Raw genomic sequence first — 64,293 nt, 5'->3', positions numbered from 1 at the left:
ATTATTTTAACCATAGGTTTTGAAGAACAGAAGTTTAATTTTAATGTAGTAAAATTTATTCATCTTCTGTAAATTTCATGTGTTTTATATCTTTCTTAGGAAAATTTTTCCAACTCAAAGATCATAAACTAATCTTACATGATGTCTTAGAAAATATAAAGTTTTGCTTTTCGCTAATGTGTTTTATTCACCAACAAGTGATTTTTGCATATAGCATGAGCTACAAATCCTACTTAAGTTTCCCCACATACACATCTAATTGTCCTAAGAATGATTTCATCTCCCACAGAGTCCCCACTGACCTTGAATGCCACCTGTATATTGTACCAAGTTTCCCTATATGTGTAAATCTGTTCATGAGCCATCTGATCTGATCCCATGACTCTTAGTCTATGACTCCAGCTACACACATTTAATTTCCTTACTTTTATAATTTGACTGGATATCTGCTAGGGCAGTCTCACTTGGGCAGGAATTTGTTATTCCTTTTAAAAATACTGGAGTAGGGGCCTCCCTGGTGGCTCAAGGGGTTAAGCACAGTGCTATGAAGAAATCTGCAACCTCTGCAGCACCAGTTCGATCCCCAGCTGGCCAGGGAGCAACCACATGGTGCATCAAACCTCTCCTGCCTGGCCTACTGCTCCCCTCAGCAGTGTATTTCAGTCAGTCTGTCTGTTCTGTTCCCCACTCTGTCTCTAGTGAATCCTCTCAACCCCCACCCATGCACCTCTGGCCTATACCCCAGCTCTTGTATGCATAAATAATCTTTAAATATATATAAATAAATAAAAATACTATAGTAAACTGTTCACTTCTCTTCCATATAAAATTATTCCATTTAAAGATCAGTGTTCCCTGATGCAAAAATCCTCAACAAAATCCTTGCCAACATAATCCAACAATGCATCCATAAGATAATTCACCACGACCAAGTAGGATTTATTCCAGGGACACAAGGATGGTTTGACATCCAAAAATCAATCAATGTAATTCAATACATCAACAAAAAGAAATATAAAAATCATATGATAATATCCATAGATGCTGAGAAAGTATTCAACAAAGTACAACACCCATTTATATAAAGGCCCTTGAAATTCTCCGGATACAAGGAACATAACTCAACATCATAAAGGTCATCTATGACAAGCCCACAGCCAATATCATTCTCAATAGCAAAAAGCTGAAAGCATTTCCATTAAGATCTGGAACAAGACAAGGATGTCCACTCTCACCACTGCTTTTCAACATAATACTGGAAGTCCTAGCCAGAGCAATAAGACAAGAGAAAGACATACAAGGAATTCAAATAGGCAAGGAAGAAGTCAAACTATCACTATTTGTGGATGATATGATAATATACATAGAGAACCCCAAAAACTCCACAGAAAATCTAATTAAACTAATCAATCAGTTTAGTAAAGTGGCAGGATACAAAATCAATGAACAAAAATCAGTAGCATTCCTATACACAAACAATAAATCTGAAGAAGAAGAAATCAAGAAAACCATTCCTTTTATTATTGAAACAAAAAAAATCAAATACTTGGGAATAAACCTAACAAAAGAAGTAAATGACCTATACAAAAAAACTATAAAACACTGTTAAAGAAATAGAAGTAGACACAAAGCAATGGAAAGACATCCCCTACTCATGGAACGGAAGAATTAATATTGTCAAAATGACCATCCTACCAAAAGCAATTTACAGATTCAATGCTATTTGAATTAAAATTTCAATGTCCTTCTTCAAAGAAATAGAAAAAATATTGATGAAATTCATATGGAGCCACCAAAAACCCCGAATAGCCAAAACCCTCCTGAAAAAAAAGAAGGGAATGGAGGCATCACTCTCCCAGATTTCAAACTATACTACAAAGCCATAATAATGAAAACTGCATGGTATTGGAACCAGATCAGACACATGGACCAACGGAACTGACTAGAAAACCCAGAAATAAACCCACAGATCTATGGTCAACTAATCTTTGACAAAGGAGCAAAGAATATGCACTGGAGCAAAGAAAGTTTGTTCAATAAATGGTGCTGGGAAAAATGGGTCGTTACATGCAAAAGAATGAAACTTGACTATTATCTCACACCATGCACAAAAACCAACTCAAAATGGATTAAAGAGCTAGACATAAGACCTGAAACCATAAAATATATAGAAGGAAATATAGGCGAAACACTACATGACATGCACCTCAAAGACATCTTTACATATTCATCAGCCAAAGCAGTGATAGTGAAGGCAAAGATCAACAGCTGGGACTACATCAAATTAAAGAGCTTCTGCACAGCAAAGGAGACAATAACCAAAACAAAGAGAAACACCACCGACTGGGAGAAAATTTTTGCACCCAACACTAATGATAATGGACTGATCACAAAAATCTACAAAGAGCTGATAGACTCAACAAAAACAAAGAAAATAATCTAGTCAAAAAATGGGCAGAAGAGCTAATAAGAAACTTCTCTGAAGAGGAAAAACAAATGGCCACCAGGCATATGAAAAAATGTTCAACATCACTTGCAGTCGGGGAAATGCAAATCAAAACTACAATGAGACACCATTTCACACCAGTGAGAATGGCACATATTAAAAAAACTAGCAACAACAAATGTTGGCGAGGATGTGGAGAGAAAGGAACTCTCCTGCGCTGCTGGTGGGAGTGCAAACTGGTCCAACCACTATGGAAAGCTGTGTGGAGATTCCTCAACCTACTAAAGATAAAGCTTCCATATGATCCAGCAATTCCACTCCTAGGTATTTACCCAAAGGACGCAGAAACATTAATTCCAAAGAGCACCTGCATCCCCTATGTTTATAGCAGCACAGTTTACAATAGCTAAGCTTTGGAAACAACCCAAATGCCCCAAAATAGATGACTGGATCAAGAAGATGTGGTACATATACACCATGGAATATTACTCAGCATTCAAAAAAGATAAACACATGCAATTTGCAGCAACATGGATGGAGCTGGAAGGGATCATCCTCAGTGAAATAAGCCAAAAAGAAAAAGAAAAATACCGGATGGTCTCACTCATAACAGGAATCTAGAAAACCTAAATATGGACCAGGAAAAAAGAATAACTATGAGAAAGAAAAAAATCAAAATCAACAAACAACTACAAACCAGAGACACTCTTTGAGGGGGGAATAATGGATTGGAGTCAAAACAGGGTTGCAATTGTATGGGGAATATAAAAATAAAAATAAAATAAAGATCAGTGTTCCCTGTTCAATGAAAATCCCTATTGCTTCTTATCATGGAAAATGTATTGAATATCGGAATCAATTTAAGAATTGATTGTCCATCATATGTGATCTCTATCCATATTTTTTTAATTTTTTTATCTTTCTATGAATTTAAAATTTTTTCTTTAGTATGGTTTAGCAATTGTTTATTTACTCCTATGTGCTTTACTTTTGATCCATTATAATCTAACTCTTAAAATTATATCTTCTGAGTGTTTTAACTTATGCATAGAAATAATAAAGTTGATTTTCTTTGTAATTTTTTTTAAGATTTATTTATTTATGCAAGCACTGGGGTACAGGCCAAAGGCACGGGAGGGTAAGAGAATTCACCAGAGACAGAGCAGGGAGCAAAACAGGCAGAAGGACCGAAATACACTACTGAGGGGAGCAGCAGGAGAGACAGGAGAGGTCTGCCACACCATGTGGGACTTTCGCTGGCCGGCTGGGATCAAACCCGCAATGCGGAGGCTGAGGACAGCTTCACAGTGCGGCGCTCAACCGCCTGCGCCACCAGGGAGGCCTAGAAGACTTCCTTTAAAACATGAAATCAGAAAAGAATAGCTGCTATTATCACTTCTATTTGACAATGTTCTGGAAACATTAAAACAATGTTTTAATGGGTGGGTGAGACAGGGGAGGTCTGCTGCACCATGTGGGTAGCTCCCTGGGCAGGGATTGATCTTGTGCTGCAGTGGCTGCGAATAGCTTCATAGGTTGCGTCTTAACTCCCTGCCCCACCAAGGAGATCCAGTTATAACCTTTTAAAGAACAGAATAACGTATCAAAAAATTGTCATATAAAACAAAAAAGTTCAGGGACTCCCCTGGTGGTGCAGGCAGTTGAGCGCCATGCTGTGAAGCTATCCGCTGCCTCTGCAGTGCCGGTTTGATCCCGGCCGGCCGGCGAGGGTCCCACATGGCACAGCAGATCTCTCCTGTCGTGCCATCTGCTCTCCTCAGCAGTGTACTCTGGTCAATCTGCATGTTCTGTTCCTTGCTCTGTCTCTGGTGAATCCTCTCACTCCCTGCATCTCTGGCCTGTACCCCAGCTCTTGTCTGCATAAATAAATCTTTAAAAAAATGTATTTTAATGATTTTTAACTTTTGAGAACTTAGTTCACTTTCATTTTATGAGTACTGAGATAGATGAGTTGATCCATAATTTTGCTCTTATTCACCCCTTTCCCCCCTTATTTTTCTAACTTCTATATTTTGGATTTTTTTTTCTTCACATCATCTTTTCTGTTTTTGAAATTATACACTCTATCTTTATTCTCTTTGTGGTTATCATGGAAATTTAGTAAGCATATCAAACTAAATTCAGGGTTTATTCTATAGTTCTTCCCTCCTTCAAACAGTACAAAATTATTAAATTCCTTAATTCTGCATATTCCTTTCCTCACTAACATCATACTATAGGTCATTATTTACATTTTATATAGCAGTATTTTTATTTTTTTATTTATTTTATTTTTTAAAGATTTATTTATTTATACAAGAACTGGGGTACAGGTCAGAGGCACGGGAGGATGAGAGAATTCACCAGAGAGAGCGGGGAGCAGAACAGGTGGACGGACCGAAGACACTGCTGAGGGGAGTAGCAGGCGAGGCAGGAGAGGCTGCCATGCCATGTGGGTTTCTCCCTGGCTGGCCGGGAATCAAACCCATGCTGCAAAGGCTGCGGACAGCTTCACAGCGCTGCGCTCAACCCACTGTGCCACCGGGGAGGTCTTTTTGTTGGCCAGAGGTGTGGGGGGTGAGAGGATTCACCAGACACAGAGTGGGGAACAGAACAGGCAAATTTACTGAAATACACTGCTGAGGAGAGCAGCAGGTGAGACAGGAGAGGACTGCTGCACCATGTGGGTTAGTTCCCTGGCAGGGGTCACCCTGGCATGAGGTGGTCGGTGAAAGTGGTAGCACTAATACTTAAATCCCAGGCCACCAAGGAGGCCACTTCCTGTAGTGTGTTTTTATCATCTCCTTATGGTAACTATTCTAAATTTAAAGATTAGTTTGCTCTAATATACAAATATAGGTTGACAGATTTTATCACATTTTGAAACTACTATGCTATTGTTTCTAATTTATATTTCTGATTTCAAGTCTCAATTATTCTCATTGTAATTTTTGACTCGATAAGCTGCCTTTTATCTCTGTTTTTAAGATCTTCTCTTTGATTTAAATTGTTCTACACATTCACCATGATAATAACTAGTGCCATTTTATTTTCCCACTTGGGATTCATTGTACTTTTTGAATCCGGGAATTTGTGTCTTCTATCAGTTACAGGAAAAAATTGTAGTTAACAAATTCTCACTTTGGTTGTGCTTATTCTGCTCTTAACACACTCATTGAATTTTTAATGTTAGCTACTCTTGTCTTCATTTTAATTTCCATTTATAATAATTGTCATTCCATTCGGTCTGATATTTAGAAATATTTTACATTGTTTCTCATTTTTTCAATTCTAATTTTTAAATAAAAAAGTCTTAGATAATCATTTCACATTCTCTAACCCAAAAATCCATTATTGGGAGATTCAGTTGCCTAACTATACCATTTGTTATTTGTGCTTGCTGTTGCAACGATGTCTTGTAATTTTGGATTGTAGAATCATTCAGCAGGACATTTTCTGTAGGGTCTAGGATTGAAGTTTAATCTCTCTAGAGATGATTTATTTCTCTTGTTTTAATTCTGTCATGCAAACAGGGGTTTTGCTAACTTAGAACAAATTCTTTTCTTTTCCTGACTTGGATTTTTACTGGACTAAATTGATAAAATATACTGAATTGTGACCCCTCCCAAATTTAGTTGAAGTCATAATGCCCAATAAGACTGTTTTGTAGATAGAACTTTAGAGGATATTAGGGCTAAGTGAGGTGATAAATGCAATGATGGGTGTCCTTGTAAGAGAAAGCGACAGACTCAGGAAGGAGAAGGTGGTCATCAGCAAGTCACAGAGAGATATAAGGAGGAACCAAACCCAACGATATCTTCATCTTGGAACATTATCCTCTAGAATACTGAGAACATAAGTTTTTGTTGGTTAAACCGTCCAGTCCATTTTATTATGCCAGCCCTAGACAACTAATAAAAGAAGAAATAAAACTTTTAACATCTAATTGAGGTATGGCCACACCTCTCATTACAAATGTTCAGGGTAGTCTAGGCAGACACAGATAAGTTCCCTGCCTTCTCCCACTACTAATTTCTACTGGCAGATAGATTTGTTGTATATGTCCCCACTCACTAAGGGCAGGGCTGTGAATAAGTTGAATTAAGTGCCTTAGTGGCTTCATCGTAATCCTGACCCTGACAAAAGATATAGTTCTTTGAGAGTCTCAATTTTAGAACAGAATCTTGGCTCACATCACTCAAGTGGAACAAGTCAAAGTCTATGTCCTGACTCCATTCAGCTACTCAAACTCAAGCATCATGGTTATCAAGATTGACAAGTTTCTGGGCCTCCCCTGGAGGCGCAGGCGGTTGAGCGCCTCACTGTGAAGCTGTCCGCAGCCTCCGCAGCGCCAGTTCCATCTCGGCAGGCCAGGGAGGTTCCATATGGTGTGGCAGACCTCTCCTGTCTCACCTGCTGCTCCCCTCAGCAGTGTATTTCTTCAGTCTGCCTGTTCTGTTCCCCGCTCTGACTCTGGTGAATCCTCTCACCCTCCCACAAATCTGGCCTGTACCCAGGTTCTTGTATGTATGGATAAATGAATAAATCTTTAAAAAAAAAATTGACAAGTTTCTCAAGGTTAACAGTAATGCCAGCTAGAAACTACCACTTTCAGTTTTCAGTTTGGGGTACCTAGACTTGCCTGCTTTTCCAGGACGAACTATGCATTAAAAATATAGTCTTAGGGCCTCCCTGGTGGTGCAGCGGTTGAGTGCTGAGTTGCGAGGCTGCCTGCGGCCTCTGCGGCGCCGGTTCGATCCCCGGTTGCTCTCCGGCCACGGCAGGAGGGTCCCGCATGGCGCGCAGACCTCTCCTGCCGCCCGCTGCTGCCACGTCCTTCGGTCCTTCTGCCTGCTCCCCGCTCTGGCTCTGGTGAATTCTCTCATCCTCCTGCGCTTCTGACTGTACCCAGTGCTTGTATAAAATAAATAAAAATAAGTCTTTTAATATATATATATATAGTCTTATTTTTCCATTTATATTTTTCAGTTAGGGATTTTTTAAGAATAGAACCGAAGTTCTCCTTAACTTGTTAGAATATAAGAAAGACTTTCCCACAAATCTCCCTGCAGTATTTCCCCTGCACTCCAATGGGCAGGAGTTTGCATAAATCTATCAATGCAGGATAAATGGGATTTCCTTGATTGTCTTAGATTACTCAGAATTTATCTCAGGGAACAAAGTAGGTGAGTTGGACAATGAAACCAATTTGGGGAATAGGGAGGGAATAACTATTGTGGAAACAAAACAACATGCCTGCAATATGGATAGTTTAGGGGAGAGAGAGTAGATTAGTCTGACCAGTATAAAGTGCTTGCCCTAGAAAGTTATAGGCCACAAGACTAGAAAGGTGTTTCAGGGGTCAAAATGTGGGAGTACCATACAAGCCTCGTTAATGAGTTCATATTTTATCCTACATGTGAAGTTGTGACATTGAGGGTTCTCAAACCAGAAAATGACATTAAATACAGTGTGTTGGTACCATCATATTGACAACAGTGTTAAGAATTAGTTGGGGGGGGGCGGGCCTCCCCGATGGCGCAGCGGTTGAGCGCTGGGTTGCGAAGCTCCCTGCGGCCTCTGCGGCGCCCGCTGCTCCCCTCAGCAGTGTACTTCGGTCCTTCTGCCTGTTCTGCTCCCTGCTCTGGCTCTGGTGAATTCTCTCACCCTCCCGCGCTTCTGACCGTACCCAGTGCATGTATAAACAAACAAACAAACAAACAAATAAATAAAATACGTGCCTCTTTAAAAAAATTGTAAAAAAAAAAAAAGAATTAGTTGGGGGAGGAAGAGACTGACTAAAGGCGGTAATTATAATTTAGAAGTCTTTTGCAGCAATTTAGGCATGAAGTGACAATGACCTAAATCAGCCTGGATTACAATAGAAATTCAAAAGAAGTAAAACACATTATCAGACAGCAAGGAACTAAATTTGAAGATTGAATTGGATATATGACAAAAAATGCAGATTTAGTTATATTATATAGTGTGATAAAGATCAGAGGACTTAATCAGATTATCAGGTTTCAGTCCCAAATCTGCCATTCCTGGGTAGGAACTTTGGACAAATCACTAATTATCTTTGATCCTCAGTTCCCACAGTTGTAAAAATAGAGACAATTACATATTTACTATCTTAAAATATTCAGATAATTAAATGATATAGGGTTTCTGAATATATTTTGAATATTGTATAAGACTATGTAAATGGTTTTTTGAAGCAGCTCTATCATATACAAGGATTTGGGTTGGGTGTTGCAACAGAAACTACAAGATATGACTTCGTTCTTTCAGGTCAATATTGGCACAAGGGAGACATCCTTATTTAAGAGGGGTCTTCGGGCCTCCCTGGTGGTGCAAGGGATTAAGCACAGCGCTGTGAAGCTGTCCGCAGCCTCTGCAGCATGAGTTTGATCCTGGGCCAGGGAGCTGCCCACATGGCGCAGCAGACCTCTCCTGTCTCGCCTGCTGCTCCCCTCAGCAGTGTATTTCAGTCAATCCATCTGTTCTGTTTCCCACTCTATCTCTGGTGAATCCTCTCACCGCCCCCCACCTCTGGGCTATACCCCAGTTCTTGTATGCACAAAATAAAAAAAAATCTTTAAAAAAAAAAAAAGAGGGGTCTTCACCTAGGAGTCAATCAGAGAAGCAAGGACGGGGTTGGAAACAATTCCCAAACACATCTAAGTGAGGCAATGGCTAGTGAAGGAAGCCATTTCCAGGACAAGGTGGTTAAATACCTTTGGTGAAGTTAGAAGTTGTATACTATCAAAAATAGTGATACCAAATGATGAAAGGAGATGGATTCCTGAATCATTACTTGAAAGTGAGCTGACCAGAAACATCCTCAACCGGTTTTAAGTAAGAAATAAACCTTCATTGTATAAAGTCACTGAGAACTTGGTATTGTTGGTTATAGCAGTTAGCTTGCTTTGGCTGAAATAATGGGTTTAAGAGAATTTTTGTTAATCACTGATGTTCATCCAATACTTACTGTCTTAAACCAATAACCATTTTATTTGATTGTGACTGTGGGCAGCAATTTGGGCAAACTCTTTGCAGGCATTCTTCTGGTCTCCCCAGGAACAGCTCATGCAGCCATATTCAGCTGACAAACTGACAGAGGCTGGAATGTCTAAGATGGCTGTTCTACTGATCTGGCAGTGGGTGCAGGCTGTCAGTAAGGGTGCCTTAATTTTCCTCCATAAGACTTCTGCAGAAGCCTCATGTGGGCTGGTTTACATCATGGTCCCAATATGGCTAAAAAGGGGAAGACCCAATACACAAATGTTTTTTAAGCAGCTGCTTGTGTCATTTTTGTTAAAGTCACTCTGGCCAATGCAAGTAGCATCACCAAGTCCCATTTCAAGTGGGAATTGGTGGAAGGAGATACAAAGGAGATAAAAAAATCACAATGTTGGGGCTCCCCTGGTGGTGCAGCAGTTGAGCGCAGCGCTGATTCGTTCCCCGGCCACCGGTGAGGGTCCCACAAAAAAAAAAAAAAAAAAGAAACACAATGTGAGGAATATGAGTATGTGGATGGTAGGTAGATCCTGAATGAAGTAAAAATATTTTGTCAGGCTTAAAACAACAATGTACTCTCCAACACTTTGGAGAGTCCAAAATTTAGATGTTCTTCTTCTGGGGGCTCTAAGAGAAAATGTGAAAACCTTTACCAAAGTTTTCGTTTTTCAGCTTTAAGAGATAAGATTGAGAAATAAAAATTTTATATATTTAAGATGTAAAACATAATTTTTGGTGAAGTATGCAATATGATTATTTGATGTATATACATTATAAAATGATTGATTACCATAATCAAGTTAATTTACAATCTTACTTCACATAATCCTGCCTTGTGTGCATGTGTCGTTGTGTGTGTGTAGAGAAAATACTTAAGATCTACTCTTGACAAATGTCAAATATACGATACAGTATTATTAACTATAGTCACCACCCTGTAGCTCTCCAGAATTTATTCATCTTAAAACTGAAAGCTTGTAAACTTTTACCAACATTTCTGCATTTTCCTCCAGCCTCCAGTTCCTGGAAACCATTTCTATTTTAAGAATTCAACTTTTTAAAATCCCACATAAAAGTTAGATCATGTAGTACCTGTCTTCCTGTGCATGGCTTATTTCATTAACATATTGTCCTTCACATTCATCCTTGTTGACACAAATGGCAGTATATCCTTTTTTTTTGGGGGGGGGGGGACCCTCGCCGGCAGCCTGGGAACGAACTGCCACTACAGAGGCTGCAGGCAGCCTGGCAGCCCAGCACTCAACTGCTGCACCACCAGGGAAGGCCCAGTATATCCTTCTTTTTATGAGTGAACAATATTCTATTCATAGATTTCTTAGATAATGCTTGACTAATGCTGCAATGAGACTGGGAGTACAGACACTGCTTCCAGATACTGATAAATCCAAATGATAAATCCAAATGATTTATACCCAGAAGTGGGATTGAGGGATATTACAGCAATTCTATTTTTAATTTTTTGAGGAATTCCCATACTTTTTCCAAAATGTCTATACCAATGTACATTCCTACCAGCAAAATACAAGGTTTCTCTTTTCTCCGCACACTTGTCATCTCTTGCCTTTTTTGACAGTCATTCTAGCATGTCTGAGGCAACATCTCATTATGGATTGATTTGCACTTTTCTAATAATTTGTGGTGCTGAATATCTTTTTATACACCAATTGGCCATTATTATGTCTTCTTTAGAAAAATGCCTATTCATGTCCTTGGCCATTTCTTAATTGGTTTGATTTTTTGTTATTGAGTTGTATGAATTCTCTCTATATTTTGGATATTAACTCCTACTCAGATATATGGCAAATATTTTCTCCCATTTTATAGGTTGCCTTTTCAATTTGTTGATTATCCCCTTTGCTGTGCAGATTTTTATTTTGATGCAGGTATTTCTTTTAATTAATTGAAAGAGCTGTCTCGTTATGCAGACATCTGAAAAATGTTGTCATTTATTAGTAAAAATCAATTATCATTCAACCAAGCTAAGTCTCATGTCATAAAGGATTGATGCTAAAACAGACAATTGAACACCTAAGTAGCTGCAGGCTAATGCACAATAGGACAGAAAACCCAAAATGGCTTAATAACACCAGCTAACATGTATAAGCCTGACACCTATATACAATATCTCTTATAACTGAGTTCTGAATTATGATTCATATCCTACAGAGAAGAAAACCCAAGCTTTGAAAGTTTAAACAATTTCAATGTCACATAACTAGTAAGTAAATAGATACAACATCAGGTCTGTATGTCTTCAAAGACAATGTTCTTTTCACACACCATGATACACTCAAGGATTTATTCATTCATTGAATTGTGAATCAGGCATTGTTCCTAACAGAGGAATAAAGTGGTTGGCAGAATATATATAGTTCTACTATCATAGAACTACTGGATGAATGACCCAATTATATTCCAGATGTTTCACTATTGCAAAGCTCACAACACAAGCAGAGCAGTATTGTTTTGCAGTGCTTAATTAGCCATGAGGCTTTTATTTTCCTCTTCTTGTTGGTCCCACAATGTGAACAATTAACAACAATGCTATCCAAAATAAGCCATTGAGAAATATCATCAGAGAGAGCAAATAGTATTGGTGATGTCCTTCCAGAATTGTACAAATGTGACAATTCACCCAGCAATCTTACAGTTTAACTGCACACAGAAGATTCACATTCCACAGGATTTAAAAGATGCATCCATTTTACACCTGTAGAAAACCTAAAGGGGCTGTGTGTGCTATGTTGATCACTGAGGCATTTCACTCGTGCCCACCGCTGGGAAGATATGAACATGTATCCTACTCAGTAGAGTAGTCATACATGTCAATGTCATGGATATTTGACCTGAAACTCAGTGTGCCTTTCATTCCAGTCATGGAACAGTGGTCATGCTTTTCTCCCTCAGGCGGCAGCAAGAGTACAGAGAATGCTCTGATTTGTATGTTGTATTTATGGCCTTAACCAAGATCTTTTTACAACTGTTTTGGTATGTGGGAAATCCTACAAAGCACTGGCTCCCCATATCATTTTAAAAGCATAACACTATCTGCCTATTGTAATAATTTTGAAATGGAATGAAAACCCCATTTTTTTAAATTTTATTTATTTTTTTTGAAAACCCCAATTTTTTTTTAGCAATGTTCTTTCTGGGGATTACAGTGTTTACATGGAATATACATAAAGTAGATTTCATTTTTAATACTTGCATAACAAAAGGACTAGAGGTAATTAGTCTGGATATTTCATGTGACAGTCATTGTATATGTGGAGTTTATAATTGGAATGATTGTGCATGGTTAAGAAGGCTTACTTCACTGTCACATAAACTTACTTGGTTTGAAATGCAACCCATCCATACACTTACCATTAATTCAATGACAGTGTGGGGGAACTTACCAAATAAGCTGCCAAATAAAATTGCAGTTACCTTGTTATCTTATACTGTGTTTCAAACAATAGCCTGAGAACAGTTAATGTGTTGCTAAAATCCATTATTGATCCCAACCCATAATATACTAGGGGCAAATGCATTTGCTATCATTTCTTTTTTTTTTTTAAGATTTATTTATTTATGCATACAAGAACTAGGGTACAGGCCAGAGGCGCAGGGGGTAGAGAGGCTTCACCAGAGACAGAATGGGGAACAGAACAGACAGACTGACTGAAATACACTGCTGAGGGGAGCAGCAGGCCAGACAGGAAACATCTGCTGCACCATGTGGTTAGCTCCCTGGCCAACTGGGGATCAAACTCCTGCTGCAGAGGCTGTGGATTGCTTGACAGTGCTGTGCTTAACCCTTTGCACCACCGGGGAGGCCCCTTGCTATCATTTCTTTACAAAGCCATTCAGATGTGGGGTTTTGCTACCATTAACCATTCATCTACTCATTTCCTATGTACATGTGCTACTAGAGACACAAAGATATTGCAGACAGTCTTTACCTTAAAGATCTCACAATCTGGCTTTAACATGAACTCATAAACGTAAAACCAGGTATTAAGCAAGTGCAGATGTAGGGACAGGCCCTGGAATTCTGGGAGAACTAAGGTGGTGTGCCCAGTCCAGTCTGCAGAAGGGATCAGGGAACAATGAGCAAAGTGAAATCAGAGGCCCTGTACTAGAAGAGGTAACATTTAGAATAAAGTTTTATGGACAATGTAATACCACTATGTAAAGATGAGGGATATTTTTGTCAGAATAAAAAGCACACACAGAGTATGGATTATAAGTCTCCAATACTTAGCAGAGAACACTGATACAGAGTAGGTCCTCATTATTTATTATTTACATCAGTGAACCATTCTGTTCTAGTTGTCATCATGAGGAAAGAAATGGTAATGAACTGAACTAGAACCATGGTAGAAGAAAAGCGGAGGGGGGCAACTTGAGTCATTGCTAAGTAAAACAGGTAGGACTCAGCATATACCTGGATGGGAAGCTGTGGGAAGAGTTTAGGATCCCTCTAAGGTCTCTGAATTTGCTGTGCCTTTAAAATAGAAAATACACAGGGGGGCCTCCTCTGGTGGCACAGGCAGTTGAGCACCATGCTGTGAAGATGTGGGCAGCCTCTGCAGTGCCAGCTGGCCGGCAAGGGTCCCACAGGGTGCAGCAGACCTCTCCTGTCTCGCCCCCTGCTCCCTTCAGTAGTGTATTTCGTCAGTCTGCCTGTTCTGTTCTCACTCTTCCAGCGAATCTGGCCTGTACCTGGCTTCTTGTATAAATAAATAAATAAATCTTAAAAAAAAAGAAAAAGAAAATACACAGGGAAGGAAGCTTTCAAAGGATGTGGTGAGTTTGGAGTATGTGTCCAGCAGGATGGACACTCAGCTGTGTTGTGTGCACCAGCATTGACCCTCATGCAGAGTCAGGGTCAGCAGCATGGAGGCCAAAGACTAAAAACATAAGCAGAGATAAAATCACTTGGGAAAGCACTATCCAATGAGAAGAACTGAAAGCTGCTGAAAAGGGTTAAATGATTGGCCACTTGAAAGCTGCATGGAGTTTAATCAGACAAGTATTATATAAGGGTGCTGGATTTAAGGTGGCAGTGGGGGTAGAAGTCGGATACTATTCATCAAACACTGTGTGAGAGGATGGAAGAGGAGATAAATGACTAGATCACCCCGCATTGTATAGCCCATCTATAGCTTGCCCAAAAGAGCAAACACAAAATGAAAGCCAAATACAGTTCCGCTCTGGGTATGCAGCACTGGTGAAGTAGCATCCCTTGTGAAGTCAGCAGGGATTTGCTGAGCTTGCAAATAGAAGTGGTTAGAATTCCCAGTGGAATTTTCTAAGACTAGTTCTCTGAAACAAAGTGTGCTATTGGATGTCCGATTAAATGAAACAAAGATTCCCTATAGGCAACCTTACGGGCATGTAACATTTGCTCTCAATCATAAGAATTGATAGTGAAAATGCACTCTACACCTGCATGTCATGTCCTAACCATTCAGCTATTTGAAAATCATCAAATACATAAATCAGTGTCCAAAAAGAACCATGCTAAACATTCAGTACATGGACAAGAAATCTGTGGTTAGCTCTGTGACTCGACACTAATTTGTCCGTTAACAGCATGACACATTCATAATCCATTAAAAGATAACACTTCAAGTAGATTAGAGGCAGAATTTCAGGGTCTTAGATCAGATAATTTGATCATGTATGCCTCTGTCTTGTCAGTAAAATAGACCAATGCTACTTAATAAATATAGTTGAGTAAGACTTCAGGTTAGCATCCTTATCAGTTTTTAAAAAGCATTTATTTGCGGGGGCCTCCTTGGTGGCACAAGGGTTAAGATGCAACCTAGCTCCACAGCCACTGCAATCTGCAGCCACTGCAGCACGAGTTCAATTCCCGGCCAACCAGGGAGCAACCCACATGGCGAAGCAGACCTCTCCTGACTTGCCCACTGCTTCCCTTAGCAGTGTACTTCGGTCAGTCTGCCTGTTCTGTTCCCCACTCTGTCTCTGGTGAATCCTTTCACCCCCCCACACCTCTGGCCTGTACCCCAGCTCTTGTATGCATAAATAAATCTTAAAAAAATATTTATTTGCAACAATTAATCAATATTGTCAAATCTTCATTATGTACAAAATGTTAATTTTAAAATCTCATACAGAATTTTCATTTAGTAGTGAAGAAAATCTATTGCGCATGAAGTAACAGTGACTCCTTTATCCATTAAAAAATTATTTACTATGTGTCACTGTCCTATGTATAGAAGTACAGAATGGTCCGTGGAGCCACAAAAATGAAAATGATATATTCCTTATTGTGTTGTCCACGACCTCCTGAGATAACAATGCCCCCCAAAAAATATTACTGTGTATAAGAAGCTAAAATAGAGCAAATAATTTTGGAAGGTTAAAGGAAGGATGTCTAAAGAGCAACCAGAGGAACAACAAAAAATGTTTTAAATGATAAGCAATCAAATATTCAATACCAAAAGGACTGGATGGGCAGGTGGAATTTATTTTGCCTGTGCAAGTCACACATAGCAGACCTTGTTAACTGTGCCCCAGCATTAATACAGGTCATCCTCAGCCATGGTTTGGGAGGGGTTGGGGAAGTGTACGGATGGTGTCCCAGGCATGGGTCCTGATGGCTTAAGTATAACCTACACTTATGAATATTGGCTCAAGAATGGACACACGATGAAGAGATGGCTGTGAGGACCTCAGGAGGTGGGACACAAAAAACTTTTTGTCCAGGAGCTTGTCCAAGGATGGGAAGATGGCTATTTTCAGCCACCTTTCACCAAAGAAAGAAAGTCTGCCTGAACAGGGAATTGGCACAGAAGGGGCAGAGTTTTTAAAAGATTTTTAAAGATTTATTTTAAAGATTTATTTATTCATGCATACAAAAACTAGGGTACAGGCCAGATGTGCGGGAGGGTGAAAGGACTCACCAGAGACAGAGCAGGGAACAGAACAGGGCAGACTGACTAAAATACACTGCTAAGGGGAGCAGCAGGTGAGACAGGAAAGGTCTGCCCCACCATGTGGGTAGCATCCTGGCTGGCCAGGGATCGAACCCATGCTGCAGAGGCTGCAGGCAGCTTCACAGTACTGCATTCAACCACCTGCACCATCAGGGGAGCCCCAGTAAATAAATCTTTAAAAAAAAAAGATTCGGGGTTGTTTGTGAAGTCCATCTTGCCACCAAGAAGAGGTATAACGTACCTATTTAAAAATACATTTCTCTGAACTCCCATCACCATAACTTGCATGTTTAATATCAACATAAACATCTCAAATAATGGGAAGGATTATAAAATGAATCCTGTATCTGTTACATGAAGAGATAGACACAAACCAACTCTTTCCAGAGCAAATATAGTTATATAAAAGTTTTGTAAATAAAGGCCTTAATTACCATTCTAAGGTAGAACATTGTGCCCACACTTTCATACACTTCTGTCTATTGTGAGCAGAGAGAAAATGAGAAGAAATGAGCACAGGCTAGAATAAGGTAATGGTCAAACCCTAAAGACTCTTTTAAAACAAGAGACATAATGAGTTCCCTGATGTTAAAAGACAGATTTTTAATGTCTGAAAATCAAAGGAAAACTGGAGGAGTCAGATAGTCCAATGTCTAAATAACACTGTTCTTAAATTATCAAGTATTTGGAAATATACATACGTTAGTACAGATACTTTCCTAAAGTATCTAGTATAGAATGCTAATTTTAAAAATCTTATAGAATTTTTCCAGAGTAGTGAAGATACTTTGCTATGTCTCAATTATACAGATTTTCAGCTTTGATTACATGATAGATAAACACATATCTATAAGAATGCACGCCTGGGGCCTCCCTGGTAGATCCTCTCACTCCTCGTACCTCTGGCCTGTATCCCAGGGATTAAGGATTAAGTGCTAGGGATTAAGTCTCAATGCTATCATTGCTATTGCCTGAGTTCAATCCCAGCCAGGGAGCTGACCCACATATGGCACAGCAGACCTCTCCTGTCTCACTCACCCACTGTCTCCTCAGCAGTGTATTTCAGTAAATCTGCCTGTTCTGCTCCCCACTCTGTCTCTAGGGAATCTTCTCATTCCCTCCCCATCCCCTCCCCCCACCCCACCTCTGGTCTACACCCCAGTTCTTCTAAGCAAAAAAAAAAAAATGCTTACACAAATAACATGACATGATTAGTACAAAACAGTTTTCTCGGCCTATAGGCCTTAATTAATCAGGATAATTTTTAGACCTGGAAATGGAAGAGATAAAGTATCTGATTAATTCAGTGATCTGTCTTCACAAGTAATCTAAAAATCATGTTTACATTTTTTTAGTTACTATTTTTATTTTTTAAAAATACTTATTTATGCATAGAAGAACTGGGGTATAGCCAGAGATGTGGAAAGTGAAAGGATTCACCAGAGACAGAGTGCGGAGCAGAATGGGCAGATTTACTGAAATATGCTGCTAAGGAGAGCAGCAGGTGAGACAGGACAGGTCTGCAGCACTATATGTGGATTAGCTCCTTGGCTGGAGATCAAACTCAGGTCGTGGTGGTGATAGAGCTGAGACAACCCCTTTACCACCAGGGAGGCCCTAATTACTATTTTTATTTTGAAATTATTTCAGACTTATAGGAAATTACAAAGATAGTACAGGTACCACATACCCTCATCCAGTTTTCCCCAATGATTACATCTTATATACTCAGAGTATAATTTCAAAACCAGGAATTTGACATTGGAAGGAGGTATGTATGGTTCTATGATATCTTGGCACATGTGTACACTCATGTAACCATCAAGATCAGGACACAGAACTATTCTATAACCCCAATGAGCTCCCATGCCAACCCCTTTATAGTCACAAACCCCTCTCATCCACATCAAAACAGAAGTTCCCAGTAACAATACTTTTTCTAAATAAGTTAACTCTTTATTTTCTATTTGAATTTAGGCCAATCAATTTCATTTGGTAAAATTCTGTCCCAAATTTTTGAATTAATGTCATGACCTATTAATAGGTCCTAATCCTCACTTTTAAAAACCATGCAAAAAAACACTGAACTTTCACACGTATTTTTTTATTCAAGAATTTCGTTGGCAAAAATAAACAGAAAACCAGACTTACGGTGAATTCACATTACTTTTTCTAATCACAGTTGCACATTTTTTGGTCATCTCAAATTGGGTCCCATCTTTCCATTGCGTTCCCTAGATTCCCTCCTTGGCCTTCCAGGTTTTAATCTCTTTGCTCAGATCACCAGTTTCCCCATCTTGATAACTAATTCAACACAAAGGAAATAGATATGCAACATTAAGCCACTTACAAGATCTGTAAGAGACCAATAGGGACCTTTCAAATAGGACCTAAGAAACCCCAAATTTAACTACAGTGTTGATCTTTGATGCATATAGTATAAAAGGGGTGGTGGTCTAGGTGGCTTAGTCATCCTTCCCCTGTACAACTAAAGGACCCACTTGTCTTCAGGGATCAGGTCTTGCCATCAGTTCTTCAATACTAAAGAACACTAACAAAATTGCTACTTTCAACCTTCTTTTCTCTAATACTTAGGCTGGAAGTAATGCTACCTTAATTCTAACACCTGGCTTTACCTCCTGGTTTATGCCAACCCTTAAATTCAATTTTGGGGGAGTATCAGGACAACTTACATCCTTCAGGCAAGAAATAATCTTATTAACAGTTTAGATTTCGCAAATACTTAGCAACCTGAGAACATTACCTTTTCTTATTCAGTGTGCGATTTCACTTTTGGTTCTCCTTTTGGGTGGGACCAAAGAACCAATTCATGAACGGTTTTATTTATTGCTAGCACCATTTCCTGAAAACACTGTGTTTTCTGGATAGGCCCAAGCTGGTTACTAACTAATAGAGACTTTTGATCACTTTCTGGCACTGGAGCAACTGGGGCGATTTTGTCGCCTGACCCCAAGTCTAAAATAACAGGAGAAAAAAAAATGCCCACTTTCCATCTCCGACAAAAAGTATACTCGGAATTTCGGTGCAGACACCTGGAAACGGCACATTCTTTCCGTCCCCGTATCTTGTCTGCGCTTCACCAGCTGCCTTAAAAGTCCATGCTGTTCCCGCAGCGGGGTAGGGGACGGACGCGTCCTGCTCGGGCCCTGCGCCCTTCACCAGCCGCCTTGGCAAGGCCCAGCGGGTCGGAGGCCCAGGCCCGGCGGGGCGGCCGCGCCCCGGGGACCCGCGGCGCACCCAGGCCCGCGATCGCCGCCCTCCGGCCCTGCGACGGGCGCTCCGCCCCCCACCGGCCGGGGCGGCCATGGCGGCCAGGCTGGTCCCCGCGTGGGCCCGCGCCGCGCTCGGAAGGCCACGTCCCGCCGCCCCGCCACCCAAACCCCTATGGGTCCGAGCAGGGTTCCGACAGCACCTCAGCTTAACACGCGGCTCCGCTTCCGAGGGAGCCCGCCCCGGGCCCCGCTCTCCGCGCAGGCCCGAGCGCGCGGGTAGGCGTCCGGCCCGCGAAGAGTTAACCGCCGCGGAGCGGAGGATCGCGGAGCTGCACGCGGCCGCCTGCGCGGTGAGGCCCCTCCTGCCCGCGCCCAACCTCGCCCTCACCCCCCCCGCCCCTCCCGCCCCACCGCCGCGCACCCCAGCCCGGCCCCCCGGCGGCTCGGGTCCGAGCGCCTGCGCAACCCGGGCCCTGCCAGCGCCCGGAGGCCGCGGGCCCGGCCAGAGGTCCTGGGCGCCCGCGGCGCAGCCTCTGGCCTCTACGCGCCACACGCGTCTCGCGTCGACCTTTCGCTGGAAAACTGGTCCCTGTTTCCTGTTCCGGGCAAAGGGTTTAACGTGTGTCTGTCCTGAGTTTGAGTGTGACCCTCAGCGTCCCGGTTAAATTCTGTTAGCAGCTTTTTTTTTTTTTTTTGGGGGGGGGGGTTTGTGTGTGTGTGTGTGTGTTACGTGTAAATGGAAGAACTGGGCAGTCACAGGAAAAGTAAGTTGTGTGTTCATCTGCATTATCAGATTGCTATTCAGTGATTTGACTAAAACAAAGCATTAACATTGTAAAATATATTTTAATTGTTGCTACCATCTTTTCCACCCTTCCTTCCATCCTAAATGAGCACAATTTCAAAAGAAACGAACATTAGGTGTTTACCTCCAACCTAGACGGTCTTGAGTTATGTGTTAGGGATTTGACAATTGCTTGTTAGTGCCAGTGTCAAGCCATGCATCTCTCCTTATGGTTTCCAACACCTCAGACTACATGAATTGAACAGTAGCATATTCATGTTTTTGTTGTCTTGAGAGAGCAAAGCTCTCTCGGATTGCCAGATAAATTGCCTTCAGAAACTATGAGAAGTAAAAGCTGTTAGTGATTTGAAAGTAAACTACTTAATAAACTGTGTATGACCAGTGCTTGACAGGACTATGTTCTCTGAGGTGGCTGGAGTCAGGGAGTAGGGCAGAAAACCATGAAGTGAACCATATAAATCTAGAAGATGAAGCAACAAGTTTCATTCTTTTTAGAGCAGACACCAGTAAAGACAGGCTCAGTCAGCCTGAGGAAGCAAAGACTCGCATACTCTTGAGTGAGAGTTAATGCCATAGGTGCAATGGCTGCCCAGACTCCATAAGTAAACCCAATAACAATATATTGTTTTTCTGTTTTGACAAACCAGAGCCACTCACAAGTGTTCCTTCCACACCTCAAGGCAGGAAGCTCCCTTACCTCTCTCTCTGTGCTGCTGTGTGTCACTGAACATCTCCCTCTGGAGTCAACCTGTCAGTGTCACTCCTGAGCATCTTTGTTGCCACCATTCCCTGAGGCTCCCTGACTGAGTTGTGCGTGCAGCCCACAAGCTCAGTTTCTCAGTAGCAGTGAAAAGCAGGAGGGCAGACAAAAAGCACAGAAACAATCTGTTAGGCTTCCAGGTTGCCGGATAAATTGCCTTCAGAAGCTATGAGAAGGGAAAAGAAAGTTGTTAACAGACTTGACAGTGTTTTTTTTTTTTTTTTGGTTGCTCTTCCAAGTCTCTAAACAGTCTTTGTAAATCAAGAAGTGAGACCTTGACAATGGGTCATTCCAGTGTTTAGTGGTCCTGGTTTCATGTAATCCTCTTCTGTGGTCCCAAAGGGCTTGTGACCCCCTTCTTAGACTGGCCTTGGGACTTATTTGCTATATTTCTGCTGCCCTGGCCTTGCTTTGCTGGAATACCTTAGAGTAGACCCAGACTTGAACTCTGTTGGCTCTTTTGTTCAACCATCAAGGGAAATAAATTGTTTATGGCACATACAAACAGGTATTTTAGAAGACTTTCAAGTCTCTTGTGTATTTTAATGAAAAGACTCTCTGTAAGAGTGATGGAGAGTGACAGTGAGGTACAAAAGATCTGCTAAAAAACAGAGAAAGTTCCTCCACAAAATTCCAGGGATAAGTAGTATCATGGACAAGGCACAAATGCACAGTAGACATTGCATTTTATACTTTGCCTTCACACAAAATGCTTGGGACGCTTTTTATTAAAGCCTGTTTCAATGTAGATAGACAATGTTTCTTTGACATTTGAAGGGGTATAGTAAAAGTTGCTTTTGCTCAAACTGGTGAAAGCATTGAGTGTTAAATGTTAAAAACAATACTCCCCCCACCTTTAAAAACCAAACTAACACTCCAAAAAAGGAAAATAGTGTAAAATGTGCAATGGAGTAACACATCATGAAGGTAAAGAAAAGTGTTCAATAATAGTGAAGGTAATACTTTTCTGGAAGAACTGTTGGTTTTGATTAGCACCTTTTCTGTAAGTTTCAATCATTACCCACATATTTTAAGTACTAAAATTGCAACTGCAACTTCTGAGTGAAAGTTCATTTTCAGCCTCTTAAGCTCTTAAAATCATCTAAATCACCTGTTATTAAACTTGTTACTTAGAAACTGAATGAAAAATACCTGAGAAGTAGCTACATAGTTATTGGTTATAGAGGGGTTCTTGTTTTTCCATCAACTTCTCATTTTTCTCAAACTATATATTTTCTCCTTGTGTCACATAAAGTTGGAGTGTGTCTAATATTGGAATGCATTCAGTCTTTAATTGCAAATGCCACTAAAATTGCTGGGTAGAAGTTTAATATTGTTTAAAGAAATTTTCACAGTATTTTATGAGTAGAAATTATGGTGAGGAGATATGATGAATATTGAGATTAATGAATTGTTTTATTTCATTACTCTTCAGGCTGGCCAGCTAACCTATGTGGATCCAGCTACTGGTTATGTGGTGCTCACTCAGCTCGCCCACTTACAGAGAGGAAAATGCTGCGGCTCTGCCTGCAGACACGTGAGTAGCAAATTCTCACATTACAGCAGTTTTCCGTGCTTCTGTAACTTTGTAAATACTGATTATTTGAAAAACAAGTCAAATAAAAAAGTCAATAGACCTGGAGTGCACATTTCACAAGCTACTTTAGTCAAGGACAATGAAGTCCTTAGGACCAACATAGGACCTTTAAAGTTAATGACATTTTGTAACATTTCACTGTGAGCATCAGTTCCTTGAAATGCTGTGATTTGAAATTCATGGGAGTTCTTTATTACCAGGAAACTTTTCATGAGGTTTCAAATAAGTCATGTTCACTAGGCAAGTACAAAGAGAGCAGGAAAAGAAATCTAGAATGTTGCAAACTAGATCCCAGAAAGCATATTTCTTCATTATTAGCTGAATAAATTGAAACTTGCCCAGTATTGAGATGGATTCCCTTTAAATGATAGTCATTTCCTTCCTTCCTTCCTTCCTTCCTTCCTTCCTTCCTTCCTTCCTTCCTTCCTTCCTTCCTTCCTTCCTTCCTTCCTTCCTTCCTTCCTTCCTTCCTTCCTTCCTTCCTTCCTTCCTCATCTTCCCTTTTTTCTTTGTCTCTGTCTCTCTCCCACCCTTACTTCCTTTCTTGTCTTTAACTATGAAATTAGCTATCTCAAACTTAGTGCTGTATACTTCCTAAAATGTATATTTCAGTTGATATGTCTTTCTGTTCTTCAATGATTAAAATGAACTATTTCTTCCCTATTTAGAGCAAAAATTAAATGGGAGTGAGTTCTTCTCAATAGCTTTATACAAGCATGCTTGTAAGGTAAATTGTTAGAGAATTAAGATTATAAACAGATTCTAATTAAGATTATATAATAACAGTGATCTGTTTACAGATTTTACTTTGTATGTTTTGGGGCAAAAGGTATTATTTCCTTTAGCTGACCACTTTATAATTAAGGAATAGACACTAAGTACATATATGAACTGTAACCAGTATTGAAAAATTAAGCTTGCACACTTTTATGTTCCTACCTGTGCCATTATGTTTCTAATCAAATGCATAAAAGCTTTACATAAATTGAGGACGTAAGGATTTTCTAAGAGTGGTTTTGACAGTAAAATTCTTAAAGCTGGAAGGATGCATTTAGGAAGTGATTCTTAGACCCTAATTAGGACCATTTGCCAGAGGTTGCCATTATTCTCCTCTCAGCCTGCAGGACCTGACAGATCAAATGATCTCCATAACATTACTAGCAGACTCTTTTTTTTAAATAATGAGAGTGTTGTAGTTTTTCAAGATGATTGTTAAATAATTCAATAATTATTTTTTTTATTTCTTCTAGTGTCCATATGGTCAAGTCAATGTTAAAGATTCATCTAAACGGAAGCATTTCAATTCGTATTTTTATGTTTGACAACAGTTTCATCTCTGTTCTCCATCTATTTGAGACTCTAAAAAATAAATAATTAAAACCTTAATCAAGAATTGTCCATTGTGCTGTTAGTATTTGAACACTAACTTAATCTTAAGCAGATATATTTTTAAAATGTCAATAAATGAAAAAGCTAGCAACTGTTTGTATGTTTCTGAAGTGGCACATCAATAGTTATCTTTCTTTACTTTTGCTTTATTATCAGACACATATGTTAAAGAAAGAAAATAATGACTGTTCCATTAAATAAATAGTAGCAATTGGGTCACATTAGTAGCTCTTGATTTTTCCTGTAGTCTAAATTCTCCTACTGTTTTCTCCTCAGTGTTAGCAACCCAAGGGAGGTTACTGGCAAATACAAGAGTTTGAATACATTCTTCATTTTATTTATTTTGAGTTATAAGGAGATTAATATAATGCTATATTATGCAGCCCATATGAGTGCACAAGAAGTGCCATTCTGTGTCAAGAAATGCTCTCATCTTCCATCTGTTCTCTCAATAAAATCTTTAAATCATTCTGTCTTGGATTCAGGCCATTTAAGAGACCTCCACTAGACTATTCTTTCTTCTCTTCCATTTTCCTGCTCCATTTTTTATGTCAAATCTGTCTAGGAATATTTTATTAATCTTTAGCCAGCCATCTACTGCTGTGGACATCAGTCTCCAAACTGGTGGGGAGCTCCCAAGGACTATTCTCTCCAAACTTTCTCTGCTTCCCTCAGAGAACAGTGCCTCCCCCACCCCCAATCCCCACATACCTGCCCCTCTCCCCCTGCCTTGAGATCTTTTTCTTGTCTGTGGAAGCTGTTTAGTAAAATGAAGCTGCTGTCCATTTGGAAGCCTGGCTTTCCTGCGAGCTGATCTTCAGCCTCCCCTCCCCCCACCTCCCGTGGAATCTGAATGGTTCTCCAACATCTCAGGCAGCTTCCTAGTCTCTGCCTGAAGCCTGTTGTAAGGGTTTTAAGGATCTTAAGCAATCAAGCAGCTGGTGACTTCTTCCATATAGTCCCTTTGAAATAAAAGCCCTTCTCAAATGTAAAACAAATGAAAAAATAATCAAGTAAGGTGCTATTTTCTTCCCTGATTGTGATTTCTTATGTTTCTTTTTAAGTCAACTATCAAATTGTTTTCCCAAATTAATGGCATTTTCAGTGCCCAAGTGCTGTCTGTGCTCTACCTGTGGTTCCCTAGTAGCACTGCCCTGGCCTCTCCTGGTGGTGTCCTCTGCAGAAATTAGTTTGAGGTTAATAGGAGAAAGGGATCTTCTGTGTGGTGGTAAAGAAAACAATCTTTCTAGAAAGGTTTTTGGACTCCTAGGAATCCATTTCCTTTCCATTCTTAGGTCAAGAAGCAACCAGCCAGCTCCAGATTTTCCACTAGATTTGATTATCACCAAGACCATTTCCCAGGTGGCACTTTCTTCAGCAATCCCAAGAGGGAGAAGAGAAAGAAGTGGAGTCTAAAATGGTTGTTTTTCTGGAACACAAGGGAAAGAGGAAAGGAAAATCATTTTGAAAGGGGGCCCTGATATAAGGCCGAGTTCTGAGAAAATCCTTTGGCATATGGAAATCTCTTTCCCTAGAGCTTCTTAGAGGTGGCTCTTTCCTCCTTCAGCCCCTTTCCTGTAGGAGGGAACTGGCCCAAAAGGAAAGACTCCGGATGTCTGCCATGGATGAACCTTCTGTGGACCTCAGTGATGGACCATTTTTCCTGGCAGAACTTCAAGACTTGCTGGTGACAGTAGCAAAAGAGGCACCGGTTGGAGGGAAGCAGAAGGGAGGGGCGCTCTTACTCTTTTCTGCATCTGGAGCCCGCCAGGCAAGGTCTGAAGTTCTCTGCTGTGGTTCTGGAGGGATGCTGTAACCACATGGCAGGGGTGGTGGCCGGGGCGTCTGCTCCCACATTAAACACAATATGGCCACATAAATGGGCCTCGCTGCCAGAGCTTCAAGCTATATTGTATTCGCACGTTGTAAAGTAAAAATCAGGTTTCTTATTGGATGTGTGTATACAAACACATGCGGATGCCCAGAAATAGAGACTCCCCCGTTTAATCAACTGTGGTACTGCTTCACTCTCAAGGTTTCTGGAGACTCCTGCCACAAAGGCCCCATAAATCAAGGAAGACAGATTTCTACATTGTTTGTAACAGGGAGAGAGCCAGCAGAAACTGGGGGATCTTGTAGGGGGATAGATTCCTGAGCCGCAGGTCTTCAATTAGCAGGGAAAGGTCCTGTGCTCTCTTGTCCTCTCAGCAGGTGGGTTGCCCCGGGCACACTCTCCTCCCTTCAGAAGCCACTTTGGTCCCACTGATTATGCAGAGCAAGGAAGGAAAAGGCTTCCATTTTTTCCCCCCAAGTGAGACACAGGACTTCCAACCTGATGTGTGTGGAACCGAAGGGGCAGCAAGAAGGCAAAATGTTCCCTGAGCCCTGCACTGGTCTTTGTTCAACCGCAGTGTTTCTTGTCCTAAACGTTCACAAGCCTCTTCCACATCCTGGCTGATCCACCAGAACCAGCAAGGCATAAGTAGACAAGGGGGTTCACTGCCAGGCAAATGGCAATCAGCATGTTGCCTTCCTGTGAGCACTTTGGGACCACCTCGCAACCTGGCTAGCCCAGAAGGAACTTCCCCCTCCACTCCATGCCAACACCTGCCATTTCATCTTGTTGCCTTAGGACAAAACCTCTGGTGTGTGGACTGGACCACTGGCATGGTGGAGGATTTAAAGCTTGGTTCTATTTTTGTCCTATCCTGCAGGAATTAAAGGGAGCTTACAGTTGCCAAAAGCATCCCCTTCCTTTGGAAAAAAGTCAGAGGGACATACACACACACTCATAGGGGGAAGTAGGGAGGCAAAGAGGGAAAGCGAGAGGGAGAGAGAGAGAATTAGTTTTGGGGGTGCCAGTATCCTCCTGTGAGCCTCATGTGGAGAACCTGTTTTCTGACCATGTAACTCTCTTTACCTAAGACTGGGTCGTCCCTGGAATATCCAACATCCCCAGGATTTCTGGATGCCTTGCTGTATGATGGGGTGCCCTCCCCACCCCCACCCTGCCAAGTTGACCCTTGCCCCCCAAACAGATTCACGCTTGAGTTCATGACACAGACCTCCACACTCGTGCCCCGCCCCCTTGATTATGGCTGTAAGAGTGTAACTCGGGCATCTTGGGTTTTAGGGAGATTGGGAGGTTTGTGACGATGGCATCTTCCTACCTAAAATTTGTATTTTAAAGTGTGATCTTCAACGAGCACTGCAGTGCGTGGGTGCGCTTGTGTATGCTTTTACCAAATACCTAAAATGGTTTGTGATCCCAAAGAAGACGAAAACTTTGAACAGGCATGCATGAGAACACCGAAGCCCTTTTTGGGTCTGTGTCGCCGTCGGTCCTTTCCAGGACCTCAGCAGCGCACACAGAAGCTGAACCTGGCAGGCTTGCCCTCTCCGTGGCTGCAAAAACAAAACGGACTGAGATCGGGTGAATCCTCGAAAAGTACAACGCTAAGGAGGTCGGGATGGAAACATCAAAGTCGGGGTCGGGGAGCTAAGAAGGTAAAGGTAAACTCGTGGGACTAGTTGCTTGCTGGGACTAGTCTGTGAAGCAGTGTTGGGGGAGAAAGAGGACTCTTGCCCCGGGTGCTCGGAACTTCATTCGGGGATTTGGGGTGGGACCAGAAAACCAAAGGGCTTCGATTCGCAGCTCCTGGTGGACCCTGACCACCTCTAAACTATGTGGCGGAGCCTGCGGGGCGGGTTCGAGGTGGGTCTATCGGTGACTGTCCCACGTGCCACCCAGCCCATGCTGTTTTTGCCCGTGGGTGCGCGGGCGCTCGCAGCCCCGCGCGCCGTCGGCCCACGAACCCGGGAGGAGACGCTATGATGGCACGAGGGGAGGGCCAGGTGGGGAGGGCGGCATCATCACCCGGACTCCCACCCCGGAGCGGCCAATCTCGCTGCTTGCACCCTCTTCCCCTTCAGCGCGGGAGCCCCTCAGTGAACCCTCGCCCCATCTCCAACAGTGTAGGGCACACTGGTGGGAAAGTGGGTAAATAATTGGCCAGAGGCCCAGTCTCCTGGTTCTCCCTCGGCTTCTCGGCGGCCTGCCTGCGCGCTGGACAGCTGGGGCGACACAGACCCTCGGGAACCTGAGACCAGGTAACGTGGCCCCCGCCTTGTCCCTTGGCTCTAAGTCTGTGTCTTGCTGTTTGAGTCTCCCAGGGGTTGAATCGGTTTTCTCCAAATAACTTAACCGCTACCCCCCCCCAACCCCGCTTTTCTAGCTAGGGCCAGGAAGGGGAAAGGACCCCCCTCCTGCGCGCTGACCTCCGGAGCGCGCGGAGCCGGAGCGCACAGTGCACCTCCAAGCGCGGGGTCCCTGGCGCCCAGTCTGCGAGCGCCGAGAGTGAAGGAAGGACAGGGTGGGGAAGGCGGGGTATGGCTTGTTAGCAATCAATGGCTTAGCCCAGCTCCCCGCCAGAGCTACCGCCCATTCACCGTCTATGCAGGCACCAGCTGGCGGCAGCATCTTTAAGGTACGAGCTCCTGGAAGGCAAAGACCGGCTCGGGGGCGGGGAGCCCTGGGCGCGCCGCGGGACTCCAGCACTCCCGCTGTGCCCAAGCCTCAAGATGCTCTCGGCTTTATGAGATTCTGTTACGGCCGAGTCCTCCATTAACACCTCCTCTGATTATTGAGAGGTTGGAAGGGCTGAACGCAGCCTCAGAGCGTGTCTCCGGGCACCGGCCAGCATCGGTGCCCTCTGCCCACCACTCCTTCCTCCCTGCCCCTCCCGTTTGGAGGCATAAACAGAAAATAAAAGACAGGTGGAGGGAGCTGAAGGTCAGAGGGGAAGGATTTGGGTCAATTCCGAGAGAGAGAGAGAGAGAGAGAGAGAGAGAGAGAGAGAGAGAGAGAGAGAGAAAGAGAGAGAGATATTTTCAAGGCTTATTTATTTGGATTAACAGAGAACCCCTTGGCGAAACCTGGGGACCGGTCCGCTCCTCTGGCTGCCGCCTCCGGTTCTCCGTTGCCCAGGACCGGGTTATTGAGGGGGGCATCTGAACCTCAAGGTAAGATCCCGATATGGATTTTCTTGTCCGAGTGGTTTTCTACCCCGGTAGTGTGGCCAGACGGCCGTGCGCACCAGGAGCGCCTCGGACACCTACCCGAGGCTGGCGCGGCGAGCATCCCTGGAAGCCACTGGGTAGCTGAGGTTGCGGCGGGGAGAGCGGTTCCGACACGCCCCACCGGGTGGTAGGAGGCGCTTGGGGCCCTCGGACCAAACAGCCAGCCGTGCTGAAGGAAGGCTTTCTCTTCCAGGACAGCCACCGGAACGGCGTGATCACCTTTTGCTCTAAGAATGCTGAACGGCACCACTCTAGAGGCAGGTGAGTCCTATGCCAGCTCCCTTCCCATTTTTCTCTATCCTTTTTCTTGGGCCCTTCCCATTTTTCTCTATCCTTTTTCGTGTGTGTATGTGTGTGTGTGTGTGTGCACACACACACGCGTGTGCGCACCTTTATTGGGTGCGAAGGAAGAGGGGTGTGTGTTTGTCTTAGAAATTAAACCGCGCTTCGTCGGCTCTAAAACATAGTCTCGTTCAGTGTCCAGACAGGATTACTGATTTCTGCTTTTCCCTCCTTTTGCTGCTTCTTGAATGTCTCTGGCGTTCTACAGGGTGGGGGCGGTAGCGGAGGTCACGGTGACACAGAGCCAGTCTTCAGGGGCTTGAGGACGCGCTCGCGATCCTCCGCGGAGTTGCTGGGGGCGTTTCCCAACTGGAAGGGGTGGGGGCTGCCGAAAGACAACGTTTCTCGCCGCGTAGAGCTTAACTGGAAACTGGCTTCACCCAGTTTTTTTGTTCAATCCAAACCTCGCGCAGCCATTTCTTTGCGCGATCTCAGCGGACACAGTGCGGGACGCCTCCCTCTATTCCTGGGGCGACCGAGGGCCAACCACGCGGCAAATCTCGGGTAAAGGGGCTTCAGATTTCAGAAGCGCTGTGTTCTAGACTTGGCGGCCGCGGGGCTGGAAAAGAACCGCAGAAGGACCGAGGTTTGAAGGGAGCAAGAAGGCGGCGGGAAGCTTGGAGGGTGCGGAGGGTGTGCGTGGGCAAAGAGCGCGCTAAGGGCAGGGTGCTGGCGTGCCAGCTGCGCGGAGCAAACCTGGGCAAAGTGAGCAGCTGGGGCGCGCCGGCAGCTCTCTCTCTCCACGCAGTAGAGCTCCCGGGACCCCAGCTCCGCTCTGTCCATTTCCATCTGATCTTGAGCGAGGCCTTTCTGGTGGGATTGAATCAGAGAAGTGCCTGTGCAGCAGCCCCTGTCTGGCACTGCCAACCTTGGGGGTGGGGGAAGGTTTGCACTTAGAGATTCTCTATGTCCCCCGCCCCAGACTTCCCCTTCCCCCACTCCGGCCCCCAGACTTCCTCACCTCGCGCCCAGCGAGGCATCCAGGGCTGGGTGGCCTGGTGCGGAGTGCCCGGTTCCCAGCTCCAGGACAAAGCTGCCTTCCCACCACCCCACCTTAGGGTGTTCACAACCGTGCCAAAAGCAGGACACTGCTTAGGAGCTGCACCTTTCAGTCCAAAGGGGATCTTCAATTCCATAATAGGGGCTGATGGAAAGGTGACTGCTACCTTTTTTAAGGGATCTTGGCCTCCAAAATTCAGCTCAAAAGAGAAATTCAGTCTCCAGTTCTCTCAAGAGATGCAGGTTTGCTGGATTTTCTTCCTTCCTGGAGCCTAAAGCTTCTGAGGTTCCCTAGTCATCCGTTCCCTTTACTCCATTTCTCCTCCTGTCCAGAGAGTTTGATGGGGTTGGAACCCAGGAACAAGGTGCCCAAGCTCATTGCCTCTCCTAGAGATTGCAGACCTGGAAATCTTCAATTCCAGCTCCTCTATCCCACTGGAGAACAGTCACCCACTTTCCTGTTAGCAGTAGCCAAATAGGTGGCTGGTGGAACAGAAAGAAAAAAGTGAATTGCGTGTGCCTAAGAATGAGGGAGGGCTGCACCTTGCCAGGGTTCTGTTCCATTGCTCCTAATAGTTTTGACTTCAGAGAGGATGACTGCAGGTCTTATTCCTGGTGGGTGGAGGGAGATAACCTTGGGCACCTGACCCACTGAGAAAGGCAACAGCTCAGCCCCAGGAACTGAACAAGCCAAGCAGGAGCTCTCCACCTTTTATGGAGCTCCGATGGGCCTTTTTGCCCCAAGAAGGACCCCAGCCTATCCTCATGAGAGGGGAAGGAAGGCCAAGGCACAAAGATGCTCTCCTTATGGTGCTTAAAGTCCTTTGAGCATGATGGGTCCTGTTAAGGTAACTCCCAGGACTCCAAAAGACTAGAACACCTCAGGTCCCACACCCAATTCTTGGAGCAACCCACATCCCCATCTTCTCCTCTGAAAGGAACTGTGAGAGGGGACAGGGCTGGACAAATGGGAAGCAATTTCTGCAGAAATAACAAGGACCTCCAAACTCTATCAGCCCCCCTCCCCCGGCCAGCTTTAACTTTCTACAAACTTCCTGCTTTGGCTGAGAAGGAAGAATCCTTGCAGTTTGCTTCTTTATGGGAGGTAGCAAATCCCAGTTTATGCAGGAACTTATAACCTGAATTTTATAAGAAAAAGGACAAAGCTAGCATCCAAGCAGGTGCCCTGCTCTGCCAGTGCCTGATAGATGGCAACAAATAAGCGGGTTGGAACAGATGAATGAATGAAAGGCTGGGGGCGGTGGAGGGGGGCTGATGGAACTTCTGTGCTTGGCTTCCCTGGAGACTTCACAAAGTTCAAGCTTTTTCCTGGAGTTATTTGTTAAACTTTCTCTTCATGAATTCTCCAAAGTTTTATCTCTTGCAAGAAGGAAGTGGTGTGCTTGTGTTCTTTGTTGCCAAAATGAAGTAAGAACCAAACCCAATTCCAGACACCCCCCATATGCAAGGGGAGAAGAGTTTAGCCCAGAAACCAGACAAAACGGGTGCCTGGATTGAGGGTACTTGTTTACTTTTTCCCTGGGAGCTGCATGGGCTAACTGGGTGACGTTCTTCTGGAGACCCTTCTTCTCCTCCTCGGGGTCTGAGTGGGTTTAGCCGCTGGCTGGTGGGAAGGCAATCTGCCCCTTTGTGAGAGGACCTGTTGTCTATGAAAGTGCTGCTGCCCCCACCCTCTCCTAGGGGCCCTTGGGTTGTGCACGTGGGTTTGAAAAGCTCATTGATTTCCATCCAAAGGGGCTAATTACATTACTTACAGTAAATAGCAGCCCTGCTGTCCGGTAGGGCTGCCAAAGTGAGGGGGAGGTCTCCAGCTTAGTTCACTTGATTGGCTTCATTTTTGTGTGAAATTGTGTTTTATGAGCTGTATTCTGGCACCCGGAGGATCGTAACAGCGTCCAGTCTGCAAATAACATTATTTTTGACCCTGAGAAAAGAGCAAAGGGAAGCAGTGGAATTTGGGGTTTCGTGGAAGAGGTGACTCCAGCGGCTTCGGAGGATGATGCTTGGTCCAGGAAGTCGGGCCGCGGCAGCAAGAGTAGTGCCCTCCCTTGTCTCTTCCCTTCCTTCCTTCCTTCCTTCCTTCCTTCCTTCCTTCCTTCCTTCCTTCCTTCCTTCCTTCCTTCCTTCCTTCCTTCTTTTCCCTCTCTCCATCCCTCCTTGCCATCTTTCCTTCTTTCCTCCCTCCCTCGCCTCATTTTCTCCCCCCACCATCCTCATTCTCTCTCTCCCTTGTTCCCTTCCCTCTTCCTTCTTTCCTTTCACCCTCTCTTTCTCTTCCTTCATCTTTGCAGGATTGGCCACGGTTGCAAGTCAGGGGGAAGTGGGTCTGGCCCCAGGGACTCCAGTGAAGGATTCTGGCCTCGTCAGGACATAAGCCCGCGGTGTCTGTAAAGCCCGTGGAGAGCGGTGGGCAATAGAGGCAGGCCCGAGGCAGGGAAGGAGCGGAGGGCTACCTCCTCTCTCTGGTTAAAGCTGGATTGGTTCCCGCCAGGGCCCGCCGTGCTTTGGGCCCCTACTGGGCTTCTTATGATTTGAATGAATCGACAATATTAGAGTATTGTGGACACTTTTTAATAGGGCCAAGGAGGGGCTGCCACTAACAGGAACAGAGGCAGAGAGAACAATCCCACCTCTTGTGAGGTGCTGGACTGCCATTCTGCTTGTCAGCTCTCACCTTCCCCCTCCTCCACAGCGAGGAGCCCCTTTCACATCCTCCGAAATGTGTGGTGCATCCTGTTTTACAAGTCCCCTGTCCTGCAAGGGCAGCATGAAGAGAGCACATATGTAGGGCAAGTAGCTAGTCACTAGGGAGAAGGGGTGCCAAGCTCCACGGGAGTCTCTGAGTTGCTGACCACATTGTCAAGTGTCAGCCCAGACACTAGAATTGCCAGTTTTCCTGCCTACCTGAACTGGGTAAACGAATACATAACCCTAGCTCACACTTCTTGTCTACCTGAACCTCCAAGTCCTTGCTCTGTCCCTTACACTAATTTTTTCAATGAAAATCTTTTTACTAAAAGTAAACTCTAGAAACCTGGGCTCTACATGCCCGCTTTCACTTCAGGGGATGCTACGCCCCTGGAAGGTCATCCAGAAGTAGGTGACCCTCTGTTAATGAGTGAGTTGGGACAGGATGGATTGCAGACAGCTGCTTTGAAAAAGTGAGTTGAAGAAGAGATGGCAGGGAGAAGAGGAAGAATGATCTACATTTCAGTGAAGTGCATGTATTTTTTGTCCATTATTGACTTGTTTGTGGTGCTATTCCCATAGGGTAGGGATCAGAAATTGCACAAGAAGGAAACGCAGACTTGGAGCTGACATTCTGTACGTCATTAACTGGGGTCTGATCTTGAACTCGGACCAAATTGTTGGGCTCTCTGCCTCCTGCTCCGGGGTGGGGGACAATAAGGGCTCCTTTTCCCCCTTTGAAACACGACTGCTGGGAACTCTTAGGAGTGTGTGTGTGTGTGTGCGCGCGCGCGTGTGCGCGCGCACGTGTGTTTTTGGGGGAAGTAAATGCCTCCTCTTGCCTCCCCCTTCATCACCCCCCCCCTTTGTAATGTTTGTCCCCGCTTGCCCATCACCAGGGGGCTGAGAGGAGTATGACAGGTCTTTGTTGTCTGAATAAAAATCCGTGGCAGCTCCGGGGAGAGAACTCCTCCTACTAAATTATCAAAAATGGGCTGGCTTTAGTCTCTTAACAAATTGGACCCAGCTCCGGCAGGAGCAGTCCCCAACCCAACCTACAGGCACTGGGAACTTGCAAGCAGCCAGGGACCTCTGAAAATACCACTTCTTTTTCTTTCTTTGTGTTCAAAACTATTTTCTTTCTTCACCAGATTTTGTTTTCCTGCCCCCCGCTGCAGTTGTTTCCCATTAGTAACTCGATCTCTCAGAGCAGTGCGATTCGCCTTCTTCCTCTCCTTTCCCCTTCACCCGTGTTTGTTTTCTGCACATCTCCTTCGCGGAGCCACTGGGCTTGTCCCCCCCTTCTTCTGTTTTCTTTTCCAAGCAGACCAAATTTCCAATCTGTCTGCGGCTTTCTTCTTCCCTTCTCCCTCTTGCTTTCTGTCCGCGAGCCTGTCGGCGCTTTCCCACCGCCTGGCGCTCTGCGCTCCCTCCTGCTCCTTCACTCGGATGAGCTGAAAACCCCGGGCGTGTGTATATGGAAATAGTGGGGTGCCGAGCAGAAGACAACTCGTGTCCTTTCCGCCCCCCAGCCATGCTCTTCCACGGGATCTCCGGAGGCCACATCCAAGGCATCATGGAGGAGATGGAGCGCAGATCCAAGACCGAGGCCCGCTTGGCCAAAGGCGCCCAGCTCAACGGCCGCGACGCGGTAAGGAGGGCCCCGCGGCGCCCGCGGTCCCCGGCGCCCGCGCGCGCCCCGCGCAGCCGAGCAGCTTCCCTGGCCGGCCGAGGGGCGATGGCGGGGCGTAAGCGCGTCCTCTCTAAACTGGCGGGTGGGTTTTCTCCAGGCTGCTTGTCTGCGGGACAAAAAAAAGGGCCTCCCTTCGGATTTGAGACGTCTACACTGTCGAGACCCGAAGCTCGCTCCCCATCGGAGAGCTGGGCGTGCCGGGGAGTGAGACGATGGGATGCCCGCGTCCGCAGTCCTCAACTCGCGCTCCGGTCCCCCTCGAATCCCGGGCGCCTCCCGGGCGAGGCGCAGAGGCCAGAGGGCCAGCTGGGCGCGGGCCTTGGGCAGACGGAGCGCTGCCAAGGAGGCCCAGACAAGCAGGAGCCCTGGCGGCACCCTCTGGGGTGCAGGACGGCACCTTTGCAGTGGACTGAACAGACTGGGCCACTCGCGAGGTTCCGGACTCTCGGATCTAGGCACCCCCAAAATGAGCGTTTTTCGTGGCCTCTGGCAGTCCGGTTCGCCTCTCTAGCGAGACAATCCTGCGTTCAGCTCCCCAATAGAGCGGATGCAACGTGTAGCGGGAAATGGAATTAGAAAACACACACACACACACACACACACACACAAAACCCAAAGGAGCGGGGCACGTAGCCCAAGAGGGAGGCAATTCTAACCTTTACCCGATATAAGCAGCGACCACTGTCACTATTATTCATAATACAAGTCACTTCTGCTTTATCAAGTCAATACTCTAGAGCTGCTCTTTCCCACTTATCAGCTGAAGAGGGAAAACTACAAAAGTCTCCGGAAATGATTTCAGCCCAACAGAACTGTGTATCCACCCGGGAGACTGCTCTGGGCGAGTCGGCGGTGTTTCGGGGCCCGCCACGTCGTGGAGTTGGTGGGCGCTTCCACATTTGCAACATGATTTCAGGGTATGGGTGGGGGGAACTGGTCTGAGCAAAGGGCGAAACTTTCCTTTCCCTTTCCAGGCCCGCTAAAGTTTCGTGGAAGTACTGCAACACATTTTTGCTAGTCTTGAGGGAAAAGTCCAGAGATTAACTCGCCCCCCTCCGCCCCCCCCTTCTGTGGCTATCCTATGTAAAAACAAACAAACAAACAAAAAAAATAGCATCCCAAACCGGAGTTTCTCGGCGGGCTCTCTAAGGTGAGGTTTTTCCATCGTTGACCGCATCGGTAGGACGCAGGCGGGAACTTAGGCAACTGCGATTTTCAGGACAAAGATCTCCTGGGATATTGATGCCTGGGTCGGAGGGACGACCGTGCAGAGGAGACCAGACAGCGGACCCTCCCGGGGAACAAGCACTTTACACCCTTTGTGGGAGAAGGACCCATAACCCCGAAAATTAGAGGAAAACGAGATCTGCCAAGAATATTACGATCAAAGCAATGTCAACCAAACTATGAGCGCACACATTATCTTTCCCTTCCTTTCCATTACAACGCTGCCTGGGAGATTTTAGTGAAACAGAAAAATGTAATATTGTTTGTTTAAGAAAACAATAGGGGTTCGTTCAAATCTCCTTTACGCTCCCGAGTAACAGTTTCCGTTGTCTTATTTTGTGCGGTTAAAATCCACCATTTTTAGCTTGTAATTATTCGAGTTCGGGAACATTCAAAACTGTGGTTAATGCGCTCCTAGACCCTTTAAAAGGCGGCTCGAGATGGCTGGTCTTTTAAGTGAATAGTCCCGGGAGGACACGAACGCGGGGTTCAGGCAGACGCCGCGGAAAGGCAGCGAGCTGCGACGGGGACAGTTACAAAGGTCCCCCCGACGTTTGCCTTTGCACGTGGTCCAGGCCGTAGGTGCGCTGGGGGAACCGCTTGGGCTCGCGCGGGGCGGGGGAAACTTCGCTTTGTGCCGCCCCACCCGGCGCCCTCCTCAGCCGCGCGGTGTGTTTGCCTTGCAGGGAATGCCCCCGCTGAGCCCCGAGAAGCCCGCTCTGTGCGCCGGCTGCGGGGGCAAGATCTCGGACAGGTACTACCTGCTGGCCGTGGACAAACAGTGGCACCTGAGGTGCTTGAAGTGCTGCGAATGTAAGCTGGCCCTCGAGTCCGAGCTCACCTGCTTCGCCAAGGACGGTAGCATTTACTGCAAGGAGGATTATTACAGGTATTGCGCCCCTGACCCTTACGCACCGGTTTCACCTGGCGGGCCAACCAGCCCGACGTTTGCCTGGAGCCGAAGAGTCCCCTGTTTGTCCCCCCTACCTTTCGCCCTTTGGGGGTTCAGTTGTCAGTCCCCAGACCAAGGAAGTCCACTGCAATCGCCTTCGAGTTTCCATCGCCCCCAGACAGGCAGTGAAGAAGGGTGAGACGGACACCCCAGGTCTAGAGCTTATCAATGCAGATCACGCATAGGGGAGCGGAGGGGTGTGTGTGTGGGGTACAGTTCGCAGCTTATTTGAGGGAACCTGGGGAAATCCCGGAAGATGCAAACGTATGCGTCTCCGTCCTCCGAAACTAGAGCATTTTTTTTTTTCCGTTTACTACGAACTGGCAAGGTCCACGTCTTGCATCTTAACTGGCGGCCCCGGCGGCGGCAGCAACAAGGTGTTGGGTATTTCTCGAGGATGGCGGGGAAACCATGTAAATGACCATGGAGAGGAATAAGTGCCTTTGCCCAAACCCAAGCCACTCAATCCCGAGTTCCCTTTACCGCCCCTTAAATCCGTGCCCGCCAGACTGGTGAGTAAACTCAGCGGCAGGCGTGTTTATTGACTCTGCCGGGTTATGTTTCTGGACTGGGAAACACACAACTTCGTGCAGATGCGCTAGCTCCCCTCTCAGCCCAGGAGAGAGAGGTGGCTAAAAAAGACTAAGCTTTTCTCTGCAGATTTGTCATTTTCCCGAGACTGTTTTAACGCTTTTACGCACACGCACACATCTATAAGTAATAATCCTCTCCCCGCCTACAGTTCTTAGACTGTTTGTAATCGATGAAACGTTTTTCCTTGGTATCGCAATTTAATATTCGTTCGATAGCACTGTGAACTAGTGCAGGCTTCTTTTTAATCTCCACTTTACAGAGAAGGAAAGTGAGGCTCAGTTACCCGATTCCTCTAATTTTAATGTAAGGATTTTTTGTCCTGGTTCAACAGCACAGTTCAATAAACAAATAAAATTAATGTCTAAGTGGGGCCGTGTCCTCTCCTCTTGGAGCCTCTCACCCCAATTTGTCTGTCTTGGGGCACTGCTAACCAAGCTCCAGGAGTGGGAAATGCCTTTGCCTCAAACAGAGTCCTGACTAGTCTGTTTCCTTCTAGAAGGTTCTCTGTGCAGAGATGTGCCCGCTGCCACCTTGGCATCTCTGCCTCCGAGATGGTCATGCGCGCCCGAGACTCTGTCTACCACCTGAGCTGCTTCACCTGCTCCACCTGCAACAAGACCCTGACCACAGGCGACCATTTTGGCATGAAGGACAGCCTGGTGTACTGCCGCGCGCACTTCGAGACCCTCTTGCAAGGGGAGTATCCACCGCAGCTGAGTTACACCGAGCTGGCGGCCAAGAGCAGCGGCTTGGCCCTGCCTTACTTCAATGGCACTGGCACCGTGCAGAAGGGGCGGCCCCGGAAGCGAAAGAGCCCAGCGTTAGGAGTGGACATCGTCAACTACAACTCAGGTGGGCCCCTGCCACCAGTCCCCTCTCCAACAGCCCCAGCCTCCTGCCACTGGAGGGATTCCAAGGATGGCAACTCAACCCCAATCCCAAGACTCAGTTGGTAGAGGGTGCTTAACTTAACTTTACTTAACCAGCCTCTTCTCTCACTGCAACTTCCTTTCAGAGAGAGAGAGAGAGAGAGAGAGAGAGAGAGAGAGAGAGAGAGAGAGAGAGAGAGAGAGAGAGAGAGATATGCAGAGGGGAAGGGAGAAAGGCATTTATTTAGGTTATGGCAAAAAGCACATTCATAACCAGGGGACTGTGATGACTCCTCCAACAGGCAGAGCCAAATCCTTGTTGCCCATTAGTTAATGAGCCCATTAGTTTCTGGCTCCCAATTGGAACAAAATAGCCCCAGGGCAATTCCTGTGTGGAAGCCAAATTATAGATACTGGAGGAGGTTTTCCTAAATACTGACTTTTTTTTCAGAGCCCAACCTCAGTCTGTTTAGAGGGGGCAGAGGCTGTGGTCACCAGCCCAGAGTTAATCAGGAACACAGTTGGCAAGAGTGTTGAAACAACCAAATCCCTGATCTTGGTAAAAAGCAGCTGTAGGGGTGGGAACCACTCTCCACAGCTGAGCTGGCCTGCCCTTCCACAGGTCAGAGTACTCATGCAGTCAGCTCCATTTCTGTGTGATAGGCCCTTGGGACATTCAGCTCCCACACCCCCCAAAGAACATGGAGGTCAGGTCTGTAGGGGAGGCTTAGTGCTGTCTTTCTGGCTTCTCTTCTATGCTCCGCCAGGCTTCTCTCTTAATTAAAAACAAAATGCAGGCAGGCAACAGGCTAAGAGCACCATTTCTTCCTTGGTTGGGGGATAAACCCCTCATATATCAACCCGTCAATTCCTTAAGGTTGGTAGCTTGCCTCTTCCCCATCTCTGAGGTGAGGATGTTGGGGTCCAGGGGCCATCATGTAACAATGGACAGGATGGAAGCTCTTTCTGATTTCCATTCCCTAAGAAAAGTAATTCCAGAAAGTCCTAGGCTAACATTTTGGGGAGCCCAATGATTGATTCAACTGCTCTCACTTCCATGTCCTGGCATGGCTGAGCATCTCAGCAGGTAGGAAATTCAGGTCAGGGGAATCCATTCTGTTAGAAGGGGCTGCCCTGTAGCAACACGACTACTAACCAAAGGTACCCTGATACCAGCCAAAGCATGGACATCCCAGAGCATGGATCTTGCTTGTCTATCTTTTGCAGTTGCAATGCCTTTTATGGTGCCTGATTGTTGCTCAATATGAAGGACAGATATCCAGCTAGATAAGTGATTTGCCCAAGGTCACACAGCCAGTAGAAATGAAGAATCCTATTCTGAGCACAGAGTTTTCAAGGGAAGTCACAAAAGATCAGCAAACTCTCTCCAGCCCACTCTGCAGCTCCCTTTTGGAGGTTCTCTGCCAATTTAACTGAAAAGGACAAATCTGTGCCAGGCAGGCACAGTGTTCCTAGGAGAGTGGGGCCGGCTGCACTTGTCCCTAAGGAACCCATGCCAGGGTGTCCAGACAAGGGAAAAGGGCCAGCTGGCTGCTCAAGACCCCACAAGGATTGAATTGTGTTAGGGTAGCAGGGCAGTCATGAGTTTGGCTAACCTTTGAGGGAGGGTCCTAGCCTCACCCTTGCCCCAGCTGCATGTCAGCAAATTCTTTGGTGAGGGACCACTTTGGCCATTTCTTGTACTTCCTCTCCTCTGATGTGTGGTCTCTGGGGTAGGACAGGCTGGGCACTAGTTGTTCTTTGTTAATAGAAAATGACATTGGAATTTTGAGCCAGTCATCAAGGCTCCAATGCCCTAATGAGAGAGAGAGAGAGAGAGAGAGAGAGAGAGAGAGAGAGAGAGAGAGATTCTCACACATCACTAGCCAGTCTTTTGGAAAGAGTAATCCCTCAGGCTGGAGAAGTCTGCAAGAACAGAGGAGATTTCTAGCCAAATAGCAGCAAGCCTGAATTTTAGCTTTTTATTTGATTGAATTAGCTCAATTTGAATTTTCCTTGGATTTACTTTAGGTTAGAAAGAGCAGAGGAGCTTTACTTGTCTGAGGAGAACTGAAGAGTACAAATTTATTTCTTCAAAACAATGAAACTCTTCTTCCACTTAGGTATTTAGTTTGCAAATTAGTACCACTATAAGGTTATTGAGAAAGTGGCTGCTATCTTGCTCCTGAAGGAGTAAAACTTGCTGACGCCTCCTTGACCCTCAGGAGCATGCATACCACACCACTAATAGTTCTGAAATCTTTCAATTAACATCATCCCAACCTTTCTGAACTTTTCCAGAGATACCAGTAAATAGTATATATTTCTTTATCATCTGATGAAAACAATCTAGAGAAATTGGTTTAATGATGCCTGACCAGAAGTCCATTCATCATTTAAAAAAATTTATGTATCTAATGTTGTTTGTTACAAAACTAGCAGAAGAAAAACTTTAGCAAATTAAAAACATGTTAAATACATCTGATCCACAATTTTAGCTCACTAATTTTTTCTTTCTTTGGATCTTAGTTTGTCATCTCTTTTTAAATGTAACAGGCCTCAGAAGAATAACACTTATACAAAATAAATATAATTTATAGGTTGATTAATTTTCAAAAACATGCACAGAAAATATGTTTATGATTCAAAGGCTCTCAGCGAAGAAGTGAATCTTGGCAGTGATCAGTTAGTGCTTGATATAAGAAAAATAAATATGCTTTTATGAAATATTCCTAATTTGCTTTATACCTCCTTGTGCAGATATCAGGATGATATTTCAAAAAGAGAGGTGGAAAATTTATTTGGAATGCTGAATTGTAATAAAGCCCTCCAGGTGTGAGAAAATTTAGTCCAGGATAGGAAGGATAGGTAATTTGGTGTTAATAGAGAAACTGAATTTTTGACATTTCTGGAAATCTCCCTTCTGTAAATAAATTTTTCCCATTCAAACTTCAAAAGTGCTGGTTAGTTGTTAAATTAGCCTGGCACTGACCCCTAGTGGTCTCTCAGGGAGGTAACACACTTTCCTAACAGAAAATCATGTTACATAGGCAACCATTTCCTAAGTGACTGGAAAAGAATATTTCGATTTTCTAGCTAACTTTCTAATGCCAGATGTATATCTATAAGTGGGTGTTTGAGACAATTTTGAGAGGGTCATAATTTCTTCTCATAATTCAGGGAGAAAAAACCCTATAGCTTTAGAGGTAGACGCTGGGGGAAACGCAGTCACTTGCAAGTTTACATAATACATTTATAGTTAAACATAAGTAATTTAGCATAATTCATTGAGTTACCCTGTAAAAGAAATATATTGTTCTATTAAGTTGCATCATATAAGTGATAACACAGTCATAGGAAAGCCATATAACCTATCTCCTTATATACTGAACTGTATTCTCTGTGGAAACAAGTCTCATAAATGTTAATGTGTTAACAATCTCTCCTGAGTTTTTAATCAGCAATATGGACATAGAAATCATATTCATAAAAATGATTTTATCAAACCTTTCTATAATTACTTTTCATAATTTGCATTTAAAAAATGAATGATTATATAGTTAGGTTAGGGGTCCTAGTCATTTCTAAGAAATATAGCTGGGGAGAATGGCTAAGAGCATTATTTAAACACAAGTTGAGTTTTCTATCCCAAGTGTAATATTCAATTTGACATGCTGTTCAGGAAAAGTTACATATTACTCACAAATGAAATCTTATTTGAAGAAGCTTCTAGTGACTAAGGTGTGCCTCTTTGCCCATTTTGTTGTAGCTACATTTATAATGTAGCTGCTACAAATTCTTGCTGTGAAATATAGCTCAGTTTACTGGAGAAAAGTACAATTTTATGGTAGGTCATAGAAGCTGTAACATCCATTTGAGGATATGAAAGTGCAGTTCTGTAGAATATTTGAACCTGGCATATCCCCACTGGACTGATAGAATATCAGGATATCCTATATAGGATAAAATGTAAAGTATATTTTCTCCGTTATCTGTGAGTATTTGATACCCTTTTTGGTGGGGTTTAAGAAGTGTATGTTCAAGATCTGAATATGTATACCTGACTTGGATTCCATTTGATTTTGCATCAATAGTAACATACTTTTATTGATGAACAAAGATGCAAAATCTTGATTGCATGCTTGTTGAGTTCTTGGTCCTGTGTTTAAGTTAGGGAACCCACAGGTGAATATACTATGGCCTTTTCCTTAATAAACTCATCTGCTCTTTTGCCAAATATCCCCCCCCTATGTATATATCTTATGGAAACCTATATATGCCTGCTCTTGTCGTATTATGAAGAATTTCTTGTTAAGTGGATTTTGTGGTGCTACTGACCTCTTGGTTGATGACTTTAAAGACTACAATGTTCTTGTATATATTCTTATATATACAAACATTGAAAATATTTTTAAAAAGTTATTCTAACTAGGGTCCTCCCTGGTGGCACAAGGAGTTAAGCGTCAGCACGATGAAGCAATCTGCAGCTATTGCAGCATGAGTTTGATCCCCGGCCAGGGAGGTGACCCACATGGCACAGCAGACCTTTCGTGTCTCACCTGCTGCTCCCCTCAGCAGTGTTTTTCAGTCAGTCTGCCTGTTCTGCTCCCCACTCTGTCTCTGGTGAATCCTCTCACAACACCCCCACCCTGCACCTCTGGCCTGTACCCCAGTTCTTGTATTCATAAATAAAATAAGTTTAAAAAGTTTATTCTAACTAGAGCATAACAAGCAAATCAATTTTTTATCAAGCAAAATGGAAGAGCAAATATTAAGAGATACTTCACTTTCTTCAAGATTCGATTTTCTTCCCTCCTCACCTCAGTGATATGATCAGATGATTTTAGAGATTTTATTATAATAGAGGATAATCAGATCTGCATATACATGAGATAAGATATACACATCAGATAAAAATAAGGTTTGAGGAAAAATTTCCATGCCCTTTAAGGTATGAAGTTGACTGAGTCAGTAAATATTTAGCAAACTGTTTTCATTTTGTAATCATATTTCCTAAGCAGAGTCAGTAGGTTATTGGAAATGACCTTTTAAATGTTTAACTTTACATCCTGGGGATAATGACATTCAGACTGATTTCAAAGGCTGAGTTATTTGGCCCTCAGTGCTGAGAAGGGCTCTGCAAGGGGAGAGACGATGCCACTGTCTCTCTGCCAAGCCAACCATGGGCACAGCTCAAATCCCAGTCACACACACCTAGAGCAAAAGGGCCAAGATCTGAGCCTAGAAATATGCACCATTTGTGTCTCTGAACTGTGAGCTGTGGGGAGTGCTTCAGGCATGAACCAAGTGAAGAGATATGTGGACTCATTTTCTTTCAGAAATATTTATTAAAATAACTCCAAGGGAAAACTGTTGTCTTCCTGGTATAGCCCTGTGCTAACCAGATATCACTAAAAGTCCTCAGAAACAATCTTTCTTATGATTACTTACAAAATCTACAATTTTTTATTTTGTGACTTCTCTTTATCCAGCCTCCTTTTAATTTTTTCCTGATTGAGAATACTAGGAATATCAGAAAAAGCTAAAATATTGGAATGGACACAATTCTTCTTTAGTAGTGGGGTCTCAGAAATTTGCATATTTGAAGGAACCGAAATGACTAGTTCACTGTATCCCCTGTGACAAAACAACAACAACAGTATTTTCAGATATATCTGGAGAATGTCTCATTCCTCAAATAGGACAAAATGTGGAATCTCTAAGAACGCTCTCTCTCCCATTCTGTGTTTGTGCGTGTGTGGCGGCAGTGTGCTGATATCCACAAATATATCAGAAAAGGATTTTTAGTTTTCACTCTTGGAAGTTTCTCTCACTCCCACAACTTACAGCTTATTAATTTTTCCAAGTTTTTTCAGCAACGGCTAAGCAAAAGAGATTTATCTAATGTTTTTCTATTACATAACTCCAGTCACGTCCACATTAACAGAGTAGTTAGGCTGACTTTGGCAATTAACCTCTTTCTTTTGTCTAGACATTGCTCATAATTGGGTCGACAGCCTTTTCCACTGTGGCTTTATTATCACAGCATTATCATACAGCTGCCGTCATGTCAGCTCATGCAAGAGCTTCCATTGAGCACTTCTCTCTTCACTGTTACTGCAACAGGTTGTAACGAGAATGAGGCTGACCACTTGGACCGGGATCAGCAGCCTTACCCACCCTCGCAGAAGACCAAGCGCATGCGCACCTCCTTCAAGCACCACCAGCTCCGGACCATGAAATCCTACTTTGCCATCAACCACAACCCAGATGCCAAGGATCTCAAACAGCTTGCTCAGAAAACAGGTCTGACCAAAAGAGTTTTGCAGGTAAGAAACTCCCCCTTGTCAGTAAAAATAGTTTTCTTCCCTGTTGAGAGTGATACAGATATTTCCTGTACTGTGTCTCATTAGTTTACCTTAGTCATCTCCCTAGAGGGTATTGAGATTTTTGCAGGGGCTTCCCAGAGGGTGCCCCACAAAAGATCCAGGGTCTTTTAAAATGCAGCCACATTCTCCCTACGGATAGAAAGATGGGTCCACCAGAGCCAGGATAGTTTGCCTCACTGCTCTGCAAAAGCAGGTGATGTTATTTGCACAAGCTGTGGCTATAGAGCTGTCCATTTTGTTAGGTTCAGTGCATGTACTTGTGCTGTCACTTTATTCAGCAAACTCTTGTCAACTTCATTCACATGTTATAACCTTCTCAATTCAGGTAGACCCTTTTTTCAATTTCTAAAATGCGCAAGTATGGTTAGTGTCTCAGTAGCCAATTGGTAGTGTCTATTTTCCCATGTTCACAAACCATACTTAGAAACTAAAATACTTGGAGTTAGCGTTGCTATACAATCATTTCCCTAAACTCATCACGAGAAAATACAATTCACGAAATTACAGCAGGTTCCTGTGAGTCACCTCAGCAACAAATAGCAAGGCATTTTAAATTCCTCCTACTAGATTCTGGCTGCTGAGGGTCTGTAGCACTACTGAAGTTTTCCCGACAGAGTAAGAATTCTTACTGTGTGCTAGATGTTCATTTCATATGAGTGATTCTTACTTTGCAAACTTTCCATGACCCTGCCTCTCTTCCTTCTCAAAATACAACAACGAGGGAGGAATGAGGTTGTATTTCTCCCCCTTTATGTCTGTGCCTTCATTTCATGGTATCTCCACTTAAGCACCCATTGTCCCAAGTGACACTTCTTATTGCTGGGAGGGAATATGCACAGTCAAGAGATTCTAGTACTACTTGAATGACAATGTTTTAAAAGAAAGCCAAAAAAAAAAAAAAAGAAAGAAAAAGAAAAAAAAGAAAAAAAAAAAGGAAAAGAAAGGGGCCCTTCCCCCAAGAAAAACAAAAATATATATTTAAAAAGAGCAACATATACCCCCCAAAAACAGAAAGGAAAAAGGAAAAAAAAAAAGGAAAGAAGAAAAAAAAAAAAAAGGAAAGAAGTATAAAAACAAACATCGGTAAAGAAATCAATTGGGATTGGTTTGCAGGTTTGGTTCCAAAACGCCCGAGCCAAATTCAGAAGGAACCTTTTGCGGCAGGAGAATGGGGGTGTTGATAAAGCTGATGGCACGTCGCTTCCGGCCCCGCCCTCAGCAGACAGCGGCGCTCTCACTCCACCCGGCACTGCGACCACTTTAACAGACCTGACCAATCCCACTATCACTGTAGTGACATCCGTGACCTCTAACATGGACAGCCACGAATCCGGAAGCCCCTCACAAACTACCTTAACGAACCTTTTCTAACATTGGTTTTCTTTTTTGAATTCTTCCTCTTCTTTTTATTATTATTCTAATTATTATTATTTTATTATTTACAAGAAATTTTTTTTTTCCTAACCCACACGATATTTGGGAAATAAAAACAACAGCTTGGTGTGTAGCATCTGCAGCCACTTGGCAAATGAGTTTACAGTATTGTCTCCTTTACGAAGTGTATTTTTTTTTTGTCTACAAAGTGTATTTGGATTTTTAAAAATTAATTAGATCTTTCAGTTGGTAAGGGGAGCTTTTGAATCATTCTAATAAGTGCCTCTTAAAATTGTATGTTACTTATTTCCAGAATCTCGGAGGAAAAAAAAAAAAAGAGTGGTATTATGATTGGCAAATAATTCCAGTTAAATGATTAGGTTAATAAACAATCAGATAACTAATGAAAGTTATTTTTTAAAAATTTTGCAATTGTATGTGTGCTTATGGAACTTTGAAAACTTCGTAGTTTTTTATTTTAAAACTGAGAAAATGTTTTCTTTCTTTTTCTTACAAATGAGGAATATGATTAAACAAAAGCATCCACAATAACAAAAAGCATTAATAATTCCATATATTATAGACTATGGGAAACATTTTTCAAGAAATATGTCTTCCTTAGTCATGTACAACTCAAGACACATTTTTAGTTAGTTGTTGACTTTTCAATGTTTGAAAAATACTGAAACTCCCTGTGTATTCATGAAACTTTCAGATATAATTTGAAAATCTATAATTTCAACATTCTAAAGCTAAAAATGATAACTGTGAAACCATTCTTTCTAAATTATCTTTCCTGGGGAAAATGGAAATAAGCAAAATATAATTTTTTAAGAAGTCAAAAATCAGTATAATTGAATTGGTAAGTCTAGTAATTAGCTTCAGCTGTACCATGATATTGTATCTGACATTCTTTATGAGTAACATTAAAAAAGAACTTAAAAGACTAATACCAACAATGAGAATTCTTTGGTTTTGAGTTGCTTTTTTTTTTTTTTAACTTTGGCACAGGTTGAAAATATCTGTCAGAAAAAAATGTTTCTGATATTAGAGATTTGAAGTGATTAGTCTTAAAGTAGATAAACTCAGAAGCCTCGTGGATGCTGATCTAAATATATTTCCTAGTTTACAGTAGCATTTTTTTTTTCTTTTAACTTAAGCTAAAATCTTAATGGTCTGGGCAGTGGTGAATGTTCATCTATATGCTTCTGTTGTAGTTAAATACCAATTAGATTGTGGATTTCCTAAAAAAAATAAAAATAAAAAAGTCAAGATATATGTCTTGCTTTAGTGGATTGTTAAGAATAACTTTGCACATATTCTCCACTTTTTGGACCCCTTAAATCTCCTCTGGCGGTCAAAGTGGCTATTTAATAGAACTTAAGGTGTCCTTCTGGCTGTATAAATGTGTGGTTACATATTGACAGTTCACTGCCCACATTAAAGTGCATTATTGTAACTTTTGCTCAGGGTCTTTAGAAAATTAGCACAGAAAGTAGCTTATTTTTTAAAAAAAAAGATGATGGAAGATAAGTTAACACTGTAACAGAAGAAAGGTGTGATTGCCATTATATATTTAGCAAGTGTGGTTATCATCTTATATGGAGCTTAAATCTTGACTTTTCATATTTCTATTACATTTTGGGCATTTACCACTAACCAGACCAAACAACCTTGGTAAGGCTGAGATCTTATTAATACACTTTTACAGGTAAAATATTGATACTTATAAATTTTGTTCTTTGACAGAACAATATATGGTACTATAGATCTACTTTATTAAGTAGACTACTTATAACTCAGTTCTCCTATGTGCCTTATGATATAACTTGGAAGTAAGTTTGTGAAAATCAGGATATATGTGTTGTTTGTTAAATTAACTGTTTTAAACCCTTTTGACACCTCACTAGTTTTGTACTGTTTTACCTCTTATTTCTGAAACTCTTTTTATGGTGTATCCTGTTAGAGGGGACAAACATGTCATAGAAAGCAGTTGTGCACTCTTTCAAATATAGTTGATAAATTCAATAATCTTATATATTGAGCTTCGTGTTTATAGTACAGTAAGTGGTCTAGAAAAATTGTCCATGTTTCTTTGTTTATTGATAAATGCATTGTATAGAAACTATCTCCCCTAAATATTTATGGACCAAACAATTGTGATATATCCTATTAAATTTGTGTGAATAAACCATTTTGAATCTAAGGAGTTTTATTTCCAATCAGTTTTATTTAAGGTTTGACGGCACTAGTGTATTTCCTATATATATATATGTGAAAGTGATTAAAATGGTAATACAGAGTTTAAAAAATATTCAAACATACAAATAGCTTTTAGATTTCCAAACTTCTAATTCATTTTAAATGTCCACACCATGGCATACGCAATGTAATTCAACTTAGAATTACCTTTAAATATTGCTCATAATAAAAGTAATGCCCCACCGATTTGACTCAATCCAGTTTTTAGAATTAAAAAGAGATAATTAGCCAATAAAGTAATTGCATGAAAAGAAACCTTAAATATGATTAAGATTTAATATTAGGTCTATTGAGCACAAATGGATATTTGTAAATCTAAATAGAAATTGCAGACCCCTAAAAGCCAAGTTGCTCTGTAGTTAATAAATTGTCACTATGATTTTTTTCAGGGAGAACAAATCTTGGGGCATTACAGCCAAACATCCCGACGTTTGAAAATTCCCTAAAGTATTAAAGGAAGGGGAAAAGTTTGATCGGAAATCCACTGCAGTGAAGACAAAGACAATATTAGGTTATGATAATCATACATTTAAAAATCTATTGAGCCAAAAAAAAAAAAACAGAGAGAGAGAGAGAGAGAGAGAGAGAGAGAGAAAGAGAGAGAAACTTAAATGTCATTTACTGAATGTCAACCAAACTTCTGTTCTTTATGGTGTCTAATGCAAATGAAGGCTTAAAAGTATGTGCTTTAAAACGAAATTAGATAAACCGTGTATAAACCAGAGCAACCTGGCAGTAATATGCCCACCCCATATTTGAAGAAAATTTACTGACAAAAAGAATTCCACACATTTGTCAAGCACAGTAGTTGTAAAATAAAGGTCCAAAAACATTCATTTCACCTGCTTGCTAATGTGTATTAGTCCTATCTGTTAATGGCATTTTCCAATTGTAAATTCAAAGAAAAACTATCACTCATTTAAGAGTATAGGGAACAAAACCCAGTAATTTTAGTATTATTGTTTATTACTTCCTTTTTAAACAGAAATCTCTGCATGCACTTTTACATCTGTCACTTCTAGTGTACACCTCTGTATGATGAATTCTCTTTGCTGTTTCTTGTATGATAAGTAGCTTTCATTAATAAACATTTTATTTGATGCAAATATAGTTAAATTTATGTTAAACATACACTGTTGAAATTAATTTTTAACACTGTCTTAAGAGGCAGCACAATGCATTTCCAACTTGTTATACCTAGGAAAAAATCCAAACAACATAATCAGGTTAAATACTGGTAGTCTAGGTTAAAATTGCTTACTTGGCTTTTAACATTTTATGACTTTTTGTTTGTTGTATTCAATTGACACATATATTAGAAATGAGAAAACAAAATCCAAATTACACAAAAACAAACCTCAAAATACACTATCATGCAAAATCTCAGCAACTTTTTTAGATTAGGGTAAAATTTCTAGGTCCTCTGTAAGTTTACATGTTTGCTATGCAATGAGCAAATTCCTGAAGTATACACATATTTTCTGAACTATGAAAGGAGCCAGTCTTTGCATAGTTCAACTTACATATGATATTACAAAAAAGGAGCAAGTGGAAAGTAAAGCTATTATTTAGGAATGAGGTTTTTTAATTGATAAAAGGGATATTTGAAGAAATTTTTTAACTATTCCTATTTAGCTGTATTTCCAAAGCATATGTTAAGCAAATTAACATATAACTTTCCAGAAAACTTTTCATTATGATGAAATTTTTATTATATACAAATGAACCTATGTAAATGATGTAACTTTTTTGAATGACAGACATTAAATATTTCACTTACATGTGTTCTCAGAATTCTGAATGTTTTCTTAAATGCTTTCACTTCCTGAATGCTAAAAAAGAAAAAAAAAATTAAAGAGAGCAACTTACTAATAAAAAATAAGCAATGCACCATGACAAGCAGGCTATTTTGAGTGATCATGGAACATGTTGGTTTTGTCAGTAACCTGAATGTTTATGCCTCATTGAAACCTCATCCATGGCTAGAGCAATTCAAATAGATTTTCCAATACATTTCCAGTCAGTTTATTCAAATCTTTGTCCTACAGCTTTGCCTTCTTTCCCTGTCTGTCACCTATGGCAGTTTCATTTAGAAATATTTTGGAACCTAGCCTGGTTTTACAGACCTTTAAATATTTGTCTGGTATGTGAAATGCGGGAAGCAACCAAGGAGGAAAAGAACATAACTGAAATTAGACATCTGAAAAAAATAATACAAATTTGAAACAGGCACATTTTTTAAAAGTAAAAGAAAGGAGTACTAATTATGTGAGTAGGAAGAGAAAAAACCCTGTGATGGAGAGCTGGAAGGTCTGTAATTCTTTCCTGTGATATACTGCAGCCTTTGCTCCCGGGCAATGGCATACTAACTGTTGGGTGTGGAAAAGAAGGAGCAGGGCACTACATTTTCATAGGTTCTACCTCCCAGATGCCCAGGTTAGTTAAACTTCTAGCAAAATGATCTTGGGCAAAAAATGCTTTATTGAATGTTAGCATCCGTCAGCATTGGTTGGGTAATCACCTTAATGCTGACTACAGACTGGATAGGATTTTTTAAACCTCAAATAATGATAAAACTCCATGATAGAGGACCCAAAGCTAACACTTTTAAAACCTTGGTGATTTTTTATCACCTAAAAAGTAGATAGCGTTATTAAACAAAACTGTAGGAGAATCTACTGTACACTCTTTTACAATAACTTTTCACTGGAGTCAAAACATTTTGTGATATCGATAGATTATCCTCCCTTTCTGTTGCAGTGTGCCTGCAGGGGGTATCATGGTGGAAAGTGCTAGAAGTGGGAATTTCTTGAATGGAATTTGGAGTCACTCACTCTAGGCTCAAGAATACTAGTGATAACACCATTGTTATACAAATAAATATAGCACCTAATTTTGTATGGACTTTTGCTATTTAATTTTCACTGTGCTATAAACAAAAGTAGCTTCATTTGCAGAGAGTTTGCGTATTCTTGACGTGATTCGATCTTTTACATGATGGTCTCTAGTTACCAAGTTAGTCCAAATTGGAGAAATGACTTTTTTTTTTCCAAACAATACAGACAAAAAAAACCTGGGCTGGCATTTTTAGATCTATTCTTTATTTTTAGTCATTGGGAACTGACTCTAAATATTCAAACAAAGAAAAAAACCTCTGATGTAAAGTCACAGACCTTTGCTTTACAACCAATGTTAAAAATAAGAGACTGTTTTCTTTATGGTGTGCTGTTGATTTGGAACCGTTGTACTAATATCTACTCAGATCTTACAATTTTTTTCCAGAATAATATTTCTGTTTATCCTATTTTCAAAATAAATTCTAAGCTACTATATTACTTTATATGCCCTCTGGAAAGATTTCCATATCATTTTACCTGTTTCCATAACAAAAGTTCAGAAGTGTGCATGGTACATAAGCATAAGTCTATGAATGTGATGTGAACAGCAATATAATCACCACAACTAAATTTCTTTTTAAATAGATATTTTTTACCTAATGCAACCCCTGCTGCCAAGATTTCTTTGTGAATATTAATAGTAATCCCTCCCTTATCATGCATCTTGCCAACAAGTTTTTCTTCCCTTGGATTATTAATATTTGCTTCTTTGCACTACATATTTCTCATGCTGAAATGACATAAAGCAGGCAGGAAGAAAGATCCAGGTATTAGCCATATGTAGAGAGTTCCTGGTGTGTATTTCTGTGTAATTTTCCTTCACATGTTAGAATTGTCAGGAACAATTTTTTTCCCTTTGGAACTTTATGTTTACACCTTGCATGATCTTATAAATTAATCTGAACAGTAACTGGATACCTTTTATGGTTATTTGGAAATAAAATTTGCTACAGATAAGATGCTCTAGTCTCTGTTGCCTCATATTATGCATGAATATATTAATTTTTCTGTTCTTTTCCATTGAACCAGAAAATATTAACCTCAAAGGATAGTTAAATTGTTATTTATGACAAATATACAAAGATGAAGAAATTCAAAGGTGAGATTGCCTTTACTTCATCATTTGCATTCTGCTGCTTTTCCTTTTCCAAAGCAGCAAAAATCATGAAGGGCTCTTGGATTTAACTTTGACATTCAAGGGTTTGACAGCTTGCATCACTTAAAGTTGTATTTATTATTCAGTAAACTTTAATTCTATAGGATAAATGCCCTTTATGAAATGTGATTTTTGAAAAGCACAAAGGAATTTCACCATTTCGAGCAGCTCAAGCTGCTGGCATTCTACAGTGGTTTTCTTTTCTTTTTTTTTTTTTTTGCGGAAGAAAAATACAATGGAAAATTATTTTAAATATAATAAATTTGGAGCATTTTACAAGATTGACCTAGATGTTCAACAGGAATTTTAAAAATCTATAAAAATCTCTAAAATGTTACGACTTAGATAATAAAATGATAGTAATTTTCTCTGATATAAATACAGTTACATAGTTACTTTTTTATTTTCAGTGCAGATCTGAGATATTCTCCTAGATATTTAAATGTTTATCTTTCCAGAGTTCTAATATAGTTCTTTATTCAGTTTTCTTCTTTTTTTTTTAATTTTTTTAAATTTTTTTCTTTATTTAGAGGCATGCTTTATTTGTTTGTTTGTTTGTTTGTTTGTTTTGTTTATACAAGCACTGGGTACAGTCAGAAGCGCGGGAGGGTGAGAGAAATCACCAGAGCCAGAGCGGGGAGCAGAGCAGGCAGAAGGACTGAAGTACACTGCTGAGGGGAGCAGCGGGCGGCAGGAGAGGTCTGCGCGCCATGTGGGACCCTCCTCTGGTGTCCGGGGAGCAGCCGGGGATCGAACCGGCGCTGCAGAGGCTGCGGGCAGCTTCGCAACCCAGCGCTCAACCGCTGCACCACTGGGGAGGCCCTATTCAGTTTTCTTCTTAAGTATCACAAGCCATTATGTGTGTTTGTGTGTTATATTTGTTTCAGATATGCATGAAAAAATATTTTTAAGTAAAAAGGTTCCTCTCTTTTAACCCATTCTTTTTAACCCATTCACTAAAAGTGAAAGAAAAAGGCAAAAAAGGGGCCATCGTCCTTCAGTTGGAGATACTGTAACAGGCCTGCTGTCCATTTTCCCCACAGGAAGCTGACATCCCTCCTTCCACCAACCAGTCCTCTTTCTGGATTCTTTTAGGTTACTGTCTTCACTGTGTTTGGCCATAACTTTGCTTTTTACTGGAGTTATGTTGCTGTTTTTAACTTTTCCTTTTAACTAAGTTTGACCAATACTTACATTTCAACATAAACAACCACCACAACAAGAAAAGGGCAAATTTTGTTGGAATGAATAGATTATTTCATCTGTTCAGAGAGGCACATTAGAAATAAAAAGTCTTTCACAATTCAAAGAGGGATGCCTTGGATTTCATTGAGCTTTAATAGTCTGTTAAGGTGTAAGTCTATGCTTATCCACCCCTAAGTGTACACCATGGTATATGCCTAATGCACCTACTACATCACAGATGGAGCTAGATTCTGGGCTGAACAGCAGACATGCCGTCACAGAGGCAGCTGCACTAGCTTGAGTATCTAACTATTAAAGTGATGCGTTATGATGGTATTTTCTCTTTTTCCAGAGTACCTTGCATGAGAACATATCACCAATAAGAACAATTACCATGGCTTTGTTTTTGTTTTAACTCAGATTTGGGTAAACTCATGGAATCACTCTGCATGCCAGAAAGAGCCCTGTTACATTACTTCAAATCTCAAATCCCTACTTTTTCCCCCTTGCAATTGAAACACAAAGCATCCAGACAGATGCGTACTGTTTTAGTTCAGGGACAAATATGGGCATCCCTTAGAAAAATATGGATATCAAGGGTCAGTTTATTTTTTTAACCATTGCTAAAACAATGTTATACAGCAATATGGGTCCACTACTAGTCTTTTATTTATCGAGGTTATATTGTTAGTGCAAATTACATCATTTAGAAATATTACAATTATTACAAAGCACTGGTGGTTATTACTTCACAGAATTTAAAGAAATAGTCACAGCTGCTATTCAGCACATCAGTTACTCATCCCCATTCCTCCAAAATTCTCTTTCATCTTCCTACTATTCCCATTACGCTTTTGAAACCATTTTCTTCAAGTTAGCAATCATCTTTTCCTTACCAAAATCATGGTATTTTCCCTGTCTTTATTCACATTTGCTTTTGTGCCAGATTTTACACCCCTTATTACTTGCTTCTCTTTCAAATGATTTCTCCGATTGGCATTTGCCACAGGCAATGCACCTGCTGCTTCTCTTTCCAGCTTAACTGACTCAGAGCAAGCACATCACAGTCCAGCTCTAGGATCTCCTTTCTGTTTGCTTGCCTGGAAGCAGCCTTCTTTCTGGAGGTTCAACTTTTTAATGAGGACTCCAAATGCATTTCTTGGGATAAAATGCCAACTGATTATTCTGTTAGTTGAAGTACAGTGTAAATGAAATAGAATTCATTTTTCCCCTGAAGTCCAGATTTTACTTCTGGCCTTCTTCATTTCTGCTAATGATATTACTCTTCTCCCAGTTGCCCAGACTGGGAGTCATTGTCTTTGATTTTTTCCATTGCTTCTCCTTAAACATTTCATTTTATATCATTCTGTTAGCAAATCCCATTGATGGTTTCTTTTTAAAGTGTCTTCGATCAACACTGTTGATGGACTTTTTTTTTTTTTTGCCATGGGTCTGACAAAAGTCACAGACTGTACAATGTTTTAGTCAAGGAAGGACCACATATTTTCACTGGTGGTCTCCAATTCCTATTTCTAGTGACTAGGTAGTTGTGGAAACATCATAACATTTTACATCAGCAGTAGCCTCTTACATCTTGTGTTTACTACACCTCTTAATAGTACCTTTTCCCTCGTGTTTGATTTAATCTTGCAATGTTTTGCTCATCATGGCCCCTAAGTTTTCAAGATCCACTACAATGTTGTGGTCACATAAGAACAAAATCTCCTAAGGACACATTTCTCTGAATGTATCCCTGTTGTTAAGTGATGCATGGCTGTATTCACTAGAACTAGGTTTTCTTATATTGTAGAAAGAGTCTCTGCAGGAAGTCGTAAATTGTTTCAGATACTGTTTTACTCTAGCCCTGCACCCTAATGCCCTGTAAGAGTCAAACCAATGGTCAGAAATTTTTACAAATACGATACTTAAACTAATGATACAAAATAACATTTCCACTAATGTAGAATCATAGGCTCTACAAGATAGTGACTATTCTCTGTGGAAATTCAAAAAGACCCTGATTGTCACTTATTTGGAACAGTGGAAGGAGAGCTTTCTCAGCCCATGTATAACTAGAACAGAATATACTTAACATTAATTTTACTTGATAAAAATTAAATATTAATTTCATATTTAAACAGAGAAGATGCACAATAGAAAAATGAAGTTGTTTCTTCAATGTAAAGATAAATCTATTTCAAAGAAAACTGGGTTTGTAGGTGGATACCCTTCAGTTGTTCCCTAGGTCCCTTAGGACACTTTAGTGGCTTGAGAAATAGGCATTCTCGAAGGTTCTGTATGGCTCCCACTACATGTGACAGGTGTGTGAAGAACAGAAGAATCATGGGATTTGGACAGAGAGAAGTAAGTTCACATTCTACCTCACCCACTGTGATTCTAATCCAAAGCCTCATTTGTTTACATTCCTCATACTGCAGTCCCAACTTCATGGGTCTTTTTACTTCTAATCTCTCTCTACTCAGAAGCCTTCCCCCATGCTATAAGACTATTCTTTCTAAATTTTATCTTTCAGCTACACTTTCTTCCTTGGGATTTCAATGAATTCCCATTGTAGATATGATTAAATAAAAACCCCTCTCTGAGACAGTCAAGTGCTCATAATGTCATTCTGTCTTTCTTTTCATTTTTTTAATTCCTTTTCAAAACTAGCACTTCAATATCCATATTATACATCATATTCTTTCTGTCATATTTTTACACACAGTATCTTCTCTTAATAAAACATTTTCATTACTTCTAATCTGCCTAAATCCTGCAAATTCTTTTTTCATTATGTGTTGCATTATAATGCTAACAAGAAACGTTTTCAGAAGCAATAAAATTACCTACAATCCCCAAATCATCATAGAGCATCTACATAAATCTACTTTTTCAGTGCTAATATTATTTTTTACTAAATTATAATCATTTTGTTTAAGTTCATAGTGTGGTACCTGGTACACAATAAACATCCAATGAATGGTAATTCATTTCTTTAAATTGTTCTAGTGTGTCTTCATAAACACTTGTCATAATCAATGTCCTTCTTCCTGACCACACCATACATCTCACTATATACCCCTTATATCTGACATGAGTAACATTAAGCCCTTATTGTATACCTATCTTGATTCTAATTACGTCCCATGTCTCCTTCACATATGATACCATATGTGTCTTATATTTCCACTGCGTTTCTAAAGGTAAAAGAGAAACAGTGACTATTCATTAAGCATTTAAAAATATTGAGTTGTGAAGCAGTTGTTCTCTCACAGATTAGTAAAGAGGATAGACTGAGGAAGACATTTTGACCTGAACTCTGGTTGACAGAACTTTCATTATGATGAATTACTGCTGTCACTTACAATTCTTCATGAGGCATATCAGGGAAAAGGCTACAGATATGGATCCAGCAGGCTTGTTCAAGTCTTACTTCCTTTCCTGAGACCAGTAAGTGTTTCTTGAGTTAACCTTTTCAGAATGGAAAAATTACATATGATACTCGTTGACATCAATTTCTGATATGGAAGGCATTGCAGGACTAGTACTGTGTCTTGATTGGGAAGTACAGGGTTGCCATGCCCTAAATCTTTTGGTTGTGTTACTGTAGTAGTTCTTTTCACTGCTATGATCACTTACCACCCCTAGTATTTGGAGGCACACTTGAAATGTCACTAACAATGACAAAACAATCGCTAGTGAGTCCTAGTGGTTTACATGAATGGTACAGGAATTCAGTGCTGCATTGCTCACTGTGAGTCTTAGTTTCAGTAGGATTGTGCCATAACCTGACCAGACTCCCTTTGATACTTGCAAGGCCAACTTCACATTCAAATAAGCATAAGTATTTCCTTGGTGTCAGATTAGTGTTAAGCTACATTTTCTCCTCCTGCTGACACCAAGTGCATTTAACTACATAAACTTCTAACCAACACTACTATCCTATCAGTATATAAACCTGGGGCAAAAATAAATTTTACACCTTGATCAAAATTTGGCATCATACCTGTTTGTGGTGTTCACAGCATAGCTGTGAAGAGTTCACAGTGCTTGCATGGGCTGCTTCATTTTGGTTGAGAATCACTGTGTTAGAGAAAGTGACGTGCTGTTTTCTCCCTGAGAGGCCACTGGCTCACTGATGTTTATATATCCTATTATTTTCCAAGGATGGTTGTCAACTTTGCTATTCTTCACTTTAGAAAAGAGGTACTGGTGTCTTCCACCAAATCTATGTTAACAGTTATTTTTAAGCATGAAATATTTGAGATAAATAATGACCAGTAATTGACCACCTCTACATTAATAAAATAAATACAACTTTTAAATAACTATGTATGCTACTAGCAGTGAGGGTTAATAAATATTGAATGAATATTGAAATAAGAGGCTCTGATTCACTTCTTTCCTTTTTTTTTTTTTTGAGACAGATGAAGTTTCAAGGTAAGATAGGTTTTGCAGATACTTGATCAGTTGCTCACAAATTCTTCTTTGAGGCATCAAAATCTTTTGGCTAAACTTTCTCACAGAACTGAATTGATAAGTCAGATGAAGATAAGATGGTTCTAATAAGGAGAGAGGCTAGAGGAAGACTTGGTTTCACCACACTCTCTCCCTGGCAAACACAGCAACCCCGAGTCTTGCCTTGGTGTTGGAGGTTTCTAGAGATTCACTTTAGAAACCACAAGTTTGGACCATCCATCTTGAGATATTATTAAAGATTTTGACAAAAATATAGAGAGGAACAAAAGTGATACTCTAGCAGCAGTTAAGGAGATGGAGGGAAATACAATGATGACAAAATGAAGCAGTGGTCTTAAATGACTTGAATAGCATCAGTCTTATTTCCATCATCTGTCAAAAGAGAGATTGCCCTAAATCACTGTTTCTGAAACTTAACCTGATCTTAAGTTTTCACCTGGAGAGCTTGCTAAAAATAAAATAAAATAAAAAATAAAAAAAATCTTGCCTCAGAACTAGGGTATATATTGAAAGATTGTGTTTGGAGCTCAGCAAGCAAGTATTTATGGTATTGCACAATATTCTTTGGGAGGAAATGTATACTGTACAAAAAAATACCCACTTTTGCATCTTTTCAGGTTTTGTCAATCTGGGGGTACAGAGATGCCACCTAAATTCAAACACCCACATCTCATTGTTTCCCTACTTTGTGTTCCTGAAGGACTTCACCATCTCTTACACCACTTCTGCAAACATCTGGGAGCTCCCAGAGGGTTTTGGGGTTATATTCACTTAGTTTGTCACATACAATAAGGAGGTGCTTTCATGTTTGCCCCACATGCTCTGGCTTCCCTGGACATTATATGCTTGGAAAGCTGTACAAGGACACCTACCTGGGACCTAAGTAGCATTGTCTTATCTCAGAGTGCTTCTTCCACCTTCAGCCATGGTTGGTGCTCCCCAAAGATGTCAAGGAGGATGGGCTGCAAGGGGGAGAGATGCCATTTTAACATTATCTCACTTCATGCTGGCATCTGTCTCCAATTCTCCTTCCTCTTTGAGCCTCAAACAAAAGTCCTCAATTAACTGCCTTTTGCAAGTGTACTCTTCTTAGGCCTGTGCATTTTGCCAGATGTGAATATTCAAAATATTCAATTTGGTCTCAAAGTGAAAGAGTCACTCTATAAGTCTCCGTAGATTGATAACTAATCTGAAAAATCGGTCCTAGAGAAAGTCAATTAATAAACTGATATACCATGTAGGAGGCATCGCGGGACTTATTCAAGGACTCTGCTCTTTACAACATTTTTATTACAGAAGAGAATTGAGGACAGAACTGTGAAGTGAATCATACTTGCAGATGGCATAGAGCTTGAGGCACAGAAAATAGAGTGGATGGCCAAATCAGAATTGAAAAGATACTAAGGGATTAGAATGGCTGCCTGAAACTAAGAGGTAAAATTGAGCAGGAAGAAAATGTAAAGCTACATTTAGGTCCTAAAATTCACCTGGAATTTTTTCATCAAGTAAAATCTTGCAGGAATTCTCTGAGATAAGATAAAATCTGCTCTAGTTGAAGTGGGAATGGAGGAATTTGGGACCTCCTCTTTATTCCTCCTCACCTCTCCCAGTGGCCTCCAAGGAGAGTCTGTAAAACAGTTTGAGAACTCCTAGACTCTGGGGTAGTAGAAGGAATGAGTGTGCAAACAAAGATATGGAGGACGGAGCATGGTTAAATAGAAGCATATGTGAAAACATTTGATGTGTTTTAGTTCAAGGTAGAGTCCATGTGAGCCAGTGTGATGTGGTTGTACCCTCAAATATCATGGCTTTACTCTTAGGCTGGGTTAACAGACTCAGAGTAGATCTGGGCACCTCTCTCTGCTGAACAGACTATTCAAGGACATTATATTTTTACACCATTGGGGTCAGGTAAAAGTTATAATTTCACATCCTGCTCTTTCATAAACTTTTTTTTATTATATGATAATTGTTTCCTACATTGTTATTAACAGATAATTATTATTTGTGCCAGAATGTAGATCTATAGTGATTTGTATAACCTAGATGTTCTCCCACTGTTGGAAGCTGAAGTTGTGTTGCCATATACACCTGCACAGGCTGTGCAGTGTATAAGTCCAAGGACACTATGTTTACAGTCTATAATGACATTAAAATGCCATTCTTCTTATTTTTTCTCATTTTTCTTTTATTTTGCCTACCATTCAGACTTCTAAGACAACTTCTTTAAAAAATATTTTATTGAGGGCCTCCCCTGGTGGCGCAGCGGTTGAGCGCTGGGCTGCGAAGCTGCCCGCAGCCTCTGCAACCCTGGTTCGATCCCTGGCCGCCAGTGAGGGTCCCACATGGTGTAACAGACCTCTCCTGCCACTCCCGCTGCTCCCCTCAGCAATGTATTTTGTCAGTCTGCCTGTTCTGTTCCCTGCTCTGGCTCTGGTGAATTCTCTCACCCTCCCATGCTTCTGACTGTACCCAATGCTTGTATAAATAAATAAATCTTGAAAAAAATTTAAAAAAATTAAAAAAAATTATTGAAATAAAACTATTTTTTGTTATATAGGTTCATGTGCATTGCATCATTAATCAACATCTCATATATATTGCATATGGTCACACCAAAAGTCTTGTTCCCAGCCTTCAACCCCTTTAACAACCCACACTTCCACCTTCCCTTCCGGTGACCACAGCTTTTTCTTATTGGCTAGAGTTTGTTTTGTCTGTTCATTAGCTTTGTTTCTTTATAATCCACACATGAGTAAAATAACTTGGTGTTTGTATTTCTTTATGACTTATTTCACTTAGCATAATACCCTCTAGGTCAATGCATGTTGCAAATGGCAGGATTCCATAACATGTTTTTTTTTAAGGTCACACACACACTAATGGTTGGGAAATGATGTGAATAAAAAAGATATTTGCCTCTAGAATTTAAGGAGGTCTGGTAACTCCAGGGTGTATTGTTTCTCATTGGGGTGTGTGGCAAGAGTAACTGAAACAATAAAAATAGTTCATACAATTACAATTCCCAGAATTCTTTCCACAATCCACAAGGAAATAACTGGTGAGTCTGGTTCTCAAAGGTTTCACGGGTATCACTTAACTCATTTCCAAACTTTTTCACAACTGTTTCCTCCTTTAAAAAACAAGTGATACAGTTGGGATGATCTCAACATCTCTTTCAATTTTAATGCTTCACAATTCCGTACTAGTTTCAAGTTAGTGAAAAACTCGTTTTTCAGAGATGGAGGTAATAATACCTAGCACCTTATATGATAATTGAATCCATCCATTCTTCATCAGATTCATACAAGCTCCTTATGGAGAGTCTAAAGTAATGGTTCTCAAAGTATGGTGCTGGGGCCACTAGGGGTTCCCAAGTCACTTTCAGAGCTTCTATAAGGTCATATTTATATAATCACACTAAGATATTATTTGCCATTTTCACTCTTATTGTGTCATGAGCATACAGAGTCTGAGAAGTTTATGGTTATGTTTCCAGATTCCATATTGCAACTAACATTTAAGAAACTGCCAATATTAAGTTTTGGTGTAGTGGTGTAGTCAAAGAGTCTATTCACCATGATGTTAAGGGCTTTTAAACTCTTCTCCTCACTTCCAATTATACATCTTCATATACTGTGCAACCAAAGCAACACATTATAACAAATTGAAAGTATAAGCAGGGGGTCAGATAAAAAAAAAGAAAGCATAAGCAAATATGAGAATAAGTTCTCATTGCTGATCTGATAATTGCTGATCTAATTGATGACCTAATAACTTCCCAAACCCTGAAGCTCTTTGGGTTCCTCAGTAAATATTAAGAATGTAAGCATGAGAACAAGTAGTTTGACAATAGGTATTCTAAAAGGTTAACCCAACAACAAAATTTCCTTCTCAAGTCAGTCAATTGCTGTTGCGAGTCTTGAGCTCTCCCACATTTTTTGCCCTTACTTGTCTACATGTAGGTCCTTCAGGAACTTGAAGAGTGATCATCTGTAATACCTGTAGTATCCCCTAAGTCCTTATATTTTGAGACTATGATAAAATTCCCCTTCATGGACATTTTGTGCCCCAAGTTTTGTTTCAATTAAGGGTATCCTTTAAGAAATCCACATAAGAACAAAATGAATGGTAGGATAAATGCTAGATCTCAAGGGAGTAGAAGGGGAATGTGGAGACTGGAGAAGACGGTTGGAAGCTGAGATGAGGATAGTAGGTCCAAAATTCAAGAAAAGAGATCATATCCACTACTCTTTTGTACTTCCTAAATGAGGATGTAGGAAGAGCCAGTGTCAGACTCACTGTGGTTGGAGCCTCCATAGGAAGGAAATAAAATTTTTCTCTGGATCATTTTACCTTTTGCTGTTTTATACCTGACAAAGAGCCAGGGTGTGCCCTGACTACCTTAAGCTCTGCTTTTGTGGGGCCCAATGGTGTGCTCAAATAAAGGCCAGACTTTAATACCTTTGGCACAGCTGGAAAGCTGTAAGGTAAAGGCTGAATGCCCCCTGACTGTACATTTACTTGGAAATACCTCATCGGTTGGAGTATTCTCTCCCTCTCAAAAACAAGTCTTCACTTGATATTGACAATGCAGGAATCAGAAATAGAGGGAATGAGTATACAAAGAAGTTGAACTTTTGTATTTTCATGTAACTTCTTAATGCATTTTCAGTTGGAAAGCTGGCCTCAAAAATTCTCCATGCTTCTCCCTCCTCCTTGTGATTTTCAAATTCCCAAGGCCATGTACCTGTTTTTCCTTTCAGAATTAAGATGCATACTACTTTATGAGGAAGGTAAGAGACTGATTTCCACCCCTGCTAGAACATAGGCAGCATTTGAAGGGACACACTGGCTTTTATCAATGCCACAGGCAGAATTCAAGTCCTTTCATTCCCAATCAGGTCATCAGTAATGAGAACCTGGAACCTACCCCAGGGTCAGTCTCTGATGTTAAAGACAAGCTTGCGCCAATCTGGGCTTATCAGATAGAACATATGGGTAAGGGACATGACAGCCCAAATCCCAAGCAAATATGCATTAGTTCACTGAGGGCTGCCTTCAAGCAGGGTAGAAGTAGTGTAAGGTTATTATGCTATACAACCCTATAGATTATGGCCTGGTTATTATTATTTCATGCATGAATTTTTAAGAAACTAAGTTAAAAATATTTATGGACTAGAATTCTTTCATCACTCATCATTCATTTATCAAAACACTATTGCTCAGCCCCCAAATTTCCCATTTCATCTTTCCATCACATTTGATGGACAAAATTTCAAATCAGGATGAATCTTTTTTTGTGTTTTTATGACCATAATTAAAGTGTTGAGCCCTGATGGATAAATTTTCATAATATATCAGACCAATATTGCAACAAATTCACAATACTAATCTCAGTATTTCCTGACAGTTCAAGTATTCCTACAATCAAATTAATCTCAGCCACCGCAACAATTCTTCATATTTGCTACACTCTTATCAAACCTTTAATATCAGCTCCTCATAACATCACCCAGTGGTTTATTTCACTCTATAAGAAGTAACTTCTATTGATGACCTATTTCACTCTATAAGAAGATGGCTTGGCTTGTTTGCCAGAAAATGAAATCTAATTAGATAGGAACTATATCAACTCCTGATAAAGCATACCAATCTAGCTACATCATGATTCAATCCCTCTTCTCATGTGACACAATACAGGAGGTTTACCCCTCCTTTATAAAATCCTTCTATCTGTGGACTCATGTTCTCTAGTGTTTCTGGAGCTATACATGAAAATTCATTCATCTTCTCTCCTGTGGTCAGTTGACCTGGTCCTTTTCATTGCAGGGAATTGCATCCTATTCATTACGCAAGCCAG

At 41.6% G+C, this 64,293-nt stretch overlaps 2 protein-coding genes across 5 annotated transcripts; both read left to right on the top strand.

Annotated features, from left to right (window-relative positions):
- Positions 1-19,765: 19,765 nt before the first annotated feature.
- Positions 19,766-24,157, top strand: LOC311178443 (uncharacterized protein C1orf53; the record flags this gene model as incomplete). Its single annotated transcript, XM_084245037.1, has 3 exons — positions 19,766-20,023; positions 22,674-22,775; positions 24,086-24,157. 3 exons carry the CDS (start codon positions 19,766-19,768, stop codon positions 24,155-24,157), a joined length of 432 nt encoding a protein of 143 aa, XP_084101163.1.
- A 5,376-nt stretch (positions 24,158-29,533) lies between these two features.
- LHX9 (LIM homeobox 9) lies at positions 29,534-49,159 on the top strand (the record flags this gene model as incomplete). 4 transcript variants are annotated; one of them, XM_084246153.1, is made up of 6 exons in its annotated part: positions 29,534-29,564; positions 34,886-35,004; positions 36,960-37,162; positions 38,316-38,671; positions 44,815-45,017; positions 46,191-46,718. In XM_084246153.1, the coding sequence occupies 6 exons, from the start codon at positions 29,537-29,539 to the stop codon at positions 46,446-46,448; spliced, it is 1,167 nt and encodes a 388-aa protein (XP_084102279.1). The 4 variants fall into 4 exon arrangements, with proteins under 4 accessions (XP_084102279.1, XP_084102278.1, XP_084102277.1 ...); XM_084246152.1 differs by lacking the exon at positions 46,191-46,718 and adding an exon at positions 49,103-49,159 and having other exon boundaries at positions 29,537-29,564; XM_084246151.1 differs by lacking the exons at positions 29,534-29,564; positions 46,191-46,718 and adding an exon at positions 49,103-49,159 and having other exon boundaries at positions 34,831-35,004.
- Positions 49,160-64,293: the final 15,134 nt, after the last annotated feature.

This window comes from Talpa europaea (assembly GCF_964194135.1).
Source record: "Talpa europaea genome assembly, chromosome: 10".
NCBI classification, from domain to species: domain Eukaryota; kingdom Metazoa; phylum Chordata; class Mammalia; order Eulipotyphla; family Talpidae; genus Talpa; species Talpa europaea.
The sequence above is the reverse complement of the archived record's forward strand: the minus strand, read 5'-3'. Positions and strand labels throughout refer to the sequence as shown.